Raw genomic sequence first — 67,650 nt, forward strand, 5'->3', positions numbered from 1 at the left:
CATTGTGGACTAAACTTCTTATCTTCATAGATCTATTCCTCCTGATAGTTCTCCTCTCTAGGAAATTGAGTACCATTGCCATTCAGGATCAATTATCGTCCCCTCAGATTTCTCAACTCATTTTCACACTTCAAAGACAAGTTCAGCTTCATCAGCCCTCTCAGGGCTTCAAGTTCAATTGCAATTTCTACACTCCTCGGCCTATCTTCCCCTTTAAGCCTCAAGCATTTAAAACCAACTGAGCGACCACATTAACATGCCTAATTCCAGCTGCCTTAACTGCATACTGGGAAGTGTTGGAAGTTTGTCGCTGACGTGGAACTGATTTGGGCATTTGGCACACACTTCTAACTTTTATTTAGTCAAGATGTGATTCACACCATTACTTTGGAACATCTTGATCAGGCCCAATTAACAGAGAGTGATAGGGAAGAGATAGTTAAGCCTTTCGCCATGGAGGAATTGAAAGAAGCAGTCTTCATGGGATGGAGAACAATGGCTCCTAGGTCAGATGACTTTCCAATTGAATTTTATAAAAGTTTGGGAATTAATGCGGAAGAAGAAGATAGCTGGACGGTGGACTGGAATGAGAATTTTGGTGGCTAAAATGGCAAATTCTTCGTGGTGTAGGGATTTTGGTGCTTGCTGGAATGTGGATGTTTGCTGCTGCTGTGTCTGTTGCCTGTTGGTGTTGTTTCGGGATATTTCCAGCTAGCTTTTGTTTTTGTCCATGACATCGGGTGTGCTGCTCTGAGATTAGAGTAGATGCGTTTTAGTCTTGGGAGAGCTGCTTAGAGCAATGGGATGGCATTGCAGTTTTGTAGTTCTCACTCGAATTTCAGTTGTAGTTGGTGTCCTAAACGCTGTATTATCTGTCTTTTCCGATAATAGAAATAGGAGGAGCTGTTGTTCGGTTGTTCTTCTATTTCAAAAAAAAAAAGAGAAAAAAAAAGTGATCTACACTCTGCTGGTGGCTTTTTTTTTCTTCTTTCTAATGGAGCTTTCTCTTTGGTTCCTGGGAATGCCCTGTACTCTCCTAATCTCGTTACCTTGGGAGGGGAAATGAACCTAAAATATCATAATGAATTAGGCCCAACTTATAAAATATGTGGGCCTCCAATGCACAGGTAGTAAGCCCAAAACTGATCCGGAATAGTACTTTCCACTTAAAGATCCAAAAAGTGCACAAGGAAAAAGAAATAAAAATATAAACTGAAACTGAAACATGGCATAAAGCCATAAAACCACCGCCTCCAACGATCTGACCTCTAGGGTTTTAAGCCTCCTCGCCGTCGCCGCCATGAATGGGAACTCCGGCGAGGGTCACCCGTGAGGCGGCCGACCACCTTCCCTGCAGCCTCCAGGCCGCGCTAACCACCGTATCCACCGCCCAGATCCTCCGCTCGTCCGGCTACACCGCGGCGGAGCCCGCCGCTCTCCGCGCCCTCTCCGACATCGCCGGCCGCTACGTGGCCTCCCTGGGCCGCGCGGCCTCGGCCATCACCGAGGCCCACGGCCGCACGGAGCCCAACCTCGTGGACCTCACCCTCGCGCTCGAGGGCCACGCGGCCGCCGGGTTCCCCGGCGCGTCGGACCCCGCTCGCCCCGTCCTCCGCTCCGGCGTGCTCTTGGAGCTCGCCGGCTTCGTCCGCGCGGTGCGGGAGGTGCCGTTCCCGAAGCCCGTACCGCGGAGGGCAGGGAACCCAAGCTGCAAGGCGTGGGAGAGCTTTGCGGCGGCGGGGAAGGAGCCACCGCTGAAGCACGTGCCGCGGTGGCTGCCGTGCTTTCCCGAGAAGCGGGAGCCCGAGCCAAAGGCAACAAACGAGGGGGCGGCGGCGAGGTGGGAAGCGCGTAGGCGCGACGAGGGGGAAGCGAATGTTGAGGAAGCGGTGGCAGTGAAACCAAGCGGTGATGGAGCGGGGGGCAGGGGATTATTACCGGAGAAGAGGGGGAAAGTGAGCTTTCGCTTGCGGGAGGGGGCGAAGAACCGGCGATTGGGATTGGACCGGCAGTGTGACGGTGGCCTCGAACGATTGGAGGAGAAACGAGAAAATTCCGCGGCAATGGTGGTTCGGCACGGGCGCGCGGCGAACCACCGGCCGCTCGGCCATGGTGACGGCGGAGGAACGGAGTTGGCGCTGTCCGTTCCAGTCGTGGGGTTGAAGACGAGTTGAGCTTTTCAGGAGCTTTGGGCCGTGAATGGACTGCGCCTACAGGCTAAAGCCCACTGTGCACTTCACTTGCCTCGTGGCCGAAACTGTCAAAAGGCTCCAGTGTTCGGGCGGCTGCTCGATCCAACGGAACGGGACGCACCATTGTTGTACAAGTTAATATTGAGCGGCCACAATTATCTTTAGGTTTGTTCAGGAGTTGAATTTGGCCTAGATTTCGTGGTTTCCAATTCCACTATACTCTAATGATATATACCTCATCTGTTTCAGTTTCAGGTTATAAGATATTTTAGATTTCTATAAATTCATATAAAAATATTTTAGTTTTCTCTAAATTCGTATAAATATCTTATAACTTGAAATGGAGATAATACTAAATGATAAATTTCTTCCTTTTTCTTCTCGTGTACTTGAGATCAAAGTTTTCTTGATGATCCATCCCTCACATGCCACATGGGTTCCTCACCGTGAGATTCATCCCTTTCATCTTCGATTATTAACTTGTGGAGACGACAAAACAGGGTACTAGATATTCCCATCCACTATTAAACAAGAACTCCCTTTTTATCAGAAACTGCGGCAAGATGCAGGGGTAAGGTAACAATTCAGAATACCTCTTTCTCTTTGCGGACAACTCATAATACGTGCAATGACGCTCAACCGGAGTAAATATATATGAAATGATTTTTTTCACTTCAACGGGATACAGAGAAAAAAACTACATTGTTAACATCAACTGGTGTTACAGTTATGATATATTACATCGAATTGCTACACATGCTTATAAACAGAACATACAGTCGAAGAAACTATTAATTCTTTGGACAGTAAATAGCAGGCAAATCTGAATATAACTGAGGGATTATACATGACATCAGAGAAACTATGAACTATTGACTATGAGATGATGCATAAGATTAGCTAAAATAGACATCCTAAAATGCTGAAGTTAGTACTTTACAGGAGACAGATATGCCAAAAGCCATTTTATAGTTACCAACACTAGTTGATCTGCAAAGAATTTCCCTTCCATGGAAGTCATTGGCTCCACTACTGTATGATGAAAGCCTAAGGGCTCTCAACCTCCAGTTAGAAATATACAAGCCCTGTTGATCTTTACATGTCACGCTGCTAATTAGTTATCAGCTGTTCCCAAGTTATAGTGAAGTAACCATGCCAATTTTCTCTTTACTGACTTTAGCCCAAATGACTGGAAAACCCACATCTTCGATTAGCAGGGAATGTACACGAAATTGCAGGTCCAGGCTAGCAAATTAACACGAGATATTTAACATCACAGTTGACGCCTATGAAGGATCTCGTAAGGCAGGACTAGCCATTCGAACACGGTGAGCAACAGCGAGAGGTGGCCTGCCAACAGCTTCCAATATCCTGGTAAACACAACCTTCGCAGGGACACATGTGACAAGTGGAACTGCTCCTCCTATTCTGATCAAGCCACCAAAAATGCCACTGTGCCTATGTGCTTTTGCCTGACCACCTACTCCATGATGCCTTTTTCCAGTGGAAATGGAAGAGAGGGTTCGGACCTTCTGACTTGACAGGCTTGCTTTCTTGGATGCCTTCTTTTGAGATTTAAACGCTGACGGCCTCCTAGCATTTGAGGTGCTTTTCTTATCAACCTTTACCTGATGATTTGAGGCTGAGTATTTTCTAAATCCTGGTTTCATCTCTGAGTCTGGATATGCAAAACTACCTTCATCATCACCATCCAATGATGCCCCCGAAGGGTTAGATCGGGGAATTCTTTGCATGGCAGTCCTCCTGCCTGTACACCAAGCAGGTTGACCTCCAGTTCTCCCTTCCAAACTAATATTGCCACAAGAAACCAAGTTATCAGTGGAACCATCTCCAAGTATTTCAATTTGAACAGGATGCCCAACAATTGCTTTGCCATTCAGTCTGCTCATTAAGGACACAAGAGGAACATGCTCTCCCTGGTAGCTAGCCTGGACCTTCAAGTCAACATCAAACAACATTGGACCCATGCCACGAAGACGTGAACTGTACTTTTGGTAGAATGAAGATCCGTCCCAGTATGCATTCCGATCAACATGAAATATCTTATCCGAATCCCTGTTTAGGGGAGAAATCTTGGAAGAATCATTTCCATAATCACTAAAATAACTGTAGCTTCGGCTAAAATCTCTTGTAGCCTTCAAACATGAAGAATATGTTCTACCATGGTAAAAGTTAACCTCTGAATGGCCTGTGTCCTCAAAAAAATCTGTTTCATCAGAATCATAATTGAGCTCATCTTTGATTTGGTAAGAACTTTGTCCAAGCAATTGCTGATTGGAAATTTGTATATTCCCTTTTCTAGAATTTCTACCATTTGTTTTATACAGAGATCCATCCATGAAACTATCTGATTTGTCTAACCAGGGATATCCATCTGTCGTATCCAATCTCTTTGGTGCATTGCGGCTATTACGTTTACCTTTCATATGCCATTGGGAGACACCCAGCTCAGAAGAGCCATCCTCTTCTGATTCATTCACTTGACACATATAAGAAGAATAAGTCAGCTCATCAGCATCAGCATCAATGTCCACATGCCTGAACTTTTCAGAAGCTGGAAGGAAATAAGGATCATGGGCATTTGATGCTGGATGCAGAATCAAATTTGAACCTGCTCAAAAGATCGTGACCGTGATCAAACAAGCCAAAATCTAAAACTCAAAAAAAAAAAAAACAAGAGCACAGCCACGAAGGTATATTGACAGAACTGATGCAAGCTTAACTAGAGCTATACAGAAATGAAAACAAAGGTGCACATAAGATAATTTGAGTGGCTATCTAAATCATTTGCTATCTCCTTGTTCTTGAACCAGGTCACACACCTCAATTGCAAATTTGACAATATTCATTGGCATAACCAACATTAACTCAGACAAGTTCTTATTGTTATACAAGTTAGGAAGAATAGAACATTTGAACTTGGAGTGCTAATCTGTCTTACAATAAACTGTCCATGGCTACAAAATCATGGTAAAAAATTAATTTCAGTTAAATCCAATGGTGTCATTTTGTGTCACAAAACCTACATGTTGTTTGACTCATCGTTGGTTCAAAACTCAAGTTTCAGCCTAGAAATGTGTGAGCACCTCATAAAATCAACAGAGTGGGTAAATAAGATAAAAACTGTTCAGTCATATTTGGTGCAACAACAATAAGTTCTGGTAATGTTTTAAACAATGTGAACCCGCACATGCACAAGTAAAAATTGAAAAGAAATATTAGCAAGGTGTGAACACATACTTTGTAAAAGCTCAGCATCATCTTCCGTCTCACTCTCAGAGCATTCCCTCTCTGAAGACTCAGATATGTGCTTCTCAACTAGATCAGAAGATGTCTGCTCCTCAGAAAAAGAAGCAGGATGATGAAGATAACTTTCAGTATCAAAATCACCTCCTGTGGAAGCCACTTGTATGGAAGGTAAATCACTATGACTGTAAGTATCACCAGAATCAGTGGGTAAGAATACATATCTACTTCTTTTAGCCCGGTAATTGGCAGGCGATCGATCCATTTCTCCCTGAGTTGGGACATCCCCATAGTCATCATTGTGCTGTGACTGATGAGGCAATTTTGGACTGCTCTGCAAAATCTGAACCAGTGCTTGGCGTTTATCACTTTTTTCAATAGATTCATCAAAATCACTTCCATCTGATCTAATCTTTTCCACAGTTGTGATTTTCTCCTTGCTCTCTAAACTTGCTCCGGCCTGAATATGTCTTACATGGGAGATGTCTCCCAAGTGATTACCCAATGGATTGTCAGAAATGACCCGAGTAGGAGAATCTAGAAAGTTTCCCTTTGAGCCAGCATGGGGAAAATATTGCTCAGCCTCTTTTTTTGTATCAGAAGAAGTGGATATACCCTTCCGTTTCTTACTCTTTTTGCTCTTGTAGCGGGTACTTCCAAGATCTTTGTTATGTTTAGAGCAAACTGCATTCACAAAAGAAACTGAGGTTTTATATCCATCATACTCCCTTGAAGACTATGCGAACAATATACTCAACAACGAAGGAAGTTATATCAAACTCTGCCATTAAATGAGCTTACCAGGGACACTAGCAGGTTTGGAACCTTGAGCCTGATTCTTCGATGCAAGCAACTTCTTCTCCAATTCAAGAGCATGAAGAATAGCATCTTCTCTACGTGCATACTTCTCTCTTTTCTTCAGAGAATTTCCTTCAGTAGCCTCTGCCTTCTCAATACATGCATCAAATTCCCCACACCTAAATGCTTTTACACGCTTTGATTTTTCAATGTTGTACCAGTCGCTATGAATAATAGAAGACAAGTAAATGGACTTCAGAATTCATAATACACGAAGCAATCATGTAACAAAACAAACAATATGAATGTAATAGTGTGGCTATTAATTTATGAGAAAATACTGCAGATAAAATAGAATCGGAAATGAATGATCAATAAATATTCAGCAACATTACTCGAACCCTCCCCCTGTTTGATTTCTAGAAGGCAAGCATTTCCCCGAATTACATAAAGTCAAAGTTAGTTTCACATAGAACGACCATTTTCTTGGTTTACGCATAGCAAACAATGGAAAATTCTCTACAGAACTGACATGCTGAACATAGCATTATAGCAACTGTATAACAACCTCACTACCTCAGGAACAAGGGGTACAAGAGCAATCGTATAATCTTTCTAGTTTCTTTTCAGTCCTTGACACCTAGAGCCTTCAAAGATCAGTAACCGCATAATACCAGGAAAACAATCAGTGGGTTATCAGTTCCACAAATTTCACTGCATATTTTACAAACAAGAGCTCTAAATTGTCCTCAGACTGTAAGCAACAAGGCACGTAAGCATGCTAGCACTGAGCTAAACTACAATAACAGATCATCTCATCCTAGCACACGAGACACAGGTACACACCCTTGCTTCTCGCCTTCTTCCATCGAAGTTTCAAAGGACTGAATTACTGAAAAAGAAAATTTCTCAGCATCCGAAATGCACTAGAGGCAGCAACTAACCAAAAATTTACCTAGCCATTAGCCACAGAAGTAGAACGTTACAAACAAGAAGGCAGGTTTGGGATTGAGAGTTGGAACTCACACGCTGGCATCCTCACGGCCAAGAAGCTTGACCGGCGTGCCGGACCTTGGCGACATGATCTGCGACGGCGGCAGCTCGTCGGGCCCCAGAATCCTGCCGGGCCACCATGACCCGTTCCTCCGCCGCACCCACACAATGGTCCCCGGCGAGGTATCCCCAACGCCGCAGCATGCCTCCTCCCCATCTCCTCCCCCTCCCCACTCCGAGCACCCCGCCATCGCTCCTCCGGCCACCAGACCAACCCCTAACCGCCCGGCTCGCCTCACCCCGCTTCTAGAAACTTCCCTCCCCCTCGAGATCTGCCTTCCATTCAAATCCCGGAGGGCGCCGGCATCTACAAGCCCTCCTGCCCAGCGCCTCCTCCGCGCGCCTAGATCGCCCTGCCCTCCCACTCGCTCAGCCTCCGAGAACAGCTTCTAGAAGCTTCTCACCGAGGATCCCACGGAGAACCGCTTCGGCGCTTCCTCCCCCCAACCCCCACCTTCTCCTCCTCCTCCACCACCACCACCACCGCGACGCAGGAGGCCCTCCGGCGGCGGCGCTGGTTCCCTGCCGCCGAGGCGGTCAGCTCCTCCGGCGCTCCTCCGGAATAATTTTTTTTCCCTCCTCTTTCTGCGACAGAAAAAGGTGGGAAATTAAAGACTTTTTTTTTCCTTTCGGGTAGTTCTGTTCTTGGTTTCCGGTGGTCCGGTCTGCGTGTGTGAGAGAGAGAGAGGGAGGGAGGAGGGAGGAGGGGGCACCGGCACGGAAGGTAACCGACGGGTCGATCAAACACATGGGCCGGAATCGAATCCAGGGGCGGGCGCGCGGCGCGGGCTGATGGCGCACGTTACGGGAGCACGGGGAGTCCATGGCTCCATGTGCTGGATGGCGACGGAGTTTTTCCGTTCTCGAACTTGATTGGCGCATGTACGCGAATACCGTGCATCTGTACGCCTGTACGTGAGCACGCTTAACGGATGAGTTGATGACGGCATGTGTGTGAAATTTTCGAGTGTGTACGGGTGTAAGCAACTGGTGAGCCCGAAATATGATACGGGAGGCAAACTACAACATCACAGCAAGAGCACTGCAGATATGCGTTGGTTTAATCGCAACCTTATTAAGTACTCTCTTCGATTTTTTTTAACGCCGTTAACTTTTTATGCACGTTTGATCATTCGTCCATTTATATAATTATTGACTATTTTATTATAATTCGGTTTATTACTATTGTAACTTTTAGGTCTGATTTATAATTTTGTATATTTGAATAAAATTTTTGAATAGATGAATGATCAAATATAAATTAAAAAGTCAACATCTTCAAATAGAAAGAAAAACGGAGGGAGCAACAGGTGTATCATGCTATTGTCAGATAGACGCTAGAGTTAGACTATTGCATAAGAATGCACTCTGTATTTAATTGTGTTAAGACAAAACTTTAATCGATAATAAGGATGAGCTTTTTTATCCTTCTTATGTCACTAAGTGTGGTACCTTAAGGTACATTTTACCTTGATGTACCAAAAATTTATAATAAAATTCTTGATACCTTGAGATATTTTTCGAGGATGGTAAAAAAATCCTAAGACTTATATTTTGTCGAGCATCCATTGAAGAGGCACTAATGGATGATGGCGTCCAACTCTTCTGTCTTCAAATCTCTTCGCTTCATCAAGGCTTGTATCCAGGCATCCAGCTTGGATAGATCATGTCTGGTTCAAAAATTCTCATCACGCTTGAAGATTCACGCTTAGTTTGAAGTATTGCACCTTTGACCGGGAGTGTGGAATTCACCGCATTGTAGGTACTCTATGTTCTTGCTTCTATAGATAATGTCATAAAAGGATATAGTCATTTGTTTATGAGTAAAAATAGTTGTGAGGAGTTAAATGAGTTAGATGAAAGAAAGCACACGATGTCGGTTGTTTGTAACCATCTACTTAGGCACTACTTAACACTCATTTGGATTTCAACTGATTTGAATTTAAATTTTGATTTTTAAGAATATTTTTTTGGTTAGCCACAAAAATAGAGCCAAGAAACATAAGTGAAAAACATCCTAAAATTATTTTACAATCAAAGTATAAAATTCAAAATTAGTTTCAAGATATAAAATAAAGGATCACCCTCAATAGCCAAACGAGCAAATGTGATTATGCAAACTAATGTGATCATTGAAAGTGCATCTAGGTCCCTCAAGTGAATTTTGGTTATATAATGACAAAGGATTTTAGGGGGCTAACCTATACGGTTGAACATAAGTGCAGTGATTTAGTCCCCATCAAGCGACCTCGATGACTAATATACCCTATAAAAGAAAAAACAAGAAAGGTGCAAGGGCAAAGCGACAACTTGTATTTTTTTTCCCCTCTATTGAGTCCTTAGGACATAAGGTGCAAGTACATAAAGTGAAGTTTTTGTGCGATCATTTTGACGATGTAATTTGATGTTCCATTAACTTGCCCCCACTAAATATTAAAAAAATATTTTCATTCTATTGTAAAAAATCTATGGAAAAGAATATTGTAATTTCTAGTATTTAATATCAAAACCTTATCAACGTTTTTTTCTCGATTAAGTCCTCCTTTTCAAATAAAAGTGAACTTAAAATTTCAAACTTCTACTTGAAATTATATATATGAAACTTTCCATCGTTAAACTTTCTACATAAATATACATTAAGTTTACACATAGATAAAATATTTCTAGTCATAAACTTTATGCATAGGTATTCACAAGCTTTAAACACAAATAAAATAAATATGTTCCTAAACTTTATACATAAATAAAATATTTACGGGACAATGGCTCATTTGACCCTCGTATGAATGCTAATTGTCGAAATGACCATTTTTTTATTTGCTTATTTGACCTCGTTTTTAAAAACCAAGCCATCGTTTGACCCTCTTATGGAGTTTCATTTTAGGAAAAGAAAAATAATAATTATGGAATGATGAAACTACCCTCATCCATCATTAACCTAATTTTATCTCTCTTCATCCCGTGTAGTAGACCATCCACGACTTAAGTGGTTGGTGCATGGAGACGGCGGTGAGAGGTGGGGCATGGTACGAAGAAAGCCCGCGGGGTGCGCATGCAGTGGTGGGCGTGTGCTAGGGCGAGAAGGGGTAGTAGAGACAGCGGCTGCCGCTCACGAGGAGGCCGTTGGAGAGAGGTGGCGGTGGCTAGAGACAAGGGGACGGGTAGAAGCCGTTGCGTGTTGGCAAAGTGACGGGCGCACGACACGATTACGGGTGTAAATGAACGGAGGCGTGACGGCCGACGGCAACGCAAGCGTGCGCGGGGATAGGCAATGCGTGGCCTCGGCTCGGCCGAGGGAGGAGAGAAGAGGAGGGGGAGATAGAAAGAGGGAAGGACAAAACAATCAATTTGTTCCCCAGTTAACATTGTTAACTTCACTCCATGAAAGAGGGTCACTCAGTGGCTTTGTTTTTTAAAAAACGTGGTTAAATAAGCAAACTGAAAAAATAGGGTTAGATTGATAATTAGCTTTAAAACAAGTGTCAAAGGAGCAATTCCCCTAATGTTTATATGTAGAAATATTTTTGCTCTTCAACTTTGTACAACAATCAAAATAATCTACCCAAAATCACAATAATAATGATTTATTTTGAGAATTTATTTAGATGGCAAAATTTTGATATTAAATTTACAATCTTTGTCTGATATATATTTGTCGATAAAATATTATAACAGAGAACACTGTGAATTTAGGACTAAAATATAAATATTAATAATCAATACATTCCTAATCAGGCTCCACGTGTTCTTAAAAAAAGAACTTAAACAGGCCTCCCTGGGAGGCTGGGAATCGAACAAAAAATGTCAAGGTTAAAGGAATAACGCCTTATCAATTGGGGCCATGAAGCCAATTTGTAATGAATTTCAGCACAAGTGAGATGAAGTCCATCGTCACAAGATTCGGGCCGGCAGACGAAGGAAGCCTTTATCAATACAGTAGAGAAATTTAAACAAAAAAATCAGACACTTTTGCTCTCAACTGCTGGGGTGCTTGGTGCTTCTTAACCTTCACCATATGGGCCTTAGCCCAACGCACCCAACCTACCGTAGAGCCCAGCGCAAGCCCTAAAAATAGCAACGGCTAATTTTTTCCGTCTCGCATCGCACTAGCCGTTGCGACCTGCGATCGCCGCCGCCGCCGCCCCTCTCCCATCGGCCATGGCGTCCTACAAATACGCTCCCCTGTCAAGACCCTAAGCCCCACAAAGCAAGCATCTGCATCTCCTCTTCTCTCCCTCCTCGCCGCCTCCCCTCGTCGATCCGTCGCGCTTGGGGAGACGACGCCTTCTCTTCTCGCTTGCTAATCAAAGCTCTCGTTCTCTTTTTTTTTTCCCGTTAATTTCCTCGTGTTTAGTTAATTATACCATCTTCTTAGCGTGTTAATTTGTTCTGTATTACTCTCTAATCAATCCGGTTTACCGTGGTGATTTCACTTGTTGTTTGATATTACTGCTGTTTGTTTGCATTCTATTTTTGTGCTTGTGTTGGTCTATTCCCTTCTGTTTCTGCTAACCATGGACGCAGGATCCCACTCGATCTCATCGGAGAAGAGCCGCGGGCTCGCTCCGCGCCCGCCGCTCCAGGAGGCCGTCTCCCGCCCGTACATACCATCACTGAGCACTGCCCCACGCAACCCGGCTGCCAAGTGCTACGTGAGTCCTCCGTTCGCCGGTCCATGAGCGCGTATAGACTGTTCGACGAAATGCCTGAACGGGTGGATGGTGTGCGTGCTCTGCAGGGGGACAGGTTCATACCGGACAGGTCGGCGATGGACATGGACATGGCGCACTACCTGCTCACGGAGCCCAGGAAGGACAAGGAGAACGCGGCATCGTCCCCGTCCAAGGAGGCGTACCGGAGGCTGCTCGCCGAGAAGCTGCTCAACAACCGGACCCGGATCCTTGCCTTCCGGAACAAGCCTCCGGAGCCCGAGAACGTCTCTGCTGCGGATACTGCTTCTTCCCATCAGGCCAAGCCGGCCAAGCAGCGGCGCTACATTCCCCAGGTAAACTCACGTGCTTGGTGTTTCTTTCGTGTTGATGCAACGGCATGCCCATGGAATTGTGGTTCCTGATGAGGTTTGAAACTATGCAGTCTGCGGAGAGGACTCTGGATGCACCAGACCTCGTCGACGATTACTACCTTAACCTGCTCGACTGGGGGAGCAACAACGTGTTGTCAATTGCGCTGGGCGACACGGTGTACCTGTGGGACGCTTCGAGCGGATCCACATCTGAGCTCGTGACTGTCGACGAGGACAGTGGCCCGATCACCAGCGTCAGCTGGGCTCCCGACGGTCAGCATATCGCCGTTGGCCTTAACTCGTCTGACATCCAGCTCTGGGACACCAGCTCCAACCGACTGGTTAGTATTGTTCTGTATCCTAAAATGTAGGCAGCGTCCTAGCATGCTTGATCCGTCCATGAGCCCAGCTTGTTCTTTCTCTGCAGCTGAGAACTCTGAGAGGTGTACACGAGTCAAGAGTCGGTTCACTGGCATGGAACAACAACATCCTGACCACTGGCGGCATGGACGGCAACATTGTGAACAATGACGTAAGAATCAGGAACCATATCGTGCAGACGTACCAGGGGCACAGCCAGGAGGTGTGCGGGCTCAAGTGGTCTAGTTCAGGGCAGCAACTGGCCAGCGGTGGCAACGACAACCTTCTGCACATTTGGGATGTGTCCATGGCATCCTCTGTCCCATCCGCAGGTCGCAACCAGTGGTTGCACAGAGTTGAGGATCACACAGCCGCTGTGAAAGCGCTCGCCTGGTGCCCATTCCAGAGCAACCTGCTGGCAACTGGTGGTGGTGGTAGTGACCGGTGCATCAAGTTTTGGAACACGCACACCGGTGCATGCTTGAATTCTGTTGATACCGGATCACAGGTTTGCGCTCTTCTCTGGAACAAGAATGAGAGAGAGCTGCTGAGTTCACACGGATTCACACAGAACCAACTGACTTTGTGGAAGTATCCATCCATGGTTAAGATGGCTGAACTCACTGGCCATACCTCCCGTGTCCTTTTCATGGCTCAGGTGAGTTTCTTGCTGATTATATTTGCAGTCACTGCTTACAAATTTATCTATTCTTCGCTGATGGTCTTATCATGTGATTGAACTACAGAGTCCTGATGGTTGCACGGTAGCATCGGCTGCTGCAGATGAGACCCTACGGTTCTGGAATGTGTTTGGAAGTCCTGAAGCGCCCAAGCCTGCAGCCAAGGCTTCCCACACTGGGATGTTCAACAGCTTCAACCATATCCGATAAAGATGAACCACGAGAACAAACTCTTCTATCGGATACAGGTCCTTTGGACAGCATAGATGATCATGCTGGTATATTTCTGTAATTCGTACTTATTCCTTAATTGTTTAATGATGTTGAGCTTCAGCTTTTGGCTATTGGTCTAGAGTAATTTTCGCTCACTGATTTCTTTTGGCAATGCTCTTGCAGATGAGACGACCTTGGCTAACAGGCGTTGCAAGACATTACAGTCCTTCGCATTGTTTCAGCAATTCGGTTAGTCTCATTGCTCAGTAGTTAACGCGAATGCATAGTACGGCACTGGAAATGTAACTGATCTTTGTTTGTTCCTTTGGATTTGACTTCATCGACATCTTCATCGTTGATTGGGGCATGCTATCTTCGACTTCACCTGAGCACTTATCAGGGAGGAATGAAAATGAAAAACTGAGTCTGGCAATTCTGTCAGCTTTAGTTACGTCTTTTGGTAGTGTATGTACAGGGCACGCTTGTTAATACTGAGTCTTTGATTGGTTTGATGCACCAAAAGATCAGATTTTTAAAAGAATCTTTTGGTGGAAACATCAAATGATTGGTTTGATGTAACAAAACAAGAATGGTAAATTCAAAATATTTTGAGTGTGTTTTTGTTACACCATCCAGAATACTAATAACACATTTGATTAAGGTTCTGAGTTCTCTTAACAAATTGCACATGCAGTTGTTTGCATCTGAATTCTGAAGCCGTTCTATGGAACATTGATAGTTTAAACTTTAAAGAGCCGTTCTATGGAACATCTATCTATCTATCTATCTATCTATTATCTATATAAAATAATAGAAAAAGAAGGCTCCACGTTCGCTCTCACGGCTAGAAATTATCACGTTAATCGGAGAAAAAGAAAAAAAATATAAACCATTAGATCGCGGTGGGTCTAGATTATAACGGTGTAGATAAATCGAAGAAAAAGAAAAAAATATGAACCGTTAGATCACGGTGAGTCCAGATTATAACGGTGTAAATAAATTGGAGAAAAAGAAAAAAATATGAACCGTTAGATCACGGTGGGTCCAGATTATAACGGTGTAGATAAATCGGAGAAAAAGAAAAAAAATGAACCGTTAGATCACGGTGGATCCAGATTATAACGGTGTAGATAAATCAGAGAAAAAAGAAAAAAATATGTATCGTTAGATCATGGTGGATCATAAATCATAGAAAAAGAAAAAAAAGGAGGAGTTTTTTTAGAGAAAAAAGAACTTGATTTTTTTGATAAAATTGAACGTGGATTTTTTTTGGGAAAGATTGGATCTTTTTAATATGGATCGGACAAGGAGGAAACATACGGATTTTTTAGTAGAAAAAAGAACATTATTCTCTTGGATAAAAATAGAATGTGGATTTTTTTTGGAAGGATTGGATTTTTTTAATATGGATCGGACAAGGAGATAAAAATGTTTTTTAGAGAAAAAAAGTGATTTTTTGGATAAAAAAAAGAGCGTGGGTTTTTTTTTGGAAGGATTGGATTTTTTTGACCGGACAAGGGGAAAACATGATTTTTTATTAAAAAGAACATAATTTTTAGAATAAAAAGAACTTGATTTTTGGATAAAAAATAACGTGATTTTTGGATATAAAAAAGAACATGGATTTTTTTAAGAATCTGAATTGGACAAGGAGCTTTTTTAGAGAAAAAAACGTGACTTTTTGGATAAAAAAGAACATGATTTTTTGGATGAAAGAATGTGGATTTTTTTGGAAGGATTGCATTTTTTATAATCTGGATCAAAAAAGAGAAAAAAACATGATTTTTGGATAAAAAAGAACGTCGATTTTTTTGGAAGGATTAGATTTTTTAATCTGAATTGGACAAGGAGAAAAAACGTGAATGTAAAAGTTTGATATAAGTTAAGTCCGAGTTTAAAACTATATTGCCACTTTAATATTTATATTTTATAATATAATATAAAACTATATTTGATATTATAAAAAAATTCATAACGAAGCTAGCCGCACAATCCACGCGGGCCACAATACTAAAGACCATCGGTAGAACTACAAACTCTAAAAATTGACACATTATTCATATCCAATATATGACATATCGGTCGCCTTCTTTTACGGGGGTGGTACTTTGGAGTGGAAAACAACTATTAGTGCATGATTAGTTAATTATTAATTATTAAAAAATATAAAATAAATTAATATGAATTTTTAAAACAACTTTGCTATAGAAAATATTTATAAAAAATACATCGTTTAACAGTTTAAGAAACGTACGTGTGGAAAATGAGAAAAATAAGTTATCTTACATGATCGAACACGACCATCGTGGTACTAGAAATATGGATAGTACTACAATATCACACTATGTACTTACTAGGTAGGGCATCTACAACGTAGTCATATAGCTATTACCGGTAAAATAGAATAAAATAGTTGAGCGGTGTAATCTGACACAGAGAAATTAAATATTGAAATGTCCGTTGCTACAATAGTTATGCAATGATGGATTTCTTTTTTTTCACATCCAGCTCCACAATATGGTTAGGTTTGAAGAAAAACATTGGTTGAACCAAGAAAATCCACAATTAGAACGCTTTTGTCGCAGTTTCACTGCGTTAATCACACGGTTTGCCACGCGACTAGAAGTGAAAATCACTGCTTGTTGAACCAATTTTAAAAAATAAACAAAAAATATCCGAATAATAAAATAAAATCACTTATTACCGTTACCGCTGGCCATAAGCCGGATACCACGACAGTAAGTCAATAAGCATGGTCTCGTGAATAGGGATGTCAATGGATAAATAACTATTGGTACGCCGGACACATACCCACCAACAAAATTTTGTACTATCAAAATACTCATACCCATCACGAGTATAAAAATTTTCCCATACCCATATCCGATTAGGTAAACCTTACCCGTCGGGTCACCCATATACCCGCAACAGTTTAAAACAATCTAAATTGTATAGTTTCCATATAGTATACTAGATACTTAAGACATCACATATTCATATAATACGGTGAAAAATGTATGGATGGTTTAAATATCTAGGGTTTTGGTTAATTAGGCTAGGCTAATTTGATATTAGGCCATGACGTGCATTTAAACTTGCGAGATTTATTACCCATGGGTAAACGGGTATGGGGATTATAAGAACGTTTTCATACCCGCGTATCCAGCGGGTGAAGTTATTTGTTCAATTACTTACCCACGGATAATATATTTAGTTCATATTCGTACTCTAATAATAAAGTAAATATCCATCGGGTCACGGGTGTTACGTCGCCATTTCAACTCGTGAACCTGCTCGCATCCATGCGGCCCGTGGATAGGAGGGATTATAGATTCTGGTTCCACCGCTCTCTTTGTCGCGTTGCGCCTCTCTCTCTCCGGTGGCCGCCTCCTCCGTCACGATTCACCGGTTCGCCACTACCGCTGGGCTCCGAAGGGCGCGAGACCGCAAACCGCGCGCGCCGCGCCACATGGAGGTAAAAACAAATAGGAGTACACTAATACAGTAGTGGAGGGCACGAGAGATTCCGTGTCCCCCCGTCCTCGTGCCCCCGCGCGCAAACACAGCTCACCGTCTGACTTGCTGCTTCGCCGCCGCCGCCACCCAACAGACAGACCCGGCCGGCCGGCTAATTCTCGGATCCCCTCCGCCTCTCGCCACGACACGCATGTGATGAGCACCACCATCAGCTCCTCTGCCGCGCGGAATTAGCACGTAGTTAGCTCATGTGGAGTGGGTTTTGGCGGCGGCGACGACGACGGCCTCCTCGGTTAGTCTGCTGTGAATGTGATCGATGCTGCATGCGAGGCGATCGAGGGGGAGGCACGTACGTGCCCCTGGCGTGTACACTTCACGATCCTGTGTCTGCTTGTTATGATTGGTTTGAGGCGGGCGAGCCGCAACAACGCAGGGGTAACTAACTTACCTAGGAACATGGAATGATGCTTGCTGGACTAGCTAGAGCACACAGCAACTGGTGATTGCGGATGGTGTCTGTTGGCGTCCACACACAACATTACAGAGATGAGGGTAGCTAGGTGCTTGATGAGATGATGATCAGGAGCCGTGGCATCTACAGCAGTGCTGTACTATTTATGTGCACACAAGTACGTCATTCATTTATTCCGGGGAATATGGAGAAATTGTCTTCCATAATTGGTGTCGCTTGCAAGGTCCGATCAGAAGCTCAGAACTGATAATTGTTCGATGGGCATCAGCTCCCTCGCTTTGAGCATACGATTCTATCTCCAAACCTGAAACCTAAGTATGCGATTCTCGTGGATGAGGAAGAAGTTACTTGCTTAAAGCGGGATAATTAAAGTAGGAACCAGAACAAAGACAAACGAAACGTGGGCTCCTCGAATCTACATGCAAGGAGGGAGAATCTTATGCTGGCCAAACCCTTTCTCTCCCTGGCTAGCTGTACGCCTGTACCGAGTACCGTCACTCGCACCACATAACACCTACCGCCGTCTACTACTGTTGTGGCAGGCATCGGATTCTGGCAGGGAATTTGGTTTGACACGCATGCACATCGTATCATCAGCTTACTCCACCACGACAATTTTCTTCCAGGTTCCCAGGTTTTGGCTCGCACCGATCGGGCCAAAGCGTGTACTGATCATCAAAGCGATCGACTTGCAATTGCGGTCGTGCCGTCACCGTCGTCATAGTTCGAACTACGGCTCCGTCGACCACACAAATAATCCACTCACGCTGTCACCTTTCTCTGACGACCAACAGCAAAATTTTGTGTCCCATGTGCAGATCTAGCGCGGCAGCGACCGCCCATCACACGCGGGGCGTGCCACGATGACGCGTGCCGATGCATTGACGGTCGCGATGGATCGATCGATCGATCGAAGAGAGATTGAGAACAACAGAGGAGGAATTAAAGGGGAAGGGAGGAATTGGAAGGGTGGGGCGGCGGTCACAACCAAGTTGGAGCGAATATTCCCACCGGGCCAGGCCAAGGCAAAGCCACGCGACATCTCCCCGCGTCTCTCTCGCCGGCCGCCGGCCGGCCCCACCGCATCGCGCGGCTAGCTAGCTAGCTGTGGCTCTCGATCTCAGCACCACCCTTTCGCTCTCCGCCCCCCCGGCCCGGCTACTTGCTGCCGCCGGAATATCCCCCCCCCCCCCCCCCCCCCCCCGGCAAAACGGAGGGCTACGTGCAGCCGCAGCTCGCTGGCGAATAAACTGCCAAGAGCCATCGCCGCCGCGTTCGGGTGCAAATTTTCATCGACACGCGATACGTACGCACGGAGATGGAGTTGAGGCCGTGTTTCGCGAGGCCGGCGCAGTTGCTTTCCTCGATCGAGGAAAAAGAAGCGGGATTATCTCTCGCCCTTGAGTTCGTTTTGAGTTTCGACGGGGCAATTTGCCAAGGCGCATATGCGGTTGGGTTGGATTGTTCTTGGCATCATCGGGTGTAACCGTGTAACCGATCGATGGATGCGCGTGTAGGTAGCCGGCCGGCGATGCTGGGGGCATCGTGATCATTGACCGGTGAGGTGACACCTAATCACCGGTACTATTCTTTATGCAAAATCTACTACTACGACTCCTAGTAATGATCAGAGTATCAGACCAGACCAGACAGCTTCTCTGGCCCTACGACCAGAACGCAGCGGCGACACATGAACACATGGCAGGGGCCGCTCCTGTCGGGGAGGAGGCGTCCACGTGGCGCCCCTTCCCACATGCCCTTCGTTGTCCTGTTCCCCCCCGCTCGGCTCAGCCGTACGTGCAACCGCTCGATCCGACGCGCGGCAGCTAGGCGCGCGGGAGCCCCGACGAGCCGGCGCCGGCGCCCGGCCAGTCCACGCGGCGCGCCATGGTTGGCTTGGCCGCGCTGCTGCTGCGGCGTTTGCCTCCCGTCACAAGCCTCCCCTGAGATTCCGGCTACACATGAGCTCATGATGTGAACGTGATGATGGTGTGCGGTGCGGCGCGATGCTGGCTCTCTTTCTCTCCGTCTTTTGGCTCCGCGCGCCACTCTCCCGCCCGCCTCGGCGCCTCGCGCCATCTCGCTCTACCTTCTCGCACCGCCTGCCTCCCTACATATCGGTCGCCACAGCTGCTGGCGTCCGTCTCGTCTCTCTCGCTTCGTGTGTGTCTCCATCAGAGACGCGCCGGCCAGCCATATAGCTATAGCGAGAGCGGAGCGCGAAGCACCACATTCCCATCGGGAATCCGCCGCCTCGGGCTTCGCCGCAATCCTACGCTAACTCAACGCCGCACCAGATTCACGCTCGCTCTAGCTAGCTAGCTACAAACTCCCAGCCGCCTGGCCGGAGGCGGACGGCCAGCCGCCGCTCTCGCTACCATCAGCGGCAAGTAGCCGCGCGCACAGCTAGAGATCGATCGCGATCGTGATCGTGACCGCGCGCGGCCGGTTGACTGCCCTACTGCTCAGCGTGTGGACATATCGATTGGCCGGCGGCGCCCGGATCGACGACGGGAGGGAGATATCGTCGTCATGTTCGAGGGGATGGATCGGGCGGGCTACGGCGTCGGCGTCGGCGGCGCGGGGGCGGTGGGAGCCGGGGTGGTGCTGTCGCGGGACCCCAAGCCGCGGCTGCGGTGGACGCCCGACCTGCACGAGCGCTTCGTCGAGGCCGTCACCAAGCTCGGCGGGCCTGACAGTAAGTACCGTCGCGTCTCCACCACCTCCAAGTCTCCAATCCCTTCATAGCATCGCACAGGACACCATGCCGCCATGCATGCTGCACCCATGCTTCTTTCTCTGTGCTACATGCGTCCAAAACTCCAAACACAATCGAGCTGAAGCTGTAGGCCAGCAGAATTTAATATTTGTGATGAATGGAACAGTGAAGAAAAAATTAAATCCTGTTCTTGCTTGCTTGCTTAATTGGAGCCTTTAATTGTCTCACAGCAGATAGAAGGCATGCCCATGCTGAAAGATGCCAAAGTGACCCGTGTACATGATCATATTGATCGCTAATCATCCTCATCTCATACCATTTTGGGGCCATGCGTAGTTACATTTGCATAGGCCTGTACTGCTTTATGACAGCAACATATTGTTTTTTGGGTTATAATTTCGTTTTCCATTTAACTGTGTTTGGACAGAGGCAACTCCCAAGTCGGTGTTGAGACTGATGGGCATGAAAGGGCTTACTTTGTACCACCTCAAGAGCCATCTTCAGGTCTGATCACCTCTTTTACTGGTTGTTCTTCTGCTTTAGTTACCACTTTTGATCTACCCACAAACGATGCTAATCTGTGTTTCTTGGCGACATCTTCTATTGATCCTCAGAAATATAGGCTTGGAAAGCAGAACAAGAAAGATACAGGCCTGGAAGCCAGCAGAGGAGGTATACGCCTTTTGTAAATACTGAAGATATTTTTAAAAGGATAAAACCCTTCATGCATGATGCATTCGTTTCTGTTTCCTCTAAATCTTACATTTCCTTGCTCTTTGCACAGCCTTTGCTGCACATGGCATCAGTTTTTCCACTGCAGCACCTCCTACCATTCCATCGGCCGAAAATAACAATACAGGGTAAGTAGCAGTCACCACCACGCATAATTCCAGCTTATGCCAAGTTGAGTGCAGTAAGGACAATCTAATTTTGACTCTCTTGCGTCGATAGCAACGCCGTCAAGGTTATGAAGAGGTGTATCCGTGTAGGACGAACAGCATCTTTTTAGTTGTGAGGGTACGAGATAGGATTTGTATATTGCACGATTGGTCGTACTATTGGCGATTTAAATATGGCACAAGTGATCCACTCTTAATTTGTAGAGTACAGAAGTAAATGCGGTGCTTAATTTATAGAGCAAAACGGCATACGCTGCCAATGATTTGGAAGGTTAGGTTATGTGAAGGGGACACTGTATGTTGAAGGGAACGGTCTTCAGATCAGGTCAGGTGTTAACTACTACTCCGATGCGTCAATGGAATTTTGTAGTCATGCTACATGGTATTGATTCCACAAAATAACATTAAAAAAAACAGCTAATAAGCAGCACAAATTGTCGGGTGAGTATTCAGGAATTGAGCTGTCTGTATCACTCTGTCGAAGCAACTATGGAGTACTGTACTACTAGTATATTAATTTAAAAATTTACCGAAAGTATCGCATTAATTCACTTTGCAATCACTTTCTGAAGACCGATCCATTTCTTTAAAAATGAAGATGTATTGTGAGCTCGTTTTATAGTTTAGATAATATGCAAAGTTTCAGTTTGTTTTTTTTTCGAGGGTTCTTTCAGTTTGGTTTTCATTATCGCATTCGGTCTGGTTATAGTTTCTTGAAGATATTTATCATGATTCAGGGAAACACCACTGGCGGATGCATTGAGGTATCAAATTGAGGTCCAAAGGAAACTGCACGAGCAGCTCGAGGTTAGATTGCTGATGCATCACCACATTTTCTTCCCTGCTTGAATCGTAGCTCAAAACGCAAATGTAAAAGGTTAGTGTGTAACTGTGTTGCTCTACGCACAGGTTCAGAAGAAGCTTCAAATGCGAATTGAGGCCCAAGGGAAATACCTGCAATCGATACTAGAGAAAGCCCAAAATAACCTCTCCTACGATGCAACTGGAACTGCAAATCTTGAAGCAACCAGAACGCAGCTTACAGATTTCAACCTAGCTCTTTCAGGGTTCATGAACAATGTTTCGCAGGTGTGCGAACAGAACAATGGGGAACTAGCGAAAGCGATATCTGAAGACAATCTCAGAACTAGCGATCTAGGCTTTCAGCTCTACCATGGAATTCAGGAGTCTGAAGATGTCGAATGCTCTCAAGATGAAGGCTTACTGCTGCTAGATTTGAATATCAAAGGAGGATATGATCACCTGTCCTCCGGCGCCATGCGAGGCGGCGAATCCGGTCTGAAGATCAGTCAGCACAGGAGGTAAACATATCAGTAGAATTGTGACCATCTGTAGTTTAATTTAAGAGTTACCTGTGTCATATGAGAAATTCTTTTGTGGCGATATTGAGTGTGCTTAAGTACAGTGTTGGTCCAGAGTATGCTAATGTAAAATTTGTGGGGAAAATGCTCTTAATAAACGTAGCTAATCAATCATGTACTAGATCTGAATATGTACACATACCTTCACTCCGTACGAGTAAAGCAAAACAAGCAATATCAAGTCTTGCAACGGTCCAGTCACGTTGAAGTTCTGGTCCCATGGGGTGGCCAGGGGTGTTCCATTTTAACAGATAAGGTTGTTAATTTTCAACACAAGTTTAACCATTTGCCTTGTTTAAAAATCTTATATAAATTTTACTTATTTCATGTGATTGAATTTATTAATAAACTATTAAATTACAACTACATTTCAAATATTTACATAAATTTTTTAAATAAGATGAATAATCAAATATGTGAAAAAAAATCAATGACGTCAACTAATGAGGAGGGAATATTATTTTGAAGTAAACACACCACATCTGACCAATCAACGGCAGGCATTTGTGCCATTTTAGAGCATCCCCAACAGCTAATCCATCCCATCCTCCATCCTAGAAATAGAGGATGAAGAGTAAAAGTTGAGCTCCAATAGAACATCTATCTCATCATCTATTTTTGGATGTCATCCATATTAGGAGAGAAACTCTATATTTAGATGTTCTCTCTCCAATCCTCTCCAATCCTCCAAATAGATATAGAGGATGTCATGATCTGCTGGAATATAAAAGGATATGAAGGATACAAGTGTTTTAGATGATCGTCCAAATACGAAGATATAAATGACCAAATTTAAATGAGTTGTTAGCAATGCTCATACTACATAGAAAGTTCTGACTGAACTCTGGTGGTACCGTAGATACAACCAAAATATGGAGCTGAAGCTGGAACTTGTGGATTCTGAAATAGTGTTCCAGCATTGACGATGTAGTTTACCATTTGGGTGCCAAAACCAGCAGTTAGTGCTGGGCTCAAATAGAAAGTGTGGCACACGTGAAAAATACCCCTAAATGAATTGCATGGCTCCAAATTTCCGACTTTCCAATGAACATAACAAAATGCATCAGACTGAAGAATAATTCAGTCCATCGATGAACTGAACAGTCAATGTCTTATGGTAGGGAGTGCAATAACAGAGATCCATGCACACATGAATCCAGATCGCGAGAAATCTCGCCAACTCGTGAACATTGTTATTTCTCATATATCCTTCCTAGCTACTGCTGCCAAAAGTACAGGTCAACACTTAACAGATTGTGCTTCTTGGTAAAAACTGCAGACCTGACCAGAGTACAAGCCGCACTAAGATTTCAACAGTGATAATCTTCTTTACAAACACAAAATCATCAGTGATAATCGAGTGGGGCAGGCGTATCCTTGAGCTCCATCCCCTGGAAATGGACATCCTGCATACACATCGGAAGCAAACACAATGCGGTCATCACAATCCGTACACACCCATGCGATTTGATGGTGCAGAGGGAGCTTGGGAATTAGCGTACGTACCGACGCGAAGTGGTTGACGTCGCGGTGGTGCGCCTCGTCGGCGCGCACGACGACGACGACGTCCCTGAGCGTGGCGTCGGCAGGGAGCCGCCAGTAGTCGATGGCGATCGGTGGCGCCGGGATGTTCTCGATCTTGCCGGCCTCGATTTCCTTGAGGAACTCCGTGTAGGAGTGGATGGCTTCCTCCTCGAGGTAGCCGACGACGCGGTGGGCGAGCTTGGGGGACAGGAGGTAACCGATGAAGTAGGCGTTGAAGAAGACGCCCTGGACGGCGAGCACGAGCGCGCGCTCGTACCACCTCGGCTTGGCCACCTCCATGAAGGTCATGAGGTGCATCCGCTCGTTCTCCGCCTCCTCGAGGAGCGCGCGGATCCAGCCGCCGCTGGGCTCGAAGCGGCGGAGCGAGCGCAGGTGGAGCAGCATCCCGCCCACCATCCCCGGCACCGCCGCCACCGTCTCCAGCATCATCGCGCGGCAGCCGTACCTCCTCTGCATCACCGTTCCAGCCATTTCTCGTCATGTTAGGATCAGCAAAAGATTAAAAAAAAAGTTTGGAATTTCCCTCGTTTTCCTCGGAATTGGCATGCTCCTGGATGGAAATTGATCAAGTATACCTGGAAGAAGATGTCAGTGGGCACGCGCAGCGCCTTCACAGTCCAGTAGGCGACCTTGTCGAGCAGCACCTTCGGCTCGTGGTGCTTCTTCAGGTCGATCGTCGTGTCCGGCGAGTACGTCTCCCATGGCTGCAAATTAGCTAGCACACTAATTAATCTTAATCGGCAGTAATTACAGCACTGATTATTAACAACAGAACAAGACACAATCTTTAAGCAGCGATATGTTTTAGTGCTTCTTACCCTGAAGCAGGACCACTTCCACTCGACGCCGTCCTTGGTCGCGAGCTTCGACGGCGCGATGCCCCAGTAGCTGCTCGCCCCCTCCTTGGCGGCCTTCGTCGCCTCCGCCTTCGCCGCGGCGGTGCTTGCCGCGTTCTCCTTGGACGCGGCCGCCTCCTCCTTGGCCGCGGCGGCGGCGGCGGAGGTGGACAGCAGCCGCACCCAGCACACGGCCACGCCCCCTTCGCCGCCGCGGGCTGCAACCGGAACCCTCGGTGCAGTGGCAGCGGCCGCGGCAGCCGCCGGGGCCGGGCTGGATAGGCGAGGGGCCAGGCGGCGGAGGAGCACTGAGCCGGCGACGAGGGAGGAGCTCGTCATCGCGTCGCGGGAGAGCGTGGATGCTGCTGCTGCTCTGCTATTTCGGTGATTTCCGCCGCTCTCCGTTCGTGGCCTCGTGGGTCGTGGCTGCAGACGTGCCGGTTTCTGGAGGAGTCCGTGGAGATCGACGTGGCGGTGGCGGCGTGCTGCTCAGCTCCGTTTTCTCCCTGCTTGCTCGGAGGCTCCAACGGAGTATATCTTGCGGATCGTGGTGGGCTATATATTCTATTCTAACACTTCGTGGTGGGCCTGGCGGCGGCTGGCTGCTAAGCGGGCAAATTGCTTGCTGGTGAACAGGCCTGAACGGCCTCTTTTTTCGCATTTCCTGTGGATAAGCTGGGGCTGGCGGCTGCTTTAAGAAAAACGAGTGGCCGTGGGCAGATAGCACAATGATATAAGGTAAGTATTTATTTTTAGTAATTTTTAAAAAATTGAGAAAATTATAAGATATATTTAATATAAAATTATTAAATAGCTACGAAACGATCTAGCAACATTAACGCGTCCTAAAATCCAATTATTTCTCAGTTTTTAGCAATTTTTCTATCCTATCTTACCAGAAAATAAATCACACCTTCGACGACTCTTGTATGACACCCAAACACATAAAAGCACAGCTTACAAGTTACAAGAACATGATGCAAGAGACACTAACGTGAACATCGAACTCATGTAATTCTTTCCCAGCTCGTTACAATACAGTCCTCCTGTTGATTTTCAAAGGATTTCACTGGATTTCATTCTTTTGTTGCAACTTTCAAAATGCTTCAGTTTGAATGCCTTCTCCATAGTTGGACTATAACCCAAACCCAGAGTTTCCCATATTTTTTCTCTCCAGTTTCAACTTTCAAGTGTCTTTATTCACCTAGAGAGAGGAATTGGAGAGGATTGATGGAATAATTTCACGTCACAATAGATATGAAACAACCTCTCTCTTTATATGGGATTAACCAAACAAAGGCCCAACAGATATTTTTGCGGGTCCTACGGGACCAACCGCTCGTCCGGCGCGGCGGGTGGGCGAACCACGCCGATCTCCGGGAGGTCCGGGTTAACGGAGAACCTCAGCCACCTCTTCTTCTCCACGAACCTCAGCGCCGGCTGCAGCACGAGCCCGACGGCCACCGCGCCGAGGCTCACGAGCGCCACCTTCAGCGTGGACAGCGCGAGCACCACGGCGATCAGCGCCGTCGGGGGCACCAGCATCGCCACGCACCCGGCCGTGCCCAGCGGCACCCTGTACGGGCGGGGCGCGTCGGGGCGCCTCACCCGGTGCATCACGAACGCCGCGAACTCGAGGAGCATGCCGAAGCAGTAGAGGAAGTTCTCGGCCGCCACGATCTCCTGGAAGCTCATCGTCGACAGCAGCAACACCCCGGAGGCCGAAAAGAGGATGCCAGCCAGCGGCGTGCCGTACCGCGACCGCGCCGCGAAGAAGGCCGGGAGCATGCCCCGCTCCGCCATGCCCAGCAGCTGGTATGAGTCGCTGCTCATCTCCGCCACGAACATGCCCATGTTCGACACCGCCGCCGCCGACTGCACCCACCACATCAGCCACGCGCCGCCGAGCAGCTTCGCGATGTCCGCGAAGTAGCCGTCAGTCCACTGCTCCCTGCCGAGCGGCACGGCGCCGGTCCCGGCGAGGAGCGGGTACAGGTAGCCGACGACCACGAAGATGACCGCGTAGAACAGCGCCTTGGGCAGCGTCTTGCCGGGGTTCTTGACCTCGCCGGCCAGCGTGCTGATCGAATCCCAGTAGTTGAGGTTCCAGAACAGAGTGTTCAGGTACAAATTCCAGTCGACGTTGTGGAGGTCGACCACGAGCCACCTCGCCGGCCGGAGCTTGGGGAGCGCAATGAGCCCCATGACGAGAAAAGGGAGGAGGGAAAAGACGCCGAGGCAGATGGCCACCCACCCGACGACGGTGAGCCCCCGGTAGTTCAGCAACGTCAGCACGGCTGTCAGGCCAAGGACGGCGAACGCCCTCGGCGCGCCTCCGCCCAGCGCCGGGACGCCGGACTTGAGGTAGTCCAAGAAGAGGACGGGGTAGAGCGCGTTGTCGATGACGCCGCTCAGCCACTTCATCCACCCCTGCTGGAACCCCCAGTAGGGGCCGAGCGCCGAGGCCACCCACACGACGTACCCGCCGTTCTCCGGGAACATAGACCCAAGCTCCGCCGTGATCAGCGCCTCCGGGATGCTCCAGACGACGGGGAGGACCAAGAAGCCGATGATGGCGAGCAGCGGCCCTGCCGCGCCCACGCTGTCCTCGATCCCGAACGGCCCTCCGGAGACCTCGTAGAAGATGAGGAAGATAAGCGGATTCATCGAAACCGTACGGGTCGACGACGACGACAATGCCGCGCCGGCGTCGCCGTCGGGGAGGCCCCGGTACTCCGTGGCGCACTCGCCCATTGGAGCAGCACCGTTTGCCGATTCTGCGCTCGCGGCTGGCTTCTGCACGTCGGAGAAGAGAACACAGTTAGTTGTCCACTCGTACGAAACATCGTAGGCAACTGCTCAAGTTAAACAAGGAAACACAATGTCAAGAACAACCCATGTTGCTGTTGTATGTAGCCACATTATTATGTCTACACGAAATTTCTTAGCAAAAACTATGTTTTGGCAATACAAACGAAGAGCCAACACCGAATTGAACACGAGGCACGGTGTGATCGTGAAGCATGTAAAATGGAGGATTGCAAAGAGGGGGCAACTAACCGACCAGGCCACCACCAGAAGCAGCCGCTTAAGCCTGAAATTTCTAATCTGGTTCTGTCACCGGACGGTTCCCATCTCAAGATCGTGAAGGGCCCGAAAGAACAGCTAGAACAGGAAGAAAGGTTGATTTTCGACTTCTTTCAGAAATCAGTGCATTGAGCGTTGCAGGCAGTAGTATCCTTCGGCTTTGGCCGTTTTGAAGACCACCTAGAATGCCTATCCCTCTACAGCCGCATGTGGTTTTCTTTGGTGAAGCAGCGGCGGTGCGCAAGGGAGGACGGACGGGAGGCGCCATGCGGCGACAGCGGCGTTCGCCCTGTGACACCTGTTGCAGAAGAGACGGCCGTGCAGTCCGCCCCGGCTCCACCTGTAAACTGCAAAGCTAAGGGCCTTCCCGTTGCGCACACATCATCATGTGACTCAGCCATTCCAACTCAGACTGCATCCTACGTGGATGGAAATGAAGAGCTGTAACAAGACCACTCGTGTCCAAGAGAGACCGCGCATGGTTTTATCAGTCAGCCCACCCATATACTAGTTAACTTTTCATTATTAATGCAGGGCTCACATGTCACTTTCACATACTTTCTTGGTTCTTATGCCCAAGCTAACAACAAGCTTACACTTTCTCTCATCCCCTCTCTTATCCACATAAGTATATAGCCAGCTTATAGCCTTCTATTATACTTGCTCTAAAAACTCAGCAAGATGGCAACTCGCGCGAGAGACATCGCACTGCGTGCGTGCATGCGTACCTTCGAGCGCGAGTGGCAACCGGCAAGCCGGTGCCTCGTCCTCAAATTGCCATTCACCCCGAGTTCCAGTGTTGCCCGCTGCTGTGAGCTCCATCCGCCGCCGCCCTAGCCGGATCCGCCGTCGGGAATAAGGGAGAGGAGGAAGAGTTGAGGAGGGAGGCTGTCGGTGGGGGTGGGGATGGATTAATACTTATTTCAGATTATAGGGTAACTTTTTGAACTTTTAAATAAAATAGAAAACATATAAGTACTAAAATAAAAGTACCAAGAATTGTTTGTAAAATAAAATACACAACGAAGACACTTGCACCGTGGGAGAAACTCCTATTTGACGAGTGGCCTCGTCCTGGCACATTAAATTCACTTGTATGGATGACTTGCATTTAGTGCCCTACGAGGGGAGGGGGTTAACGAGCGGACGAGTGCGCGCTCGCCTCTCCACGTTGATATATCTTGACATATGTACATATATAAAACTTTATGTATATAAATATTTGTTATAAAGACTTTATATACATAAATATTTGTATTAAAAATAAAAACTTCTTGCATAGAATTGTATACATGAAATTATTTATTAGAGATAAGAAACATAAAGTAAAAGACTTTATATAAAGTACACCAGCGGTCCCTAAACTTATGTGCATGTGTCATCTAGGTCCCTGAACTCTCAAAATGCATTTTTGGGTCCCCAAACTTGTCCAAGGGTGTTATATAGGTCCAATCGGGCTCCGACCCGCTCCATCCGCTGACGTGTCTTGCCACGGTGGCGCCTACGTGTTGTTGGAGCTATGCAGGTCCCACATGTCAGTATCTCTCCTTCTTATTCTTTTCTCTCACTTCTCGTAGGCGTCACCGTGGCATGCCACATCAGCTGATGGAGCGGGTCGGAGCCCGATTAGACCTATATGACATCCTCGGATAAGTTCGGGGACCCAAAAATACATTTTGAGAGTTTAGAGACCTAGATGACACATGCACACAAGTTTAGAGACCGCTGGTGCACTTCACTCTCTAACATTTATTTGGTATAATGAACTTTATACATATAAATATTCGGTATAACAATTTTATGCATACAAATATTTTTATTATAGAAGAAATACACATATTACATACCTAGATCTGGCCCATATCTATATATGTGTAATAAAAAAATAATGAGTAATTAATCTGAATTAAATGCCCCAAGGCCTAGAGTAGAAAGTTGTTCGCGCGTGCATCGCCGTGGTCATTCGCGAATCAGTATTTTCGGGGACTGAGAGAGTCGTGAGTTGTTGGGCTACGACTCTGCAGTTAGTTCACTTGTACTTTTAAATCTGCAGTTGTTGGATCTCTTGTATTTTCGCTGCTTTCACGGCCCAAATAGCAATACAAGGTGCGTTGGTTAAGGTACGATGCAGAATAAGTAAATAACTATTCATATTTTTAGCGATAGGGTAATACAGTTATATCCCATAGCAAGCCCTGCATGATCTCCGTCTCATGTGCACGAAGGAAGGTGACAAAGTGAGGCAACGTGATGAGATCAAGCGAGATGACAACGCAACTAGGAAATGTCATGGAGATCAAATGAAATGGCGGTGCATCCATGGAGATGACAATCGCCTCCCTATTTTCGATGTCCCCTCCCCAACACTCAGCTCTACCCTGGATATACTCCCCCTAGAAGCCCTAGAGCCCACGCGACGGTGGTAGGATCGACGATTCTACTGGGTGTGTAACTGCCGCACTCAAGCCACCGTTGCATCGAGCAATTTGACTGATTGGGGAGTAGAGGATCTACATCTCACCATCATTGAAGTTCTGTTGTCCTGTTTCTAACTTTACCTCATCACCGCTGCCGCTCTCCTAGCATCGTCTCTCTTTTAGTAACCCCCGCTATTCTACCACGGCCCCTCTACAAAATGGATGATGGCTGGATGATTGGATAGGGGAAGAAGAATATGTAGAGTGGACATAGGCAGAGTAGGGTGCACTGTTTTTTTTTTTTGTTTTACCATAATGCCACTTGGGCAAATGCTATAAAGAAAAAAAGATTGAGTCCATGTATAACAAAACCACCGTCTAAACCGATGAGGAAATTAATTTACACTGGTTTTTATAGTTAAAAGACATTGTGTATTTGGTTTTAGGGTTTTAAGGATATTAATGAAACTTAGTCCATGGTAAAGGGACGTCAGGTGAACTTTTTCCTGCTAATAACTAAGCTGGCGGGCCAATACTTCACTTCCAGGTTTATGGTCCAGGCCTGCATCTTACACATAAACCCGTACGTGATGGGCCGCATAAGGGTGAACCCAAATCGCATCGAACAGCATGGGAAAGAGAGAAAAAATAAAAAAAATCTCATCCCAAACAGGAGTCAGACTGGGATTGGTAACGAGGCGATAAGAGAGGGGGAACCGATTAGCCCGCGAAGTCGATCCCCCGGTGCACGGCTGGCTGGCGAGCATGGACGACACTGACCTAGTACGAGACATTTAACGACTCCACGCGTTACCTCCCTGCCGCTCCGCGGAGAGCGTCGCTCTCGCTTTACTCGCTCCCGCACGAATACACGATGAGACGAGAGCAACTATGGCGGCAGGCAGCGAGATTGAGAAGCGGAGATAGGTAGCGAGATAGCGAGCTCTTACCTCTTGTCCGGTGTCAGCTGGGCAAGGATCCGCCGCCGCCGCCGCAGGGTGCCCCGGCGATCGGACCGTGGCCAGAGACACCTCCGCCCGCCCGCCTGCGTCCGCCATGGATCTCCCGATCCCTCCTCCTCCTCCTCCTTCCTCTCCCATGTCTCGGATGCTGGAGCTCGCTCGATCCCCCTACGGTCGTCGGCCGTGCGGTGTGGAATCAAGCATAAGTAGTGGCAGGACGTCGCTTTCCAGCTTTACAAGTTATCCCGACGCGCGCAAAGCCCGCGTATTTGGACTAAACACCAACGAATAGAAAAACGCACACGCGGGTAAAAGGAGAACAGAAAAAATAATCAAAGCGATCGCCTTTCTCTCGAGCAAATCTGCACTGTAGCGCGTGTGCACACGGCCAGTGCATCGATCCATCTCCACTCGTCGTTTGCTCGTAGTTACACTGGGAGTGAGAGTGACGGAGTACGTAGCATGCTAAACTGCCAAGCGTTACTAATAACTGCTAAAGCAAGGCTGCAAGGCCGTGAAGAACACTGTGGTCTTTTTTCCAAATTAGATACTTTACATATATGGAGTTGTTTGAATGCCAAATAGACGTAGGCTGCGTTAGGTATGTTATCTGATATAAAAAATATAGTAATACTTCAATATACCGCTTAGTAGTTCAGAAAGGGAGCCCGTAAAAAACGAGAGAGAATTTAGGTTAGTTAGAAGGGGGAAAATAACTCGGCTGTAGATTTGTTGCTTCGTAGTTTCCAAACATTTATTAAGATATGACAAATTGCATATATTTGATATCATTGATTGTTCTCTGTTTAAATAGTTACTGTAATGGGATAGTTATGTGGCATATTAAACTTCACATTTATATTTGTGAAATATATGCATCATGAAAAAAATAATAAATTTGATTGTATCTATATGTTTACCACGATATACAGTGTGACAACTTATCGTGCCTTGTATGTGCATGATTACTGGTTGAAGAGTTGAAAGGTACTCCTCTGCGTTATTATATAGCTACTGCTAAGAGCTTCCGTAACGCATCTATCTATTATATATATAAATTATATATATAAAGTAACATGAAAAGTTTTGAGATTAATCAGAAAAAATAAAAGAAAATCCAATCGGACAGAAAAAATACACGTCAAAAAACAAGTCTTTTGAATAAAGGAAAGATCAGTTCGAATGGATTTAGTTCTCAGCCCGGTGGATAAAGTACTCTGTCGGAAGGTGGTGGTTGTGGGTTCGACGCCTGGAGCACGTCCAATTTATATATAAATAAAAAATATGGAAGATTACAAATTTCTCTTTATAATAACTCTCTGGGCTAGAAAATCTTATATTAATCCAAAAAGATAATTAGATTAGAATGTATTTCAGTTTACAATTTTTTTACATAATTGATATTAGAGAAGATTCTTTGTATAAATACAATTTGTAAACATCTAAATCCGATTAGAAATAAAATTTAAAATTAAACTAATAAATACAGTTAATACAATATCCAAATTTTGGATTACAAATTCTAAAATAATTGATATTGAGATAAGTGTCCATCTATAAATATAATTTGGAAACATCTAGAGTCAATTTAGAAATACAATTTTAGAATTAAAAATAAAAAAATAATATAAAAAGAGTTATGTGTAAATACAATTTAGTAAGTTTCCATGCAAAAATAAACTTAAAAAAATTAATTTCAAATTAACAAATAAAAATTAATTATTATCAAGATAAGAGACCATACATAAAACAATGCTAGCCGCACATATTGTGCGGGCCACCATGTTAGTTTAAGATATCTCATTACCGTTGAATTAAAACGGAAGTATAAGATTCATCGCTGCAGTTGTGAATAATATTTTTCAAGTTCTATAGCTACATTATTGTGACGCTATTCACACAACATTTATTTAACCCTTCGCACGATACTGCAAAGATCCAGATTCCAGACCCACAAAAATTGTGTTCGAGGAGGAAGAGGTCTGGTTTGCTGGTGAGGCGCCGCTAATGCTGGCCCCGGTGGAGTGGACCGTTGCAGTACTACGATACATACAACGCAGCAAGCGATTCAGCCCGGAAACGGTGGAAACCGGGCATCTCTCCCATGTGCACATGGCGGGCAAAGCTCTTCTTGATCTGCTGTGATCTATCTGCAGCTGTGCGAGCCGTTCCGGCAGCCGTAACACCAGATCTAGCACGTGATCAAACAGTGCGATTTATGGACGGATCCGCGCTCACCTCGCCCCCCGCGACGGACCGACGGTCGCTGCCGCCGCTTGATGGGCCAGAGCCTCAGAGTTTAATCAGTAATCAGCTATTCTTGTCTTGTGCAATAATGCGTGCAGAGGCTGTCAAGACTTCAGAGACTCAGCTTCGACTTCAGAGACTCAGCTTCGACTTCACTTGCGTATTGGGTGAAGTGGTTTATTTCAGTATCGGATGGATTACAATGCTAGTATCGTTTCATTTTTTTCTTTGGTTACAGCGAATGCTGGCTACCTTTTGTCCTGTGACGATCAACATCAACTGGCATAAAAAAAACTGACAGGGGTTGCAGTGACCAACGTTTAATTGAAACAAAAAACAATACTGACAGGGATGCAGCTTGCAGTTTCACTGCATGGTGAGCACCTCTGTTTATTCCTAAACGTGGATTTCACAGACAAGAAGCAAGCATATTACCGTCTCACCAATTCTGCCACCCTAATAATCGAAGATATCTTCCATACCTGATCCCCCAAAAAATACAAATCCATGTGGAAGCAGCCCGGCCCAATCATAGAACGAACCCACGCATTGTTGACATCCTGAGAATCATATAAGCAGGTCGGGTTTGTCCGTCAGAGCTCGAAGATCACATCAAGCTGACAGCGCGACCAGCTACCAACCAACCGGGGGCGAGAGAAATGGACAGGCCCGCTGCCTGCCTGCGCGCACCTGCTCCTCTTTGCGTCGGGGCCACAGCCAACCCGGCCCCGATGCACACACACACACTTCTCCGCTCCGCATCGCCATCGCGAGGTGGGGGACCGACCGCGGGCGAGCGATGCTGTCGATGGCACGGAATGTAGAGACATCGCACTGATGCTGCTGCTTGTGGCTCGTGAATGAGTGCGTGCGTGCCGTGCCCCGGAATCAGGATCATCGTTGTGCTTTGTCAGGTCTAACCTAACGGCTGGCAGACTGTGCCCCCACTGCATTTGCTTTTCTTGTTAGCGAAATCACTGCACTTGATGACCCTCCTGGTAACCCCATCCCTCCCTCATCACCAGTAATTATCATGACCAGGAACACCAAAAACGCACGCTGTCGTGCCCGGGGAAAAAAGTCCACCCGATTTAAACGAGCTTTGCCGTATCGTTTTGGGCTGAAAGCGTCATTAGCATGAGCCAAATGGCCGGACATGAGAGAAAGGGGAGGGTGAAAAAAAAGGGATCTTTTTTAGGAGGGAAGGAATACTTTCCCTTCCGTTGGAGCAAAGCGGGTTAAAAAAGGAGGGAGGCAGGTAGGCCGTAGGGGAGGAGAGAGTCGAGCGGGCGGAGCGCGAGAGGCGTCCATTGCCGGAGACGGGATGGGTTTGGGAAGTTATGGTTATAAAAAGTAACGGAGCGCGACGCGGGTAGAAACCGTGGAGGCAAGGCCGCGGGCTCTGCATCCTCCTCGTCTTCGGCTTCGTCTTCCCCCCGTCAACCCATCCCACGCCGCCGACGTTGCGGCGGGTGATTGTTCCATTCGTCGCCTCCTTGCCCCGGCCCGGGCTCCCCTCGCGCCGCTGCGGGGGCTGAGGGGAAGACGAGGGGGGAGGGAAGCAGTCACGCGACCACCACGTGGGGGGGAGGAGGAGGAGGAGGAGGGGGCGAGACCACCCACCGCCACCCTATGCGCCTTGCCCTCCTGGTAAGGTATGGTATCTATCTCTTCTCTGTTCTGTTTCATTCCATTGCCCCCCATCTTTCTCGTGCTTTCTCCCGCCTGTACTACTCTGCGTGCCTAGCTTGCTCCTTTGCTTCGTTGCGGCGCGGTGGATCTGTGCCTCCAGCCGCCGGATCTGGGTGCCTCCCGGGCGTTCGGCCCAATGCAAGTTTGTGTGTAAGTTTGTGCTGTAGCGGCGATTATTATTGCGTGCTGCTTTGGTCCTGTGGGTCTTGCTGCTGTTGGGTCTTCGGATCTGTTCTTATTTTTTTGCCACCAATTTGGATTATATGGCAAAAAGAAGACGTTTTGTCTCAACAGATTGAAAAGGTCTCCTTTTTCCTTCCCATGGAAGGTTGAAATCTGTGCCTCGGGGGATTTTAGCTTTGTAATTTGTGATTACTCTAGCAATGCAGATTGTTTCCCATCATGTTCCAACCCAAGCCAATCCTTCTAAGTTACCGAGGTGTCTGTGACAACTATGATTTTGCTGTCTTGCCACACACGATCCTTCATTTCTTTGTCACTAATTGGATAGCCGTGAAACTTTCAATTTTACACACTTCTTAGGGGTATCGGATGACTATTCCATGTCGACTCTTTATTGTAACTGATTGAATAGTAACATCGGTGTCAATATTTTGTCAATGTTGAGCTCCAGCAGCAACGCTCTGCCTTGATAGCAATGTTACCTGTATGTTTCTTTAAAAAAAAAATCTAGGAGCAAGTACAAATATGATTGGAACCAAGAAGGCAATTCCTCATTTTGCACATCAGTTTTGGTGCTTGTATCATGTGGCCTACATCATTATTCACAAGGAAGAGAAAGCTGTATCACTATAAGTACTTCAAGCAGTTTGTTCACTATAAACCCAGTCATATTTCAGTATGGTAAAATAATTACTATTTGCAACAAATGAACATCTTGCGAGGTTTCTGTTGGTTTTGATTGAGATCACCAGGCATACTTTGTGATGCGGATGTTCGTGAATTGATTCCCTTTAGTTACATATACCTTATAATTTGAACCATGTGCACTGAAGTAATGATTTTAGACTATGTTATATGTTTCTGACTTAAAACTGTTATATTAGATTGGACCAGCCGTGATTTGGGGAGCTTAAAGTGTTGATCAGAGACATGGAAAAAGTGATCTTCCGGGCATATCTTCTTCAATGCAAGCCTTTTCTTTCAAAAGGAACTCTTGATTGGTGTGTTTTAGCTCGTGGGAACACCCACCACTTCCCTCTGCTGAACTACACATAGTGCGTTTATGCTCCTCTATGCTCGAAACATTTGGCTGATCCAATCTTTGCCTGAAGCCATATTTCAGTCTGTGCCAAACATCTACATGTAATGCACCTACTTTTAACTTGTTTTTCCTTCATTTATGGGGCATATGGACTAATTTAGCTCACTGGCATCTTCTTATTCTACCAGCACGCCATCTCTAAAGAAGTGTCCTTTTGAAGTCAAGTTCCAAGTAGTAGATGCTGATCATATAATCTGGGTATGCCCCTTTCTACTGTTCATTGCTGCATATTTTGGCATTTAGAGAAATGAATTCCTGCCACTTGAAATGGTAAATAACTCCCCCTCCCTTATTTTGCAGGGTTAACATCTTTGCTCATTGTGTCTGTCATCTGTTGCTCCCTAGGTAGTTGCCGCTTGTTGAGCATTGAGGTCAGGGTTCACCCTTGCTATAGTACGCATCTTTATGCCATGGTTGCTGCCTGATCTTCTGAGTCAACCAAGATCCAAGAAAACGCAAGGTGCTGGGGCTACTGTTCAATTGACTGATTGCATATCTATTCTTGTTCATCAATAAACAAGATATTAGTGAAGTGTCAAACACCTGTCTTTGGATTTGGTTGTTCAATAGGAAAAAGGCTAGCATAAGGCTGACATTTACCGGCATAATGGACAGGTAACTTTCATATCGATTAATTATTTTCAGGCCGCCTTTTTCTTAGTAAGTGTCTTGCTTTTGCAGATTCAAAATGATTAAGGAAGTTGGTGATGGGACTTTTGGGAGTGTCTGGCGTGCTATAAATAAACAAAATGGTGAAGTTGTATGTATCTGATCTATAGGAAGATAAATGCATTTATACTTTTGGTAAAATATTCCCAATGAAATAAAGAACTGATTGTAAACAAATCTGCATTGATCTATAGGTCGCAGTTAAGAAAATGAAGAGGAAATACTATTCTTTTGAGGAATGCATGAGTCTGCGTGAAGTAAAGGTATGTTAACTGAAATTTGTACTCTCTGTTCTCCTTCCTGCTATGATTGATCCTTCAACTGATATTTCTCCTTTATTGAAGTCTCTGCGGCGCATGAATCACCCTAACATCGTGAAGCTCAAGGAGGTTATAAGGGAAAATGATATATTATACTTCATAATGGAATACATGGTACTTAAGGATGTCATATGCCACAAAAGTTCAAGTAGCTCCATGTCCTGCTTTTGTTAAATACTGTCCCATGTTCTTCCAGGAGTGCAATCTCTACCAACTTATGAAGGATAGAGTCAAACCTTTCTCAGAGGCAGAAGTTCGGAATTGGTGCTTTCAGATTTTTCAGGCTCTTGCTTACATGCACCAGAGAGGTTACTTTCATCGTGACCTGAAACCTGGTATGCTCTCTTTTTAGTCATCCATCTCCAGCCTATTCTTCTGTGGCAACCAAATTATGAAACACATGGATGGGTCTTAAATCAGATTTAGTTGTCCTGAATGAGAAATTTCACTATTTGCTAGTATCCAATATGGAGGTCTTTTGGTTTTTGCCATCCAACTCACAATTTGCCACTGGGATATGAATTTCTTTGTTTTGTGTCACTCCGTCTATTCGACCTTACCGTCCATCAGCCATATGTCTGTTGCCACCGTGCGTTGTTGGGCTCCGCTGATGTCACCGAGCTGAGCACTGAAATTGCCAACTGCATCCGTGCTATTGCCAGGTAGGCGAGTAGCACATGTGCACCGCATATGTCTTGGTGATGAGGATGATGGAGAGCGAGAATGACAGGGTGGCGAGGATGAGTAGATGTATTGCAACCGGTGGTGAGGAGGAAACAACAGGTGCGACATAAGCGGGAACCCAGCCGCAACAAATATCCATCTCAGGCGCCTGGAGAGTGCAGGCAGTAGGAGGGCCACCACTTGCTGGGGGAGCCGAGCCAACAGTAGGATTGCGATACGAGCATGGCAGCAGAGAATGGGAGTGTGAGAAGCGCTTGTGGCGGGTGCTGCCAGGTGATGGTGGCTAAAAGAGGTGTATGCTTGTGCACCGTCAATGGTGGCGGCATTGGGTGAGCGGCGTCTGTGGGCAAATGATGTGAGGGACAGAGTGATATCGAACGTACGGAGTGGCATGGAACAAATAAATTCGTATCCCCACTTCCCCAGTGGCCAATGGCGAAAGGTGCACGGATTGGGTAGCAAAAACTGAACGACCTGCTTATATGGTGGCAAATAGGGAATTTCTCGTCCTGAATCAAAGTATTGTGAGTTGAGAATTTGAGACGCTTTGAAGCCTTTGTTTTTATCACTGCTTTGCAAACTGACTGAGATATATATCCTTTCATGTGGATTGTATTATGGTTATAGCTATGTCACTAATGGCTGTATTAATGCAGAAAATTTGTTGGTCAGCAAAGATGTCATAAAACTGGCGGACTTTGGTCTTGCGAGGGAAGTTTCATCTGTGCCACCATACACAGAATATGTGTCAACACGTTGGTTAGTACCACTCTATCCTCAATCACACATGAAATCAGATCCCTTTTCTTTGTTGATGTTGATCCACATGCGTTTGGACATCTCAGGTACCGAGCACCTGAAGTATTGCTCCAGTCATCTGTCTATGATTCTGCAGTTGGTAAAGATTCTACTTTGTATTTTGGTATATGCATATGATATATGCATATCTACTTTGTATTTTGGTACACATAGAAGTCATCATCGGATGATCCCATTTTTTCCTACTTGCAGATATGTGGGCTATGGGTGCCATAATGGCTGAGTTGTTGACACTTCATCCTCTTTTTCCTGGCACAAGGTAATATGCATATATCATATGTGTGTATATGCACTGTTATCATGATTTGTAGTCACATATCTCATACATATGTATATGCACTATTATTATGATTTGTAGTCACATCTCTGTGTTTGCCACACATTTTGGACATATGTCGTTCTGTCTGGTATTATATTTCTTCTTTTTGGTGGTGCCATATTTTCTCACGTTTGTTCTCTTATCTAAATTATTTAGTGAGGCTGACGAGATTCTGAGGATTTGCAATGTTATCGGTAGCCCAGATGAACAATCGTGGGCTCAAGGATTGTCTCTTGCTGAAACCATGAAGTATCAGTTCCCTCAGGTCAGTATTCATCTTTCCTCTTTTCCCATTGCCTGTATAAGTTTTTCTTGAATACACATGCTCTGCAATTTTTAACCCCTTGTAATGTTGTGATGAATATTGTCCTAGTGCCTCCCTATCTCTAGACAACGGTGGAATTATATCACTTCGCATGCCTTACATTCTTCTCCATTGTCACCTTCTCCTTGCATGCTACCATGGGTTTATTAGTGTTACCATCTTATTATAACATGATTCATGAGTTTGCCATCGTTTGCCGATGATCTTGTGCATTTTGAATGCACATAAATAATGGATTAAAACTTAAAATAATCTCATCCAGATCTTATCGATGCAGGTCAGAGGCAATCAACTGGCAGAGGTAATGACATCAGTCAGTAGTGAGGCAATTGACCTGATTTCAGTAAGTTATACAGTTCTGTTGTACTCGATGTCCTACTTTAAAATCATTGGATTATTTGATTATATTTTTTACTCCCGACATCTGCAGTCTCTGTGCTCATGGGATCCTTGCAAGAGACCAAAGGCTGCAGAAGTTCTCCAGCATACCTTCTTTCAGGTAAGGTTACTATTCCAACTCCATTGCTGTTGTCTGTACCTCTATTGCAGAAGATAATCAAATTTATTCCTGCCATCCATTAGGGTTGTACGTTTGTTCCACCTACTGTCCGGCCAAAAGCTGGGGGGCTCCCTAAAACGCCTCCATGTGGTTAGTTTCCACACTACTTTTCCTCACAGCCTTTGAAGTTCCTGGTACTCTTGTTATATCTATCGATCTATTTGTTTCAGTTGGTGTAAAGGGAGTTTCAGAGCATGGCATTGCTCGAAGATACTCTACAGGAACTCTATCAACAACCAAAGCTCTTAGCGCTGCATCTTTGAAATCAAATGCCTTGTCCAAGACCGGTAATATATATTAATCATTTCATTAATTGCTCATAATTAGCTTGCATTGTAGTCTATATTTCAATTCTTTCCACCTTTCAGGTGTACAAAGAAAACTTCAAATGGATCGTCAAGCGCCACAGAAGAGTAAAAAACCTACTGAGATTAATAATAGACTAACCACTAATCGAGTACCAGCAAAGAATAGCCCAGGCAAGTTTGCATACAGAGTTGCTTAATTTAATATTTACATCGATTTGGGGTTGACTTCAAATATAACATATTTTGTTGCAATTATAGGTCACCCTGTATTAAGGCATTCACGAAGTTTACCTGACACTGGTCGAGCAGCGCACAAGGTTTCAACTATTACGGACAGATTATCGAATCTGTCTGTAACCTCTCGAACGCGTACTACTCCCAAGCCCTCTGCCCCGTTATTGAAAGCTGGGCTTGGCAAGTCTGACTTCCTTGGAAAATCAGATGAAATCCCACCTGCAAAGAGGTTGACAAGAAAATTGGTCAGCTAAAGGTGGGAGATACCCATACAGTTAACTGAAGATGCAGAGGTGTTAAAGGCTACAGAGCAAAATTCCGGTCCGCTGATAATGAAAGCACTGCCGGAATGTTTGCTTGTGATGGCTGCGGATTTCTCTCCCAAATTTGCTGCATCCAAGTGCCAAATAAGTTGCAAAATGGCTTTAATAGTGTGGTCGAGCGTGCTGATCCTTATGGATCTACTTTTGCCCCAAGTTTGTTCCATGTTTTGAATAGAACATGAGTGTGATATATGGATTTGAATTGTTGTCATCCAGTGTTCACTCGCATCATTTGTATTTCAACCAGTGACCTGTTCATATGCAGTCTGACAAATGATAGGCCCACGAGCGGGAGGATGTTTGACTTTTGCTTGTACAGTTTTTGAGCTTTTGGGTGGCAGTCCAGTAGTCTTTTGTCGGTTCCTGGCAAATGTTGCTCCTCGATCCTATATTATATGAGATTTTGACTATTCGCTTGTAATTTTTAATCATTCGTCTTATTTAAAAAATTAGTGTAAATATAAAATTTTATAAGTAATACTTAAACTACTTTTAATAATAAACAAAATAATAAATAATATTTTTAAATTTTTTGAATAAAATAAGTAATCAAATATTACTAACAAAATGTCAAAATCTTATATTATATGGGACGAAGGGAGTACAATGGTAATCTGATTTTTGACTTCACCTGGGGCTTCTTAAACATTTGTTTCAAGATGATGTATCATCTTTCGTGTACCCTAACGTTCCAATTTTGAGTGCTGGAAACCAGACAATATTGTCAGCTAGTATAATTTGAACTGGTGCACTCAACAAGCAATACATGCCATATCATTCTGCCGTCGAAGAGCACATGAAACCATGTTAAAACAAACGAATTGAACCAACGCCCTGTTCATCAAAGGTACAAACCGAAAGAGACCAAAGTGGTCAGTCAACAAGAGGAGCAGCCTGACTTCATGAGCCTGCTGCTTCTCAGACCACCCCCCATTCCTCCTATGTTCATCACTATCACACTCTTAACCTAGTATTCCTCCCGGCGGCGTTAGCTTCTGTTGTTGTCACACTGTCACACGACGACAGCGGGTGTCGCGTTAGCTCACAGATACTGCGCGTGTATCCGGTCTCGGTGCTGCTCCCACCACACCTTGGCCCGCTCCTCGCCAAACCTCTCGCGGCTGCAACGACACACACAGACAAACGTGTCAAAAAAAAATGAAAAAAAATCACACGCGATCACGAGAGGAATCCAGCGTGGTGGTGTAACGCGGTGCGTGCCTGAACCGGACGCGGCGGAGCTCGCGGGTGCCGTCGCCGAACTCGCGGATGGTGATGGACACCCCAGGCTCGTCCTGCTCCACCCACTCCGTCGCCTCCAGGTCGCTCGCGTTGCTGACGGACACGGAGGCCTCGTCCCGGGACGACGTCGTGCCGCGCGACGGATCGTACGGCGCCGCCGGCGGCCCGGCTGCGGAGTTGAGGAGGTTGAAGTGGTGCGCCCACACGTGGTCGGACGGGTCCGGCACGGCCGTGGACGGATAGAACGGCGGCCGAGCCGCCGAGGACGACGACACCGCCTTGTTCGACGCCGTCCGGGTGATCGGGTGCTCCCTGCCAGCCGACGACGGCTGCGGCGGCATCATCGTCGTCGCCGGGCTCTCCCTCGTCGAGCCGATGCGGGAATAGAACGAATCTCTCTGCACAATACGTCACGAACCAGGCGATCAGATCAGTAACGAAAATGCGCACGCGCGTTCAGAGCTCCGGCGTCTCGGTGAACAGGAGGCTGACCTGCATGGCTTCATCGACGGAGGACGTCGGCGTAGAGAGGCCCTGCTGCCGGCTGAACGTCTGTACGTTGTACAGCTCCACCACGCGGTCGTAGTTCTCCCCCCACCACCGCTGCGCCTCCCACTTGTTGAACATCTCCCGGCTGCACGCATGCATCGCGTAATTCGTTAGCTCATCCATCACTCGCGCGCCACTTGCTCGACGAAATGACCTCTTGATTGGTCGGTCGATATGGAACCTGAATCGGATGCGCTTCAGGTCGTTGCCGGCGCCACCGGGGATGGAGACGAAGGTGATCTGCACGCCGGGCTCCACCTGCGCCGTCCACTCCCTCGGCACGCGGTCCTCCTCCAGGACGACGGTCTCCTCGTCATCGTCATCATCGTCGTCGTCGTCGTCTTCTTCCTCCCCGATGCTCGGTATCCCGCTCGCTCTCGGGCTCCTGATCACGCGCGGCTGGAAGCTTCGGTGGTTCACTTTGGGCGGCAAGTCCCACGTCGACGGCGCCGCTCGCGCGCCGCCGGCGATCGTCGTCGTCCTCATGTAAGTGTAGGCATCACCGGCCCCGTCCGACGTGAAGCCCGACTCGTCGATGATGCCAGGGTACGCGGCGAGGCGGCTAGAGCGGTGGAAGCGGCTGCTCCTCAACGACGGGCTCCCGCCGGACTTGTACTGATGCTTGCCGCTGCCGGAAAACTTGAGCACCATGTCCTTCAACTGAAAAGCACATGAAATTATTTGTGCACATTAGCAAATTTTCCCTTAACCAGATTATCAATATGAAACGCATGAAATTGTGGTTTTTGATTTAACTAACTTGAGCATTCCTTGCTCAATTTATCTGCCGGTTAATACGGGTATATCCAGGGAAAAAATCTTCCAGCGGAAGTAGAGTGCAACAAATCTAATGATTTGACACATTCTTTGTTTTCAATTTGTCTGCGTGGATATTCATGAGTATGACACCAGAGATCATCTAAGTCAATAACAGTAAAACATGATGTTAAGTACTCAAATCTCAGTATGTGCAGGGTCAAAAGAAAATCAAATTCTCCTAGAGCGCCAGAACCATTTTGTAATCCGTCATTGTCTTTCCAGCACAGAAACTGCGTGAATTTCGTTCGGGGCATCACCATTCACCACTAACGCACACGCCTCAGCAATCAAATCCTACGCGACAGCTCGGGTCTCTCAAGTAAAGTGCCAATGATAACCACGGCAGGTTAATGATCATCGATCGATTCCATCCCGATGATTAGGGCTAACAAAAGCAGGACAGGACGCACTTCGGGGCTCCAGATTAGTCGCGTAGACGCCTAGCAGAAGGGCTCACGCAGCACCAAAAAGTGGCAGCAGCCACACCACACACACCATCACAACATGTCCTAAATCCCAGGACATCTTTTGCCTGAACTCCTAAGCAAGGAACAAAGCATAGACAAAGCACACACCACCACCACCACCACTCCCACTCAAAGCAACATCGTGGACAGCGCCCGATCATAATAACGCCAGAGAGGGAAGGGAATCGATCCGGTCCATAGACGCGCGCACACAGCTGCATGCCATGTGGTGATGCTCCAAATATGTGCTCGTACAAAACTAGTATTACCAGTACTACTTTAAAAGACGGCAAAGGCAAAAGCGTGCAGGAAGCAAAGGACGGAGTACTCGAGTCCCAGTGACGAGGCGTGTCATCATGGTGCAGAGATGGGTTTTGCAGAGAGAGCCCATCTGAGAAACCAGCCAGCCCATGGCAAGGACCACATAGTGTGTGTTTCTGTGTGTGTGTGCCCATGGCCTACGGGCTACGGCCCAGCTTTATTCTTCCTTGAGTGCACAGGACCATCTTGGACCCGTGTAAAGAGAGGGTATTCTTTGGAAAACAAAAGGGAAAGAAACATCTTGGACTGAAGAGAGTAAGACCCAGGGTTAGGATCAATCAGCCAGATGGTGTCTTTCCAGGAGGGAAAGATCACATTAGCAGCTAGGATAGGACAGTCTTTTGTTTGGAGGAAGCAAAGAGGATGGATGGATGGGTTGATGGATGTAGCAAGTGAAAAGGGCAGGGGAATGGCATGGGGAACAAAAGTGACCATATCAAATCACACAGTGCAGTGTGCACATAGTCCAGACCCCAAAGGTTGAGGGGATCCATGCATGAGAAAAAAGAAAGCAAGAGCCTTCTCTCCCCCACCACCACACCCTACTCATATTCCCCTGGGCCTTGACCAACTTTATCAAGGAATGTTTTAAAATGTAAGTGCACTGTCATTCACCCCTGTACTTGTGATTCCATGCAGGATATTGCCCTGATTAGACATCGGTGAGGAAGGGAAAAGAAAAGAGAAAACGGTGTGTGCAAGCACAAGTGCATTGGTTGTCCTCCTGTACGTACGTACTCCCTCTGTTCCCTTTCAAACGCCGAGAACATGACGACGACAAACAGTCAGGACAAAAGAACAGCTACAGTGTAATACTATGAGGTACTAGTACTACGACCATGATGGTAAGAGCAGCGAGGGCATTCAATTGACTGGTTAATGCAACAGAAAAAAAAACCAAGAAAAAATGTCATTAACTCAACGGCACGTACACCAGTCTCCGCCCATGCGCTCGTACGTACCACTACTTACACAACACGTACTACGGAGTAGTAGAATGCACATGTACCTGTGAAGTCAGAGACTTGCCGGCGTTGGGCGTGGAGGCGGCGGACCGGTGGCTGCCCTCCCCGCCATCCTTGGTCGAACACGCGATACACGCGAGCATTTTCTATCCGCGAGCGGTCCAGAACCGTGCGATCCTCCGCCCTGTTTAGTCACAATTACATCGAAGAGCAAGGTAAGCATCTGGTGTATTAAAGGAGGAACTGACCTACCTACCGGCTAAAATCCAACGGTGGAATTGTGTGGCCGTGTGGGCAAGAAGATATATAGGCCGCGTTCTGTGGTGGGGTAGTGGGGGAGGGAGGGAGGGGAGGGGAGGGCAAAGTTTTGTAAACCCTCTCGTTTTTCGCGTCTAAAATTTCGAAACTGCTAAACGGTGTAGTTGTTTTAGAAAATCATATTATCTATTTTATATTTTTAATAATTAATTAATCATGTACTAATCCATTATTATGTTTTTCGTGTTGGATAACTAATCCTCCCCACCCACTTTAGAACGTGGCCATAAGAGTAAGTTTAATAGCATACTATACTAGCTATAACTAGAAACAATGGCGTGGCCACGCCCAATTAGGATTAGGTAAATCCAATCTGTTCGTGACCTTAGGGTCATTGTTATATTCTAAGCAAATATCGAGTAACTTTCTATCATACCACTACAACCACAGTTAATAGTATCTTGAACGTGTTAACAGAGAAAATCCAATTTTAGAAACGCAAAATATGGGATATCTTACTTAACACAAGAATTTTACTTTGGTAAACATTCTATCTGATAGCGTAAGTTATAAATGGATCTTTTATATATCCTGAACATTCTTCCCATTTTCCATACCTATTGCCTTCAGATTCGTAAGTTATAATGGATTACTAAATGGATTACCAAACCTAATATGCATATGCCGCTGAAAGACATGGACGAGCTCGGCGCACCGCATCCTCCTCCCACCAGTCTACCTACCCCGTAGAGCCGCTGGCTCGCCGGCAACCCCCTAGATGGCCTCGGCATCGGCCTCGGTGCCTTGTCCCTCGCATTCGCCGTAGGCTTAGTGGTCACCGGATTCGCCTTTTGTGATGGAGGCAAGGTCTGACGGCGGTGGCAGAGGTGCGCGGCGGTGGAAGTAGACGGCGGAAGAGGCAGAAGAGGTAGAGGGGTAGCCGTGCGGCGAGGAGGAGATGGAGGCCACGCGCGAGAGCACGACGGACGGGTGGAGATCGGCGCTGGCGACGCGGCTGAGGAGGAGCCGCCGACGGGTTTAGCAATTTTATAAAAAGGCCCCTCAAACGTCGTATATTTACAGCTAGGTCCACCGCACCGATCCGCGATCGAACAGCCGTACGTGGGCGGAGAGCCGAAGATCGAACGCTGGAACAGCACTAGCCGCTTGAGAATCGAGCCTTCGTCTATAGTCAATTTATACAATGCTAGCTATAAAACATATACTACCATATTTCACTTGTCATATATACATTATATTTTAAAGTTTGTGCTGTAGCTAGCTACAAATTTATAGTCCACTGCTCCTCTCTCATCTCTTTAAAATATGTTTCTACCTGACTTTATATCTACTACTACCCCTCCGTCCTATAATAACCTTATTTTTCGTTTTTCCGTGTCCAACGTTTGACTATTCGTCTTATTTAAAAAAATTATGAAAAAATCTAAAAAAATTAGTCAAGTATAAAATATTATTAATATTTTATCATCTAGTAATAATAAAAACATTAATCACAAAAAAAATTTAAATAAAACGAATGGTCAAACGTTGAACATGGAAAAATGAAAAATAAGATTATTATGGGACAGAGGTAATACTGTCTCTAAACATGCCGAACATTTCTAGTACCAGCAGGCACATCAGATTACACTGCAGTGGCTGCCGGCATCAACTCGGAGCTACTAGCCATGGCCAGTGAGTCAGTCAGTAAACGCCGCTCTAGCTAATGCATGCCATGCCATGGCCTGCGCCGCAGGCTTTTGCCTTCCTTAAAATCGATACACCGACAGCAACCACTCGCTAGCCGAGTACACCGGCGCACACGCACGCGCATGTGTGTGTATGTGTATGTGCATGCGCTGGCGCGCGCGGCGGGGGCCCAAGCGCGTGTATGCACGCGCCGGCGCCGCGGCGGGGCCGTGGAGGAGCAGTGCAGGCCACTGTCGCTACGCCAAGTTTGTCTCAGTGGAGCTCTCGCCGGCTAGTTCTGTGTTCTGGCTTAAGCTAGGGGTACAGAGCAAGAAACGGAGTCAATGCCCCATGCTTTAGGCTGCTTTATATGAGATGTACAGGGAGGTAGCTGCGGCAAAGTAGCCGGGGGTGGACTGATTGATTGATGCATGCACGGATTGATGTTACTGCTAATGCTGCTGCTGCACCGGTGGGGCTCAGTGTGCAGCTAGAGCACGAGTACGTCGTCGTAGGTAGAGCATTCATTCACTCAAACGCAGCGTAGGCTTAATTATGCGTGCTACTGCAGCAACAGGCAGGATAATGCACGAGGGGCAGAGAAGGTTCTGAGAAATACTGTACTCCTCGCTCTTATCTTACGTGAGGACATTACCACTCTGATCGAAGTGCATCGTCCAAGCGAAGGCTGAAGCTTGGAGAAATTGAATTGGAGAGCAACTAAGCATGCGGATTGTGGGGTCCCTGTGCCTATGAACTGGCTAAGGTTGAGAGAGCCTTACTGAGCCGCCGAACAGGGGGCGGCACATATTGCATGGATATACAGATATAGTAGATGGATGATGCACATATTGCATGGATATAGAGGAGCCCTGCCCTTTTACGACCCGGGCCCATGGAAAAATTCTCAGTGGCTGGGAGTGGAGGACCCACTGAAGAAAAAGGAATGGCAAACAGAAAATTTCTTGCAATGTAACATCGCCAACTGAAAACAATCCTAGTCGCGCTTATAAAATGTGCCTGTATTGTAATACTGTTTTTAGTTTAATCTTGTCGCTACAAAGAATAATAGGAGTAATTACCAATGGATAAGATTGATTATATAGCTCAGGAGTTAGTTAAGTGTGAGTAACGACAAGTGAGAGTACAGCTTACCGGTTAGCAAGCCACCATCAAAGATATTGCCCCTTCCCGGCAAATCTCGCCAATCACAGTCTCACAGCAATGCTTGTGGCCACGCAGACAGTGGTGTCTCGTCACTGCTGCTTCTGACGCAAAGATGATCTGAACAACAGGAACAGAGAAGCCGATTAAGATTACGCGATATACGGCAACTAGAAAGCTTAATGCTCACTTTTATCTAGTACAAAAATAGATAGGTATTCAATCGTAATTGGTAACGCGAATGCTCGCTCTCTAGATCAACAAAAGTCTGCCTCTAAAGAAACAAGCGAGTACTCATTGCTGGAAGAGGCTGTCGACGCCACAGAAAAAAGGCAACAGTGGGAAGCAATGGGATTGCCTCCCCAATGGACCCAACGGAATGCTGTGAGATCTCAATGATCGACCACGCGAAACGGACCCAGGGAGGAACTCTCCGAAAACGAAAGCTCAGCAAATGGACACAGAGCAGAGCACAGGCCGTGCCACAGAGCTAGCCCAAATGCAAACCGGAAAAGGATGCAGAGAAAGAGATCGCAAGACCTCGCGTCTCCGATTCAGTGGGGGGGGGGGGGGGGAATGAAAAGAGCAGCAGACAGTTACCTTCTCCTTCCTCCTCTTCTCGAACACCTAGCTGTTGGTTCCTCTCCTCTCTCGACCGCGCGTAGTCCCCGCCAGATCCTTGCCGGCGCGCGGCGGCAGCAGCGCAGCGAGATCCCCCCGGAAACGACAGAGGAGAACGGCTGGCTGAGCTATCAGCCGATCAACTGCCGCCTCTTGGGTGGTAGCTAGCGAGCGAGCAGCCGAGCAGCGACGCCAACAGAAACAGGACGAAGAGGAGATCTTTTCCACTCTTTCTTTTTTCTCTTTTTCCGCGAGAGAGTAACATAGAAGAAACGAGGATAGGATGGGTGGGGGAGGCGGGGAGCAGCAGCAGGCAGGAACAGAGCGGTATCCCCAGATTCGCTCACGGCCGTCTGATCCGCCACCCTGAAATCGAGCGAAAGCACGCGCCGACCGAGCCGTCGCCGGCTATTTATACAGGGGAGCCCCCGAAGGCCGGACCCACCGAGTGATCTCTACCGTCCGTATGCGGCGACGGCCAGGATGCGTGGCTGGGCAAGCGCACCGTACCCCACCCGCGTCACGAATTTTTAACGTGGCGCAGCCGTGGGCTTCGTGGCTAAGGCAGCGTTCGTTTTCTCCCTCCAAGTTAACTTATCCCTCATTTTCTATCCGTACGTTTTTCAAACTGCTAAACGGTGTATTTTTTATAAAAAAATTTTTATAAAATATTGTTTTAAAAAATTATATTAATCTATTTTATATTTTTTTAATAATTAATTAATCATGTACTAATCTAATACTATGTTTTCGTGTCTCCATTCAAATGCTCCGCAGGCGGCGGGCTGCTTCACCGCCCTCGTCGCCAACTTGTGTCGGGCTCGGGCCACAGGCCACGCGCGTGCGCGACGCCACCGTCGCTAACGCCAGGCAGGAGGAAGGACGTGTGTCTCCGCCGAGACTGGCAGAGAGGACAGGGACGGTTTTGGTGTTGCGCCGTGGCCGGGGAAGGCGCCAAGTAGAGCATGCCGGTACTGTCGGCTGCTTCAAAATTACAGTGTTCATGGGACTCGAGTCTATATCAGTACTATTACGTAATACCCGCTTCATTTTCTTAAATTCAATGCCGTTAGTTTTTCCGTGCTTTATTATTTATCTTATTAAAAAATTACATAATTATTAGTTATTTTGTTATAATTTGATTTATGACTATATAAACTTTAAGTCTAACTCAAAATTTTATGTATTTAAAAAAATTAAGTAAAGCAAACGGAAATACGTAATTTTAAAGTTGTAATTTTAAAGTTGATGTCAAATAAAAAATTTGGAAGAGGTACGTGGATTTTAGTCCGACTGAAATTGTGGCACCATTAAGGACAATACTGTGCGGAGTCTTCTGCCCCTTCGGTCGGATTGACCTGCTCTAGTCTGACTTGACCCAGCTGCCGTCTCCTCTCCGCCCTCTCTTTGCACAGTGAGAATGCTGTGATTCCCCTGCTTCTTTCTCATTCACAGTTCAAGCACACGTATAAAAAGCCGTTCCTTTGGCAATACGGCACACTCGAACGAATGATATTGCGGTGTTTCTTATAGGAGTTGAAGGCACCCCTATTTGCTAACGTTAGGCCGGAGCGCAAAAGCTAAAGATAAAAGCGGCGGACTGTTGGTGCTTGAATTATTGTAGTGGTTTCTTGAGATAAAGATAGAAATGAGAAGAGCTTACCATGGGGCCTGTTCAATTGAAAGGCCCAAATAGCATGCAACAGATCAGTGACATTCGTAACCGATGCTGAATTATTCAGGCCACATGTGAAACAATCTGCGTGCTTATTAGCCTTGGTTATTGGCAAAGTTTGATTTGATGCCTACTCTACTTACCAGCTGGAGCGACAAATCTAGCGATGGCGATGGCGCTGGCGCACCACGGTTGGCATGCATGACGTAGTCATGATAACTCCCTCCCAGTCTCCCTCCCTTCTCCACATGTTCCCCTTTGCCGGTAATCACCATTGTAAAGGCAATCATTAGGAGACACCCCCGCTGTCCTTGCTTGGTGACAGAAGTGATTAAAAGGAAGCAAAGGCGCCACAGTCCACAGACCACAGCGAAGCAAGAATCTAATTCCAAATCTACGTGCTTATTAAAACTGAAAAATAAAATTGTTATGGAACGGATGTAAGTAGGACTGGGTAAATACTGTTGGATCAAGCCATGCAGTGTGCGAGTGGCACTGTAACGTTCTGTGCCACTGTGTGGCGACCGGCTGGCAGCACTGCCCAACTGCATGGGTTTGTGATCCCGAGGCGCATCACATCACTTCTCTCGAATTTTCTGGCGCGCGAATTTTAACGCAGGGCCAGCAGGGGGGCCGCAACGGCACACAGTGATCCGTGGTTTTAAACCCGTGTGCTTAGAGCAAGTTAAATAGTATAGCCGGCATCAATTTATCTATAGTCTATCTACAAGGTTAAAAATATAGCTAACAAGCTCGTTATAAGATTTTTTATAGTCTTCTCTTAGCCTACCCATATAGCAGTTAGCTCTTCATCATTAATACAGACCCATACGTCACTCTTACAGAATTTCTTGGTTTTTATACTCGAGCTGGCTACAATCTTACAGCCCACTTACACTCTCTCATCTCCTCTCTCCTCCACATAAGCATTTAGCCGGCTTATAGCCTGCTATTATACTTGCTCTAACCAATTTATACAATAGCTACCTACAAAACATATACTAACATATCTCATATGTCATACACACATTGTGTCTTGGAGTCCGTGCTGTAGCTGGCTATAAACCTGTAGTTCACTACTTTTCTCTCCCATCTCTTTATATTCTTAAAATATGTTTATAGTTGGCTTAGAGCAGATACAATAATAGACTATAAGCCAGCTATAAATATATTTTAAAGGGACGAAAGATGAGAGAGAAGACAGTGGGCTACTAATTTATAGCTAACTACAACATGGACTTCAAAATGCGGTGTGTGTATGACATGTGAGACTATGTATTAATATTTTGTAGGTAATTATTGTATAAATTGACTATTAGATTGGCTATAGATGAATTGAAGCTATTAGATTGGCTATAGATGAATTGAAGTTAGTAGTTGACTATACCGTTGAACTTGCTCAAATAGTTTGCAACTAGCATGGTGGCCCGCGCAGACTGCGCGGCTAGCATTGATATAAAATTATTTCATATATGAAAAAAATATGTTACACTGTAATATAATTTAAATTCTAACCCGATCAAAATTATGTGTATGATATTCTAATTAATATAGTGATTTATATGTGCATAAAACAAACATGATGGATGTTTTAGTATTCTCTTAACAATACATTAAGTCAAATATATATAAATTTTATGGTATATTTGCTTATCTTCTTCTTTGCATCTCTATCTTCAATATAATAGCAGTTGCTCTCACTACCCCAAGGCCCCAATGACACCATTTACATTATTTTAAAATTTTTAATCTAAAAGTTGGATTTTTTTTTCTAAACTATATTTATGCATCAAATCTTTTTATTACTTTTCTTTATTTTTAATTCTGAAATTGTATTTCTAATTGGATTTTTTAACTGGAATTTTAGAGATTTTTATATTGTATCTATGATGGACTCTTACCTCAATATAAATTATAATAAAAGTTTTAATCTAAAATTTGGATTGGATTTTTCTAAACTGTATTCATACATACGTACATACAAATGCATGTGATTTTATTTTTATCTCTTATAGAAACACTAAGATGAGAGTTACAAATCCGATTGACGTGATCTTTTCTATTTTAATATTGTTATTGACCGGGATTCTATAAGAGAACCTGATGTGTCTGGTTAATCATTTTTCTTTTGTCTCATTGATCTTTTTTTTTCTTTTTTTCTCTTATTTTTCTTTGATTAATATTAGAATTTTTAGCATGTGAGAGACAACATGGAGACTCTTCTTGTAAACGCATTTAGATCAATTTTCTCTTCTTGTAATTGTATTATAAGTGATTATTTTTGGGTGGATAAATGTAGTAGAGGATATGATTCAAATTAGGTAGGGAGTAATGCCATCTATTTTTTTTGGCCTAATCCAAAGTTTTATAACGGATTATAATACAATCGGCTTAAAACGGTACATTGCGTTACTGTATATTACTAAAGAAATTGAGTCTATTAAAATTAGATAGGTTTCTATTACCAGTATAATATGATAGAAAATTGAGACGTCTCTTATTCCTATTGTTATTTTTTTTCTTTTGTAATGCGCTTGAAGCTAATCGGTTGCCATATGAATATATGTCATGCGATTATAAACCTGATCTATCTGATCAATTGACGTGATTGATCTTGTCTCCTTTTTGTTGCTATAAACCTGATTTGTCCGATTGGTTTTTTTTTATGTGATTGATCTTGTCTCCTTTTGTTTCTACAAACCTGTTTGTCCGATTGTTTTTTTCTCTTTTTTTCTTTTTTTTTTCTTCGATTAATCTCAAAATTTCTAGCTCGTGAGAGACAACGCGAAGACTTATTTTTCTATTACTTTACATATATAATAGATTTTACCTGCTCTTACCCTGTCGCAATAACGCATCCCAACGGAGCGCGGTCAAAGTGGCGCATCAAACGCGTCAGGGGAGTTGTACGGCGTGCGCAGCCTTAAACCGCTTGGTCGCACGGCCGCTTTTGGCTCCACCGAGCTCGGGGCACACACACTGCCTTGATCGAGCCGTGCTTGCGGTGGTAGCAACTAGCAAGCCCACTTGAACGCTTTGATCTGCTCGACTGGAGCCGGCGAAAGTGACCGGGCGTACCAATGTCGACTCCTCCCCACCCTTGCTCTTGCAGCGGACAGACCGAGGTGTTGCTGAGAAAGCAGCAGCAAATCTTTCACGAAAGGAGGAGAAAGAAAGAAAGGCAAAGAGCGGCCGGCTTGCTCGGCTCGGCGCAGTTAAAGCCGCGGCGCCACCTAAAGCCCGCGCGGTTGGCATGGGCATGGGCATGGGCATGGGCATGGCAGCGTGTGTAAGCGAATCGCGCCGCGGCCTTTCGGTGAAAATTTGTCACCTGAAGTCGAAGCTAGTACTCGCCGCTGCGGTGAGAGTTTATTTCCTTCTAGCTCGAGGACACACATAAAGCACGCACAATGAGGCCGGGCTGTGCGACGGAAATCCAAGCCCATGCCGGCCCACGGAGCATAACGTGTCCAATGACTTGACAAACGATAAGAAGCCAAGAGCCGAAGCACGCTACCAACGTACCTCGTCCCTGTTCTCATCCAAGGAATATGCTTCAGCATCGTCTTTTTACTATACCATTTTTGTGTGGTACAAATTTATCTGCAACCACTACAGGTTGACTGCCCCCTGCAGCTGTACTCGGTTGTCTTTAGGCGATTGGACACGCCTTACTCGACTGTCAAAATCGGCATTTCTGATGAATTAGTACGCATATCGATGCAGGGCCTTTATTAGATCGGTCGCCCCTGCACCCAGCAGCTGCACGAGTTCATGAGAGGCCGCCACCGGAACGAAAGTCGGAGCACGTACGTGTACACGAACGGTGCTATCTCACCAGGGTCGTCGAAGGCCATCACTGATCGGAGCGACCGCTCGTGGACCTATAAGCCCCAAAATCTATCGTAACGAGTTAGCCAGTCTTATTTTCCTTGGACTTTGTTTAGGTTTGTCGGTCAAAATTTAAATTTTAATCTTACAACATGTATATAAAGTCTAGATTTTTTATCGCATCATATTTTGAGTCATTAATCTTAAACGATTGAAAACACACGTATATAAAACTTTTATAAATAAATTATTTTTTATTTACAATCATATCATTTGACTATATTGAGAAAAAAAACAAACAACAAGAGCCCTGGTTTTTAAGTTTGAGCCAATGCTGATCGGTGACACTGAGTCTCAACGATTGCTTCAACGTTCGTTGTGTCACTGTGCATCTCACCTCCATTTGTGTTTTAAGCCTTCGATGCCTCCATTTACATTCCGGGTCTTCCATTCTGGAGATGGCCATGTATCTCACTAATGATCCTGCAGCGAGCAAAGGTATTTCGTGTTTTGCTTTCGCTCGCTCCGAGCCTTCGCACGCGTGGATGCATCAAAAGAAAAGACTGCGACGTCTAATCTTTGTGAACAGCTCAAGTGTGGACCTTATTGGTCGTTCGCCAACGAACCAAGACTTTGCTGCCTCGTTAATGTAACATGGTTAAAAGATATCGCACAACGGCGCAGGTAATGGAAACGGTATGCAAATGTAAACACAGACAATCGGACAAGTCATCTCGACAACAACATTCTCTGTTTTTTTGGAAGGTCTTTGTAGGGTGGCATGGTAGTGTTTGAGATGCTACGTCAATCCAAAATATAAATATTTCTATATTAGATTAGGAATTTATTATATATTATCTTTTAATTATTTTATTTTTATTTTTTAAATTTTAAATTGATTATATTCTTTTTCTAAGCATCTGATTGGTCATGTAATAATTAGAACGATGGATATCATAGTAATTAGTGCGTAAATACTTATATTTGAATACTACAAATACTTACTCCCTCCGTTTCACAATATAAAATTTTCTATCATTATCTAGATTTATATAAATATTAATGAATCTAAATATATATATATATATATTATATCTTATAATATAAAACATAGGTAGTATATTTTAGAACAAAAGGATTATCTAATTTCTATATTAGCTATTCGAGAATACAAATAAATAAATTAACTAGGAAAAATCGAAACTTGCTTTAGGAATATCAACGATGACATACAAAAATGTTCGTATAAAACGTGGTTTGAAAAATGTGCTCGCAGCTTTGGAGTTTGAATGGTCCGAGGAGCAAAGCAGTCAAGTAGACACGCCTGGCAATAAGGTGACGTATGTCACGTCTCACAGTGGTGCCACTAGTATTTTCGGGAAAAGTACATCATCGATGACAGAGGGCGTGAACATCAACAGGAGATACTAGCTGAAGTGGTGTGGTGCCAATCAGGTTTGCGTATGCCGCGGCGCCTTGGACCTGTGGTTGCCGCAAAAATCAGAGCGAATTTGAAAATTAAAATTTTGAATTTGAATCTCGTGGAAAAAAGACGGCTTGCCGTGTGGTTTACTGTGTGGTTTTACGCCGTAATTGCGGCTAATGCTTATCGGAACAGCGCATGAGAACGGCGAAAACTGTGGTTTTCGTGCGATTTTCATAGCCAAAACTGCGGTTACCGAGGTGAGAAGAAGATTTAAAAACAAGAAAATCGGTGAGATATCAAATACGAAAAAACTGAAAAAATCTCAAAAAATACAGGAAAAATAGCAAAATATTTGTGACTATATTTGTGACATTTAGGATATGTTATAGGAAAACAAGAAAAATTCCGGCATGACCTTTTCTAAATTCTTGACATTGCAACATACAAACATACACCGTCATATCACACTACACCAAATAATTCACATTAATAACGAGTAACAATAACTTTATTTTGATTGTTGCGTCACAACTATATCTACTACCCATTATTACAGACAAATACATATTATGCATATATAATTTTTCTCCATATATACTTTCATTATATCCATATCCATCGTTGTATATTTATATTTCAACATTATATACAACATGTGTCTAGTGCAAACTAATAATGACTCAACATTTCTCCATACATATTTTCATTATATCCATATCCATCGTTGTATATTTATATTTCAACATTATATACAACATGTGTCTAGTGCAAACTAATAATGACTCAACAACAAAATATTCTTAACCATCTTTTTACGAATATTATTTGCAATATGCTTTTTTTAATTCCCCCCTCCCCCGAAATTCTCGGTTATGATTTTTAATTATGTCGGAAATACATTTTTTCATGAATTTCTTTGATAAAACTAAACTATATATCAACCTATACAACATATATATATTTGGTTAAATTTCCTTAAATTTTTAAAATTCTCTTAAATTTAAAGTCAAAATCGTGGCCATACCGTTACCGTCCCTCGGTGGAGGGCCGGTTACCGCGGTGAACCCTGGTGCCAATCCGTCAGTTGTACTGAAACGAGTGAGTGCATTACTAGAAGTATTCCTCCGAACAGAAATGTGTTGCACTGAAACGAGGCCGAAACAGAAAACACCTGCTATAAAAGTGTCTCTGTGACTTCTGGCCTTGTGTGATGCCGTTACCGGGCTGGACTTCTGTTGCTGTGTCTGGACCGCGTGAAAAACTCGCAATTACTGAAGCCCATGAGACCGTCGTGATTTGTATATGGGCTTACTACACCATGAACCGAAATCTCACGCGGGGATCGATTTTTTGACGGGCTTTTTTTTTTTGATGCAAAGCCACTTTCGTTTTTTTTTCCCCGGGGCCATGGTTTATTATTGCACTCAATCAACAAAAATGCAGTTCTGTGCAGTTTGGCATGACAGCTAGTGCGCGACAATAGGAATCCACGTAGCGTGAACAAAAATCTCGACGTTTATGGCTACAATAGGCTCATATTATCTCTCAACTTGGATTCAATGGCAGAGTGACAGAGACGAGGACGAGGATAGCGCGGCCACTTACCCCTTCTGATAAAATATTCTTACAGGTAAGCATATTACATAACTAAGTAATACTTTCTTCGTAATAACTAAAGTAACACTTTTTTCGTCCTAAAATAACTTTATATAATTAGTTAAGAAAAGAGGGAGTAGTGTATTAAACATACTTGTATTCTGAGGGCATTTCTAATGCTAAAAACTATCATGGTTTCTATACTATAGGACATTATGTCAAGAAACTATCTTCTCCGATACAACTTTTGTATCTTGTACTTATCATATGGCTCACTCATCTCTCTTACCATCAATCTTGTTTTACGTGAAGACACTTGTTCTTAATCTAGAACTATTTTCTTCATTTTTGTCTCTCTCTTTAATAAATAACCTGTCATATTACCAAATTGCTTCTATGACAAATCAAAAAATACGGATAGAAGCTAACCTTTGGGTTCTACATGGTTAGTGCCGTGAGAGGCTGAGATAGCGGGCTAGATCGGGAAAGTAACAAACCGAGTCTAGCTCAGTTGGCTCGTTATCGACCCCTGTGTCCACGTATTCACCATTTTTTTTCTATATTTGATACTAACCACACAGTTAATCAACTACACCCGTTTCATAATGTAAGTTTTTCTAGCATTATCTAGATTCATATTATATAGATGCTAATGAATCTAGACACATATAAATTATATATATTTATCCATAAATAAATTTAAACAAACCTAGAAAAACTTACGATACGAAACGGAGACAGTACTAGGCTACAAAGCCACGAAATAGTCTGCCTGACCTGTTCGGAGAGCTTGAGCCGAATCTATAGAAGCATATGACAACTAATGTATTTTATGGATTCCGTATCTACCGAATCTTAAAATCGAGAGCAATATTATAGAATTTGAAGTACCGGGGGCTTATAGAAGTAGTTGCAGCTACTGTAAACCTCCAAAGAAAGTACACCCTCGTATTTTTCTTATTCAAAAAATTATATAATTATATAATTATTTTATTATAATATGATTTATTACTAACTTTAACAATGTCTCATTGTTTTGCATATTTAGATATAAATTTTGAATATGATGAACAGTCAAATGAATATTCTAAAGTTTATGATAACATATAAAAATATATGAAGGGAGTACGTATTTCGTCGTTTTAAATGGAAATATGAGCAGGGGCTTCTCTCTTGTAATAATCTTCTCCCCTACACCAAAACCTTAACATCAAGACCAACGCGCAGTGCAGGTGGCGACTGAAGGGCGTTGCTACCATGAAGCTGGCCACACGCGCGGGTGGCGCTATCAAACCAGCCAAGGACGCGGTGGCGAGGAGGCTGATGCAGGCTGGTGGCCTGTGGCGGTATATGCGGAGCCCCACGACATACGATCCGTATTTTTTAAATAGTAAAGATAAATATTTAGAGCGAACTGAATGGTAAAACACTTATTATTGTTTGGATTATTATCCTTCGTCCAACATTTCCACTTTGAACTAGGTAATGTTATTGTTGGTTCACTTTGGACTGTCCTAGCTATGTTTTCTAGTCATATTTAGCCTCTCTTCCGACAAAGATATGGTACAGAGATAATTGGGGGAGTATAATAGTGTGCTGAAGTCAATGTGTTCAATATCACTAGTATGATGAATAAGTGGTTTGGAGTTGTCCAAACTCCAAAGTGGCGCAAAAGAGAAAATAACTAATCCAAAGTGAAATGATTGAACATGGAATGGTCCAAAGTGCAATTTACCATCAATTTCGAATATCGTAATGGTTCGATCACGAAAATCGTAACTGAAACAACAAACCATGTACTGCATCTATTCCATAAAAAGTAAACCTAGGAGAGGATGTGACCCCTCATAGAACAATGAATCTATCCTAGGAGGGGTCATATCTCCTTCTAGTTTGCTTTTTATGGGATAGATGGAGTATAACCTTTTGCTTATTTGCTAATTATAAATTTTAGAAATGTCTAAAGAAAGAATGAAATTTATACTCCATGCTAAATACAAATTGTACTTATTGTTTAAAAAATTGCAATTATAGGGAAGCGCCCGTGATAAGGTGACTAGTCACAAGTGGTGGGTTTTTAACTATCCATTAGGGTTTACCATATTTTGGTGCTCTCGACATTGCATATGCGGATGTATTTTTGATACCTTGAACTCATGTGGAAAGGGTTTGCGTGTGTATTTGTGCTTAGTACACGTACATATCTATCTTCCATTAACTTATTAAGAAAATAAAATTTAAATCATAGAATTGAAAATATTAGGCCCATTTAGAACACAAGAATTGTACACTATATTTTTACCTGAATCATTTTAATTTCTGGTAAAAAAAAACCCAAGGTGGGCCGGGTCAATTTTCCGCTCCTAGTGCAGCCGTGGGAGCCACCGACGTGACAAAAAGTATAGGAGGCAGAGGCACTCCCCGTCTCTCTTTCCCTTGCACCTTAAGTCCCAGCCACCAGCCAGATCGAACTGACTCCAATGCTTTCACCCGTGAAACGGTAAAGGCAAGCACACCCCTTAAAAACATGATACAGATTAGCTTGCAAGCAAACCCATCGCGCACGTTGCACGGGCACGCGAGACGGATTCCTTCCTCGCCACCACCCTCCAAAAAATCCAGACACGGACCGAACGCAAGGCCAGCCCAAACCAACCGCGGTCCCCCCCAACCCAGCACACCGAACACAGTACAGCTAGCTATTGCCGCTACACGCACGGACGACTCGGTCATGCTCACCATCAAAAATTTTCGCCGGAAGATGCGAAACCACCGAGCCCGACGCCGAGCCTTTCCGCTTAAAAGCGGCCTCGTCCTTCCGCCACGGAACAACCCGCGGTCACATGCACCGCCAACCCCACCCAAATCCACCCCCACATGCCCGCGTCCGCGTGCCGAGCAAGCCTCCCTCCCCCGCGAACGGTACCGGGTTTTTCTTCTCGTTCTTTTCGCTAGTGTGTATCATGGCCATGTCGCCGTCGTCGGTTAGTACCCAGCGTACGTACTACCAACACTCGCTTCGCGAGGCTCTCGCAATGATAGAAAGGGGGAGCGGTGCGAGCGGGGGTGGGGCCCATGGGCATGCTGGCCGTGGGGAGCTGGGGCAACGAACATTACTTGTCACGGGCTCCAGTTGACAAAGCAAACGGATCCTGCTGCTCGATCGTGTTTGCCGAAAAGGAGCCGTGGGGGCCATCTCGTCCGTTTGTGCACTGCTTGACCGTCGGCTCGTTCCCGAGATGAAACCTGCCTCTCTATCTATCGGCTCGGCCATCGCAACCAAGCCTCCACTTGCTAAAGGAACTGGTTTTAGTAGGGCACCGTCATCATCGGAAAAATGACCTTAAAATGGCACGAGCGTCTCGTGGCTGCACTCATATTGACAGCACGGTTGAGTAGCAAGCAGGCCTCAACATTTGAGAAGTATTTGATGGTTAACAGGGCAGGTAGCAAGATGTTACTACAAGTAAAATAGCAAAGGGAACGGTGGCGCATCTCCGTTCGTCCACAGGAGACTACGGGGTTTTGATCGATTTCACACGCAGATCTGACGAGAGGAACACTGGTAAATTACAGGAGCACAGAATGCTTTGCTACTATTGCACGGTGGGGGCGAGTGGGCAGAAAATCGCAGAGCACGACAGCAACCGGACCAGTATCGGTTCACTGGGCAGTGGGATCATCCATACAGCATTCAGTCACCTGCACACAGACCAGATGGCATTTCCAGTGAGTGATCTTCAGACATGCAGGATGCAAACACAACTCGCAGGATGTAGTTTGGGGAGATCGAGTGGTCGTACCGTTAGTTGATCGAGAACTGGCAGCCGAGAAGTCTGAGGACGCCATCGGTATGGAGATCGACAGTTGGGTGCCTGAGAATGACGAAAGGTTAGCATTCTCATCGGCAAGGTCTGACCATGAGTCCCTTGCCTTTGGCCACTCATCAAAGAAGGGACGCAGCGTCTGGTTCTCTTGCTTCACAGAATCGACAGCCGCATAGTCGTTCCCAAAGAACGAAAGTGGCTGCCGCTGAACCTTCGAAAGTGACTTGGGGGTGTGCTGACCAAGGTCACTTAGCGCCCCAAGCTGAGAATAGCTTGAAAGGGGAAATGAAGAGTTCTGAGATGGCAGCAGCCGCCATGGATTTTCGATAGATGTGTTGATAGCTTCAGTAATGAGTTGACTGTGCTCATCCGCCAGAGATCTTGTTCCATAAGCAGTATACCTGAAATTGAAACATATAGTGATTGCTGCAAAATTAGTAGGGAACATGAATGCAAGTGCGACGCCTGTACCCATCAAATATATTTCAGTTCTAAGAATACAGGTAAGAAGCAGATAAAGAAGGGTTTAATTCCAAACAATGAAAATCCACGTACCAGAGAAAAAGATGTTAATTACTAGTAACTTAAAATCCTCTGAATAAGCAGGAAAGGATCCCAAGCATTACCATAACATTAGCATATATAAAATAAAATAGAAGTACAGTTTCGGGTGATTGTTTGAATTTTTAAGGGAAAAGCCAAATGGTATATTTGCCAAACGAAAAAAAAATTATGAATAAAGTTTTTATACACATGTTCGTAACTATCTAACATCAAAGGCTGAAAAACAAACTACACTAAAGAAAAACTCAAAATCAACTTTAATTTAAGGTTAAAAATTCAACTTTTAGCTTATAAGTATAAACAGAAGTGGGTGTTAGTATTCTTGACATGATTGCATGTAAGCAAACATACAGTTGTAGTTTAACTATCCATATACAGCGGCAAATCATGTCCTAAGAAACATTCTATTTTTTGCAGTAAAACTATTACATAATTTTGCAACTATAGAAGTCCTAAACTGTTGATGATAGGATCAGAAAGAAACAAACAATCAAAGACCAGTTGACCAAATAATTCAATAACTAAACCAAATCAACACGAACAAGCATTGTACAGTCTTGCATTTGGTGAAGTGAATAATGAGGCAAGGTAATAAGGCTAGAGTGAGATATTCACCTAAGATAAATACAAGAGTTGTATTGCTAAAAACTACTAATCATTAATATTGGATGAACATAGAGGGGACTTCGAGGATCATGCTTGCCACTGCAAAATGTTTCAGGGGATAGTGGTGATCGGTGAGACATCTTCAAAGACAAAGTAGGAATAGTTAGCAGGGGCCAAATAATTGCCTGCGTCCCTAAAGAGCAGAGACAGAAACAACTGGATTCTGTGGAGGAATAAAGAGGTGGAGTAAATGCCAAGGGAAGCCATGATCAGCTACCAGCAAGCACAAGCACTGCGGGGGCAGACACAAATATGTAGAAGTATCATCTTTATAGACAGTACATGTTTCAAACTCCTGGGCCAAAGCCATGTTAAGACCCTGCACCAGTTCCACCTGAGCAGAAATCTCTTATAGAGACTGTCTCCGGCTTCTGGGGCTCAAATCTGATACTACCAGAAAGTATGGGAGGGGCAAAGAAGCAGCACTCTGGAAACCTAAAAACAACACCATTTTTTTGCAGTGCAGAGAGTAAAGTTTCAGACTTTCAGTGATTGAGCATGGCAGCACCAAACCGAAGTACTGAGCATGGACTGCTGGTTTGATTGCCACCAATGCGAACAAATGGGTCACAGTAATTAACCGATCACAAAGATATGTACAAAGGCATCACTGCCTCCATCTGACACCAGTCACAGTTAGAGCATGGCACTTTTTTTTTCTAGACAATGGAAGAATACATAGCATGACACTGCTAGACAAGTAAATGTGGCATTTGAGAAAAAAAAGAAATGAACAATCACCTGAGATCTTTGCCTGTTCCACCACCAACAGCTGCATAAGGGGCAGCATTATCCATGTGCAGCTGAGAGCCCAACGCCGAGCCAAAGGAGCTGGGCATGTTCCTGCCCCCACCCCCGCCATTGCTGCTGGCAATGGCAGGGTAAAGAGAGTGGTTTTGGAAGCTGTTGCCATTGGAGGCAGCAGCAAGGGGCGCCGCCACAGAGGCGCTAGCAGCGGAGGGCGGTTGGGACTGGGGGACGAGCTGCGTTTCCACAGGCTTTCTTGAACGGTTGCGGCCGCGGTGCATGTGGCGCTCGCAGTACTTGGAGTCCGGAGCGGCCTCCTTGGAGCACCTCCACTTCTTGCCGTCCGTACGCCGGCACCGGCCCGGCTCTGGGTCCAGCTTCTTGCCGAAGTATGGACCATATCCAACTGCACAAAACACATACATCGTATCAACAGCGTTACACACAAGAGAATGGCATTTGTTGGCATCTGTTGCGGCAACTTTTTATGCATTTGAGTTCCCAATAGAATGGCATTTGATATGTCCATATCCGATCCAGATGCAGTACATAGTTATATGTTCTTGGCTAGCGCTCAAAAGAATGTTCAACGATAGAATATTTGGCACGGTAGTTCACAAAGAAAATGGCTTGTGCCATGGACATACTGATAAACAAAAGCTTCTATTTGGACGAGAGAGAGAGAGAGAGAGAGAGCAAGTTATGTATCAGATAAAAAAGAGACAAAATGATGACCAAACTCCCCCAAATCATGGGCTAAACCGTGAAGCGAGCAGGAGTTTGGATTAAAAAAACACGCCTTTTTAGTACCAAATCCTGGGATTAGCATACAAACACACTCATGTTTCTTGAATCGCGTAACCCTGATTAACAAATGACCGGAGCCAGTAAACAAATGTAGGAAAAGTACACCTGATCGGAATAAACAAAGATTGCCGGGCACTAAACAAGCATCCGAAAGCAATGCAGCAATGGTAATGGTGGAGGCAAGGACATACGGGCGGGATGGTTGTAGAAGCGGGCGGCGAGGGAGTCGAGGCCCCGGCGGATGGGGAGCACGAGATCCGGCGGGACGGGCACGCCGGCCACCAGGTACTTGTATATGAGCGCCTGCTGCTCGAGCTCCTCGTACTGCGCCGCGGTGAACGGCGGCAGCCTCGCCGCGGGCCACCTCCCGTTCATCGGCGCGTCCTCCCCCATCCCGACGCCTCCGTTGGCCCTGCACCCAGACACATGTCAACCATGTCACATGCACTAGCTGGAGCCAAAAACCCGTGTGAGCGACGCGGTGGCTGGCCGGGGTGTCTTGCTTACGCGGAGAGCGGGGTGGAGCGGCAGAAAGGGAGGAGCGACGCGGTGGCGGCGGCCGGGGAGGTGCGGTGGTCGGCCGCCGGAGACAGGGAGGCATACGGCATCGCCATCCCTTCCGTCCCTCTCACACACCACTACTACCTATCCCCTCTCGCTCGCTCGCTCGCGCGCGCGCAACGCAAAGCACACGCCGCAGCTTCGATCCACCGCCACCGGCCGGCCGCGCCTCTTAAACAATGCTCCCCCAGCGCGGGCTAGCTCAGCACAGCTCGCAGTTACTAGTAGGAGTAATGCGCTTTGCTTCGGTCGCTCGCGCGCGCGCGCGCCTTTATTGCGCGGCTCTCGTCTCTCTCCCTCTGCCGTCTCGCCCGCGGCGTCGAGCCCGACACGACGGAGAGGCGCGGTGTGTGCTGTGTGAATCTGGCGCTCCCACCCAGCTAGACGACAAAACACCTGCATCCCCCGGGCCTGTCGCCCTAGCTAGCCGCAGGGTACCAGTAGCATTTCGTCCCATTTCTCTCTCCCCCGGCTGCGTGAGTACAGATTTTGGTTATTATTTTTTTCGCTTCTGTTTAATTAAATTTAAATTTAATTTTGGAACTTTTGCATAGCTTAATTTTATTTGCTTTTAAATATCTAAAAACTCATATAAAAGTTTTTATTTGTAAATATTTCATTTTTTTTCCTAAAAAAAGCCCCATGATAACAGTGTTTCTTATGTGTACAGTGCTAGACTCCGTTGTTTTGGTTTGCTGTATTTTTGTTTGAAAATGGGAATGGATATACATGCAGACGCTGCAGTCAGTGGCGCGAGTAGTGACAAGTATTGCGTGGGGAGAGAAAGGGTTGGGGGCGTCCAGAGGAGGAGACTGTCGATTTGGGCTGTTCCCTTGTTGCGGTTCCCAACGCCGCAGCAGTAAAAGACATGAGAGGATGACGGGGCAAACCGTCTCACACCCTTTTTCAACTCGGTCATTGCTTACAAACTAAATTTTAAATTTTAAGTTTTAAGTTTAATTTTAAATTTTTCACCAAAGTATAGTTGCCACCATGTTTTTTTAATCATTAAAAATACATATATAAAAATTTTACTCATAAATTATTTTTTATTTACAAATATTATTTGTTTTTCATAAAAAACCTAAACGATCACCTCATTTGATTACACTTATAGCTAACATTTAAATATTTAATTTTAAAGTTTAAGTTGATTTTAAAGCTTTTTCATGGTAGTGTATTTTATAGCACTAACTTTTTGAACCAATATAAACATATATTTAAAAATTTTATTCATAAATTATATTTCGTTTTTAAAGATGTCGTTTAACTTTTTTTAAGAAAAAAAACTCTCGATTGCTTTCAGTCCTTCAACTTTTTTTACTACTCCTACCGCATGCTTCGTCCGTTCGATTAAAGGGCTTTACGGATTAAGGACTCCGTTTGATAGTGGATTTTAATGAAAAAATGAAGGATGTGAAAAACATAGTATTTTTTTCTATTATGCACACACCTATTCAATAAAAAAACAAACAGGCTCAAACTTTATGTTTTTTATTTTCGTTTAAGAATTTCAATACACTCTCTTTATCTCCCTACCACATACAAATTCCTTCAGGACTCCTGTGTTTCATTCATGTGAAGCGTCCAAAGTCACAAACTCTACTTTTGTTGTGTTTTGGAATATATCATGGTGTTATAATTTTACGTTTTCCTTGTTCCAGCGTTTCTAGAACATGTCCGACATGGTGAGTAACGAAATTGCGATTTTGAGGGAAAAAAATTGTCGATTTTTGGACCGTGTGACAAGCATCAAGATTTGTGCAAACGGAGGTGTGAAATAAAATAACACACTCGATGGGGGGGTGGGGGGGTGGAGTTGAACAAGTGACCTAATAATTTTGCAGCGACGTGGCAACCAACCGAGCAAGAAACTTTTATTATTTAATTACATGCAACTTAGGTATAAATTACGACGTAGTTACATGTAAAACACATTGTTTTATTGTTTAACCGATTTTTTTACGCCGTTGACTTTTTATCTACGTTTGGTCCTTCTTCTTATTCAAAAATTTATATAATTATTGACTATTTTATTATAATTTGATTTATTACTAAAATAACTTTAAGTATGACTTATAATTTTGTATATTTGGATAAAATTTTTGAATAAAACGAAGGGTCAAACGTAGATAAAAAATCAACGACGTCAAAAACATAGATAGGGTACGTGAAAGGAAAAAGATGGGGCAATGGCTAGCGAGATAGGTAGGCACATCCGCACAAAGGCAATGAGGTGGTGGCAATTGTGTTAGCAGGCTCGGCAACTAAGAAGGGGCCGTTGGTTGTGTTAGATTATAACCGAAGAGAAGCTAGAATACTAGATAAGTGTAGTAGATAGATAACAAACTTGTACTAAAGACATTTAGGCAATGTAGGTCATCCAGAATAGATTTGTTTTTATTGAGAATATCCAAGACAATCTAAGTTTATTCAAGTTCAATATTCTCTCCATTTCACGTTATAAGATTTTATGGTCTTAACTAGATTTATACATGTGCTTATAAATCTAGACAGATATGCCAAATATATTCATTAATATATGAAAATAAATCTAAAAAAATCTATAAAGTCTTATAGTATAGAACAGAGAATGTATAATATAGCGTCTTAGGTTTATAACCTCATTCTTTTGCTTCTACTTATACTTATAAGCCAAAATTTAAATTTGCAACCTTAGATTTCAAGT

At 45.0% G+C, this 67,650-nt stretch overlaps 9 protein-coding genes across 17 annotated transcripts; 4 read left to right on the forward strand and 5 right to left on the reverse strand.

Annotated features, from left to right (window-relative positions):
* The first annotated feature begins 1,208 nt into the window (after positions 1-1,208).
* Positions 1,209-2,423, forward strand: LOC102702448 (transcription initiation factor TFIID subunit 8). The gene has a single exon (XM_006648899.3). The coding sequence runs from the start codon at positions 1,305-1,307 to the stop codon at positions 2,172-2,174; it is 870 nt and encodes a 289-aa protein (XP_006648962.2). The 5' UTR covers positions 1,209-1,304; the 3' UTR covers positions 2,175-2,423.
* Positions 2,424-2,875: 452 nt separating this feature from the next.
* LOC102704308 lies at positions 2,876-7,990 on the reverse strand. Its single transcript, XM_006647675.3, has 4 exons — positions 7,284-7,990; positions 6,261-6,481; positions 5,454-6,143; positions 2,876-4,824 (listed from the first exon to the last, which is right to left on the reverse strand). The coding sequence occupies exons 1-4, from the start codon at positions 7,499-7,501 to the stop codon at positions 3,479-3,481; spliced, it is 2,475 nt and encodes an 824-aa protein (XP_006647738.1). The 5' UTR covers positions 7,502-7,990; the 3' UTR covers positions 2,876-3,478.
* A 3,435-nt stretch (positions 7,991-11,425) lies between these two features.
* On the forward strand, positions 11,426-14,253 carry LOC102704587 (cell division cycle 20.2, cofactor of APC complex-like). The gene is made up of 7 exons (XM_040521119.1): positions 11,426-11,962; positions 12,049-12,315; positions 12,405-12,674; positions 12,761-13,351; positions 13,440-13,651; positions 13,770-13,835; positions 13,987-14,253. Exons 1-5 carry the CDS (start codon positions 11,825-11,827, stop codon positions 13,581-13,583), a joined length of 1,410 nt encoding a protein of 469 aa, XP_040377053.1. The 5' UTR covers positions 11,426-11,824; the 3' UTR covers positions 13,584-13,651; positions 13,770-13,835; positions 13,987-14,253.
* A 5,443-nt stretch (positions 14,254-19,696) lies between these two features.
* LOC102704864 (myb family transcription factor PHL11-like) lies at positions 19,697-22,484 on the forward strand. The gene is made up of 6 exons (XM_006647677.3): positions 19,697-20,233; positions 20,682-20,758; positions 20,869-20,926; positions 21,039-21,114; positions 21,891-21,960; positions 22,063-22,484. Exons 1-6 carry the CDS (start codon positions 20,068-20,070, stop codon positions 22,477-22,479), a joined length of 864 nt encoding a protein of 287 aa, XP_006647740.1. The 5' UTR covers positions 19,697-20,067; the 3' UTR covers positions 22,480-22,484.
* Positions 22,485-23,546: 1,062 nt separating this feature from the next.
* LOC102702730 (ubiquinol oxidase 1c, mitochondrial-like) lies at positions 23,547-25,430 on the reverse strand. Its single transcript, XM_006648900.3, has 4 exons — positions 24,899-25,430; positions 24,656-24,784; positions 24,042-24,530; positions 23,547-23,941 (listed from the first exon to the last, which is right to left on the reverse strand). The coding sequence occupies exons 1-4, from the start codon at positions 25,253-25,255 to the stop codon at positions 23,882-23,884; spliced, it is 1,035 nt and encodes a 344-aa protein (XP_006648963.2). The 5' UTR covers positions 25,256-25,430; the 3' UTR covers positions 23,547-23,881.
* A 331-nt stretch (positions 25,431-25,761) lies between these two features.
* On the reverse strand, positions 25,762-31,588 carry LOC102705134 (polyamine transporter PUT1). Of its 4 annotated transcripts, none has more exons than XM_006647678.3 (2): positions 31,371-31,588; positions 25,762-27,712 (listed from the first exon to the last, which is right to left on the reverse strand). In XM_006647678.3, exons 1-2 carry the CDS (start codon positions 31,518-31,520, stop codon positions 26,240-26,242), a joined length of 1,623 nt encoding a protein of 540 aa, XP_006647741.2. In that variant the 5' UTR covers positions 31,521-31,588; the 3' UTR covers positions 25,762-26,239. The 4 variants fall into 4 exon arrangements, with proteins under 4 accessions (XP_006647741.2, XP_015688955.2, XP_015688954.2 ...); XM_015833469.2 differs by lacking the exon at positions 31,371-31,588 and adding an exon at positions 27,981-28,194; XM_015833468.2 differs by lacking the exon at positions 31,371-31,588 and adding an exon at positions 27,977-28,194.
* A 3,302-nt stretch (positions 31,589-34,890) lies between these two features.
* LOC102705406 (cyclin-dependent kinase F-4) lies at positions 34,891-41,578 on the forward strand. Of its 5 annotated transcripts, XM_040520773.1 has the most exons (19): positions 34,891-35,284; positions 36,389-36,647; positions 36,735-36,804; positions 36,907-37,066; positions 37,177-37,221; positions 37,288-37,366; positions 37,470-37,538; positions 37,620-37,709; positions 37,792-37,930; positions 38,936-39,038; positions 39,125-39,177; positions 39,291-39,357; positions 39,574-39,682; positions 40,020-40,085; positions 40,173-40,241; positions 40,325-40,391; positions 40,472-40,588; positions 40,670-40,780; positions 40,868-41,376. In XM_040520773.1, exons 5-19 carry the CDS (start codon positions 37,214-37,216, stop codon positions 41,095-41,097), a joined length of 1,377 nt encoding a protein of 458 aa, XP_040376707.1. In that variant the 5' UTR covers positions 34,891-35,284; positions 36,389-36,647; positions 36,735-36,804; positions 36,907-37,066; positions 37,177-37,213; the 3' UTR covers positions 41,098-41,376. The 5 variants fall into 5 exon arrangements, with proteins under 5 accessions (XP_040376707.1, XP_040376704.1, XP_040376709.1 ...); XM_040520770.1 differs by having other exon boundaries at positions 34,892-35,284; positions 36,907-37,221; positions 40,868-41,578; XM_040520775.1 differs by having other exon boundaries at positions 34,892-35,284; positions 36,952-37,221.
* Positions 41,579-41,769: 191 nt separating this feature from the next.
* Positions 41,770-49,258, reverse strand: LOC102705881 (protein Brevis radix-like 2). 2 transcript variants are annotated; one of them, XM_006647681.3, is made up of 7 exons: positions 49,241-49,258; positions 48,632-48,760; positions 45,574-45,713; positions 43,139-43,617; positions 42,901-43,042; positions 42,388-42,806; positions 41,770-42,287 (listed from the first exon to the last, which is right to left on the reverse strand). In XM_006647681.3, exons 3-7 carry the CDS (start codon positions 45,670-45,672, stop codon positions 42,209-42,211), a joined length of 1,218 nt encoding a protein of 405 aa, XP_006647744.1. In that variant the 5' UTR covers positions 45,673-45,713; positions 48,632-48,760; positions 49,241-49,258; the 3' UTR covers positions 41,770-42,208. The 2 variants fall into 2 exon arrangements, with proteins under 2 accessions (XP_006647744.1, XP_040377030.1); XM_040521096.1 differs by lacking the exons at positions 48,632-48,760; positions 49,241-49,258 and having other exon boundaries at positions 45,574-45,764.
* A 12,035-nt stretch (positions 49,259-61,293) lies between these two features.
* LOC102706166 (growth-regulating factor 4) lies at positions 61,294-65,185 on the reverse strand. Its single transcript, XM_006647682.3, has 5 exons — positions 64,908-65,185; positions 64,592-64,812; positions 63,588-63,999; positions 61,593-62,017; positions 61,294-61,491 (listed from the first exon to the last, which is right to left on the reverse strand). Exons 1-5 carry the CDS (start codon positions 65,012-65,014, stop codon positions 61,484-61,486), a joined length of 1,173 nt encoding a protein of 390 aa, XP_006647745.2. The 5' UTR covers positions 65,015-65,185; the 3' UTR covers positions 61,294-61,483.
* Between the last annotated feature and the right edge of the window lie 2,465 nt (positions 65,186-67,650).

This window comes from Oryza brachyantha, chromosome 2, assembly GCF_000231095.2.
Source record: "Oryza brachyantha chromosome 2, ObraRS2, whole genome shotgun sequence".
In the NCBI taxonomy this organism is placed as follows: Eukaryota; Viridiplantae; Streptophyta; class Magnoliopsida; order Poales; family Poaceae; genus Oryza; species Oryza brachyantha.

Excerpts from the sequence above, each read along its gene's own strand:
- LOC102702448 (XM_006648899.3), top strand. The coding sequence starts at position 1,305 with ATGGGAACTCCGGCGAGGGTCACCCGTGAGGCGGCCGACCACCTTCCC.
- LOC102704308 (XM_006647675.3), bottom strand. The coding sequence starts at position 7,501 with ATGGCGGGGTGCTCGGAGTGGGGAGGGGGAGGAGATGGGGAGGAGGCA. Across the intron at positions 6,482-7,283 it reads GGCCGTGAGGATGCCAGCGT|CGACTGGTACAACATTGAAA; the intron begins GTGAGTTCCAAC and ends TATTATTCATAG. Across the intron at positions 6,144-6,260 it reads CAAACCTGCTAGTGTCCCTG|TTTGCTCTAAACATAACAAA; the intron begins GTAAGCTCATTT and ends TTGTGAATGCAG.
- LOC102704587 (XM_040521119.1), top strand. The coding sequence starts at position 11,825 with ATGGACGCAGGATCCCACTCGATCTCATCGGAGAAGAGCCGCGGGCTC. Across the intron at positions 11,963-12,048 it reads ACCCGGCTGCCAAGTGCTAC|GGGGACAGGTTCATACCGGA; the intron begins GTGAGTCCTCCG and ends CGTGCTCTGCAG. Across the intron at positions 12,675-12,760 it reads ACACCAGCTCCAACCGACTG|CTGAGAACTCTGAGAGGTGT; the intron begins GTTAGTATTGTT and ends CTTTCTCTGCAG.
- LOC102704864 (XM_006647677.3), top strand. The coding sequence starts at position 20,068 with ATGTTCGAGGGGATGGATCGGGCGGGCTACGGCGTCGGCGTCGGCGGC. Across the intron at positions 20,234-20,681 it reads CAAGCTCGGCGGGCCTGACA|AGGCAACTCCCAAGTCGGTG; the intron begins GTAAGTACCGTC and ends GTGTTTGGACAG. Across the intron at positions 20,759-20,868 it reads ACCTCAAGAGCCATCTTCAG|AAATATAGGCTTGGAAAGCA; the intron begins GTCTGATCACCT and ends ATTGATCCTCAG.
- LOC102702730 (XM_006648900.3), bottom strand. The coding sequence starts at position 25,255 with ATGACGAGCTCCTCCCTCGTCGCCGGCTCAGTGCTCCTCCGCCGCCTG. Across the intron at positions 24,785-24,898 it reads GGAAGTGGTCCTGCTTCAGG|CCATGGGAGACGTACTCGCC; the intron begins GTAAGAAGCACT and ends GCTAATTTGCAG. Across the intron at positions 24,531-24,655 it reads CCACTGACATCTTCTTCCAG|AGGAGGTACGGCTGCCGCGC; the intron begins GTATACTTGATC and ends ACGGTGATGCAG.
- LOC102705134 (XM_006647678.3), bottom strand. The coding sequence starts at position 31,520 with ATGGGAGAGGAAGGAGGAGGAGGAGGAGGGATCGGGAGATCCATGGCG. Across the intron at positions 27,713-31,370 it reads CAGCTGACACCGGACAAGAG|AAGCCAGCCGCGAGCGCAGA; the intron begins GTAAGAGCTCGC and ends TCCGACGTGCAG.
- LOC102705406 (XM_040520773.1), top strand. Across the intron at positions 37,539-37,619 it reads TGAGTCTGCGTGAAGTAAAG|TCTCTGCGGCGCATGAATCA; the intron begins GTATGTTAACTG and ends CCTTTATTGAAG. Across the intron at positions 40,392-40,471 it reads CCCTAAAACGCCTCCATGTG|TTGGTGTAAAGGGAGTTTCA; the intron begins GTTAGTTTCCAC and ends TATTTGTTTCAG.
- LOC102705881 (XM_006647681.3), bottom strand. The coding sequence starts at position 45,672 with ATGCTCGCGTGTATCGCGTGTTCGACCAAGGATGGCGGGGAGGGCAGC. Across the intron at positions 43,618-45,573 it reads GCAAGTCTCTGACTTCACAG|TTGAAGGACATGGTGCTCAA; the intron begins GTACATGTGCAT and ends TGTGCTTTTCAG. Across the intron at positions 43,043-43,138 it reads CTGAAGCGCATCCGATTCAG|CCGGGAGATGTTCAACAAGT; the intron begins GTTCCATATCGA and ends GCATGCGTGCAG.
- LOC102706166 (XM_006647682.3), bottom strand. The coding sequence starts at position 65,014 with ATGGCGATGCCGTATGCCTCCCTGTCTCCGGCGGCCGACCACCGCACC. Across the intron at positions 64,000-64,591 it reads CTTCTACAACCATCCCGCCC|TTGGATATGGTCCATACTTC; the intron begins GTATGTCCTTGC and ends TGTTTTGTGCAG. Across the intron at positions 62,018-63,587 it reads GGAACAGGCAAAGATCTCAG|GTATACTGCTTATGGAACAA; the intron begins GTGATTGTTCAT and ends TTTCAATTTCAG.